Below are 72,089 nucleotides of genomic sequence, written 5' to 3'. Positions count from 1 at the left end.
TGATTGTTGTTGGTATCACTGGGAGGAATTGACCTCCAGGCCAATTGGCTGTGAGGACCAGCTGTGTCTACGATGGGAGAACTTCTGTGCTGGAGATACCCTTATGGGGCAAGACCTGCTTCAGTGGGGCTTTGGTGATCACTGAGTCTGCCCCTTGAGTGTGTCCTTTATGGATTTGAGGAGTTGTAATCTGGATGGTCCCACTCTGACCACTGGGTACACTGGCTCTTGGATCTCCAAGGAGGTGCAAATTTAGCCTCTGCTTGAGGGCACCCAGCAGGAGCTATGGAGAGATCTGCAGATTCCTCTTCTTTGTTTGGGGTTTGGAGGTGCCCAGATGAGGCCAAGCTGTGAAGCAATGCAAGCTGATGTGGAGCCTTGGGCCTTCTTTTGGAAGTTCTGGGGCTCTCTGACCCAGCTGCAGTTTTTTAGGTAATTTTAGATTGCAAAGGGCCAGGCCATTCATATGCAAAAGCCTCTGAGCACAGCTGAGGTGGGGTTGTAAATTGGGTGGGGCAAGGTCTCAGGGAATTAACAAGGTGGAGCAAACAGCAATGACTGACCGTCAGCCCTGCCCTAAGAGGCCTCTGGGTCTCAGTGTCCCGCGGTAATCACTGCAAGCACCTCTGAGAGAAAGCCTCCCTCGAGTTCCTCCCGAAGCCAAACAATCCAGTTTCTCCCTGTATGAGTCTGGTTCCCAGAGTCTCGCCCAGAACTGGAGTTCAGAGCATTCAGGAGCTTGTATCTCCCTTCCGATTGAAAAAGACGACTGAATCCTCAGTTGCCAGCCCTTTCTATGTGCATGCCTCCGTACCTCCACACTTTACTTCCGCATCTCCTCTGAGTCTCAGTGTGCTTTTCTCTTTCCTTCTAGTTGTAGAATTTCCACTCAGCCAGCCTTCCTGTGGTTCTGGATGATGTCTGTTTTGTCTTTTAGTTGTAGTTTTGAAGTGGTTTTGCGAGGCAGCAAGTTCAGGTGTTTACCTATGCTGCCATCTTGGTTTCTCCTCCGACTTCCTTCTGGACAAAGCCACGGTGGCAGGGGCCAAGGCAGAGGCAGTTAGGGGTGATCAGGCCGGCAGGGGATCAAGCAGTTAGGGGCAACATCAGGCTGGCGTGGGGGAGCAAGCAGTTAGGGGCAAGATCAGGCTGGCACAGGGGAGCAAGCAGTTAGGGGGTGATCAGGCCAGCAGGGGAGGGCAGTTAGGAGGCAATCAGGATGGCAAGGGAGGGCAGTTGGGGGTGATCAGGCCAGCAGGCAAAGGTGGTTAGGGGAGGTCAGGCAGGCAAGTGGTTAGGAGCCAGTGGTCCCAGATTGTGAGAGGGATGTCCAACTGCTGGTTTAGGCCCGATCCCTAAATCGGCAGTCGGACATTCCCCAAGGGGTCCCAGATAGGAGAGGTTGCAGGCCGGGCTGAGGGACAACCCCCCCCCCCCGCCCCGTGCATGAATTTCATGCCCTGGGCCTCTAGTAACTATATAAACAAGATACAGAACATTATATACAACATGATCTAATTTTGAAGAATATATATTTTCATAAGAATATACATATATCAATATTTAAAATATAAACAAACCTACACAAACCTACCTAGAGAATATTAACAAATATATTCAGTGGTTATGTTTAGGTGGGAAATAGAAATTGAAGAGGAGAGATACAAAATAATTTCTCTTACAAATGTATGTCTCATAGTTTTTCCAGGGGCTTGAGGGAACATGTACACCAATTTTTTTTAAAGAATTGTTTATTTATTTTTATAGAGGAAGGGATATGAAGAGAGAGATAAAATACCAATGTGAGAGAGAAACATTGATCTGCTGCCTCCTACATGTCCCCAACCTGGGATCTAGCCCACAACTCAGGCATGTGCCCTTAACCAGGAAGAGAACCCTGGCAGCCTCCTGGTGCACCAGATGAGGCTCAACCAATGGAACCAGGGCCACAGCTACACTGATTTTTAATTGCATAATAACTAAGATAGAATTATGACAACATAAGATAAACCTAGTTATATTTCTATTTACAAAACTAATGATGTAAAATATAACTCTGTACATTAAAAGATTATAACTATATTGATAATAATAAAAGCATAATATGCAAATTGACTGGAAGACCGAACAGTGAAACGACCATCTGAACTCTGGATGAAGCTGGGGCTGCGAGGGCCAGCTGAGGCAGCCGGGCATGTGAAGGCCTACTCTTGCATGAATTTTGTGCTTTGGGCCTCTAGTTGTAAAATAAAAAGGTTACACACCATTTATATTTATAACTACACACATGCCTTTGTTTTGAGAGAAGGGCCAAATGAAACTTCCTGTCACAGGATTTATATCCATGGGTTCTGTCTGCATCACCACTTAATACTTCTTTTGCTAGATAAGGCCCAAAAGGTTTCCTTTGGTGGGTTTCCACAAGGGAAGCCCTCTTTCTTTCCCTGTTGCACTCCTTCCTAAACATCTTGCTAAAGGTGGTGCCAAGCTGCAATTCTGAATTCGGTCACCAGATGGCACCAACCTCCAATTTTAATTTTATTTTCCAAAGAAAAATATTCATTTGGCAAAATGAACAAATTCTACTTTGAATGGAGATTATTAAAAAGTATATAAAATAGAATCATGATTCATTCCTTAACTCAGAAATAAACAATTTTCAAAACTTTGACAATGAACTGTACTGATTTCATTATAAAAATCAGTGAGACTTAAAGATTACAAGATGTATGAAAAATTTAGAGAGGAAATTATTCACATATATCTCAGAAACTCTCTTGAACCAGGAGAAATGTAAATAAATGAAAATGAAAAAACCTCATAGAATACTATAGGGATGCAATTAAACTTATGAAAGATGTCCCAACAATAAACATACAAATAAATTACAGGTAATTTTATCCTTAGCTTAAAAAGGTAAATTGCTTGATAAAGTTTCCTGTCATCTCATTTTAACACATACAAAAAATGTGTACATCTTCTCAAACATATTATGCATCTGCATATATTTTGTACATAAATATTTGAAAAAAGCATCTGCAGAATGTGCTCCACGCCATTAACAAAGAATATCTCAGTAGAGAGAAAGAAGGTGAATACAGGATCATTTCAGTTTCCAAATATACATATCTTTATTGTCTCATTTCTATTAATTACAAACAAAATTAGTTTTATAATTTAGGGAGTAAATGAGATAAATTTGTGAAAACAGGACAAAAAAACTTTATGATCCAATCCCAGAAACTGATTTCATATCAATCTACTGGCCTGGAAATGAATTCCCAGTTAATTGTAAAGAAAAAAAAATACACCACAATGGTTATGCCCAGCTGGTGTTGCTGTGGTTGAGCATCAACCTATGGAGGTCACTGTTCAATTCCTGGTCAGGGCACATGACCGGGTTGCAGGCTTGATTCCTAGTAAGGGGCATGCAAGAGACAGCCAATCAATGATTCTCTCTTATCATTGACTAGAGGCCCAGTGCACGAAATTCGTGCACGGGGGTGTGTGTCCCTCAGCCCAGCCTGCACCCTCTCCAATCTGGGACCCCTCAAGGGATGTCCGACTTCCCGTTTAGGCCCGATCCAGGTGGGATCGGGCCTAAACGGGAAGTCGGACATCCCTCTCACAATCCAGGACTGCTGGCTCCCAACTGCTCGCCTGCATACCTTCCTGATTGCCCCTATCCGCTTCTGCCTGCCAAACTGATCACCCCCTAACCACTCCCCTGCCAGCCTGATTGATGCCTAACTGCTCCCCTGCCAGCCTGTTTTCCCCTAACTGCCCTCTCCTGCAGGCATGGTCACCCCTAACTGCCCTCCCCTCCAGGCCTGGGTCCCTCCCAACTGCCTTTCCCTACAGGCCTGGTCGCCCCCAACTTCCCTCCTCTGCTGGCCTGATCGCCCCCAACTGCCCTCCCTTGCAGGTCTGGTCCCTCCCAACTGCCCTCCCCTGCTGGCCATCTTGTGGTGGCCATCTTGTGTCCACATGGGGGCAGGATCTTTGACCACATGGGGGCAGCCATCTTGTGTGTTGGAGTGATGGTCAATCTGCATATTACTCTTTTATTAGATAGGATAGAGGCCTGGTGCACGGGTGGGGGCCAGCTGGTTTGCCCTGAAGGGTGTCCCGGATCAGGGTGGGGGTTGCCTTGGGGCGTGAGGTGGCCTGGGCGAGGGGCCTGTGGTGGTTTTCAGGCCGGCCACTTCCCCTGGCAACCCAAGCGGAGGCCCTGGTATCTGGGGTTTATTTATCTTCTACAATTGAAACTTTGTAGCCTGGAGCGGAGCCAAGCCTTCTGCTTGCTCTGTGGCGGCAGCCATTTCTGTTGGGATTTATGTATCTTCTATAATTGAAACTTTGTAGCCTTAAGTGAGGCCTGGGCCCGCCAGGGTCTGCGGAAAGCTTGGCTTCCTCCATCGCCCCAGGCAACCCTAGCCTCCTGCTCTTTCCAGCTCCGTGGCTGCCGCCATTTCTGTTTGGGTTTATGTATCTTCTATCATTGAAACTTTGTAGCCTTGAGTGGAGGCCTAGGCCGGCAAGGGCAGGCGGAAAGCTTGGCTTCCTCCATTGCCGGGGAAACCCAAGCCTCCCTCCTGCTCTCTGTGGCCGTAGCCATCTTGGTTGGGTTTATTTGCATATTTGCTCCTGATTGGCTGGTGGGCGTTGCTAGTGGGCATGGCTTGTGGGTGTAGCAGAGTGATGGTTAATTTGCATATTACTCTTTTATTATATAGGATGTTTCTCTCTCTCCCTCTTCCTTCCTCTCTGAAATCAATAAAAATATATTTAAAAAACAAAAAACAAACAAAAAAACTGGTTACATGATATGTGTGCAATATAGTTCCAGTTATTATTGATACTATTCCTATGGATATGTGTAAGTATTCGTATAAAACCAATATGTCTAAAAGGATATGACCAAAAATTGCCACACACACACACACACACACACACACACCCTCATGCTAACAGCTTTCTCTTCATGAGACCGATGTGGAACTTCCTGCCAGAAGCTGAGAGAATCAGAGAGCATCTGATTCTGCAGGAAGGCCTGCCTATCCCATTCAAACTTCCAGCAAGCCTTGTCTGTTGGGTCACCCACCCTCCCTGAATCCTTGCATAACCTCCCAGAAATGTTGAGAGATGTAGTTCTGGATCTGGCCAGCAGATGATGATTATCTCAGTATGTTACTTTTGCTGCAAAGGAAAGGTATCAATTTTTGTAGTGACAGATAATATGAAATGAATAGTCTTGACAGATACTTGACTTTGGGTAGTGAACACACAATACAGTGTACAGATAATGTGTTGTAGAATGTGCACCTAAAGCCTATATAATGTTGTTAACCAGTGTCACCCCAATAAATTCAATAAAAAGGAAAAAATGAAGTCTTAAATATGTTTGAAAATTGTATATATATTAATTAAATATATTAACATATATGAATAGTTCTAAATGTATATGAAAATTTTATCTATTACATATATGCATGTGTATCTCTGTATATAAAGATTGAAAGTATATATACAGTTTCATTTGTTGATAATGACTCCCAAAGCTGAGTCTCACAACCATTGATTTATTCAACCCACATATAAGGGGCACTGCTAGACTGAGTCCATTTGTCCACCCACTCTTATCTCTGATCATTCCCAGACTCTCATTTCCAACTACCTTCAGAACATACTCACTTGTGGAAAGACAACTACAATTCCTTTCCATATGTGTGGAGTGAGTATGCGTATGTGCATGTGTTCCTCTGTTTCTCTAGTGTTAAACTGAAGAGTAAAAATTAGACAAGGTAACTCATCAAATAATAAAAATAAATAGCACAAATATCCTTTCCTCTACCAAACTGCATCAGGAGACACATACTAAAACAAAATATAGCACAAAAGCTCAAAAATGTGAAGACATTTCATGTCTTGTATATATATTTTCATATGCTCTTTATTACACTTGTGTTATTTATGTTACATAAAAATCTTTTCATTTATGGAAGGGAGTACTCTGAACTAATATTTCTAACATTTCTTAAAGACCTAGTATGTGCCTGACACTTTCTGTAGTTTTTCTGATATGCTCCATAAAAATCCTGTTAGGCAGAATTTTTGCTACCTAGTAATATCTATTTCCTTCATCGTTATTTTTCGTTTATATGTACATACATTTCATTTATATGTACATACATTATATATATATGATACAATGAACTATCTATGAAAACACTGCATTGATGAAAGGGCTGGGGCCAAAGCAAAAAGATCACAACCAAGTTTGGTCACACCTCACAGTCACCAGTGCAGGGATCAACTTAGTGTCACAGGGTCCAGTAAGCCAACACTGCCCCTTGCTGCCCCATTCCATCCCACAATCATCCACATAATTAAAATCTCATGATGGAGAATGAACGAGTGGAGGACAAGGCCAACCTGAAAGACTGCTTCTTCTCAAGGAAACAAAGTACTGAGTTAGGCAAAGCTAGGTGTAGTCAGAGCCAATGAGGATGAGCAGATCAGTTATACAGAGAAAAGAACCTACATAATTTTGCTCATCTGAGTGCATAGTGAGCAAATCTGGCATCACTGTACTAGAAGGTCAAATTGGAATTCTCAGTTTAATGTTTAATGTATACTATACTAGTAAGTTCATGTTTTCAAGCAGAAAGTCTATTGTCTTTTCATTATGCACTTTAACCTCTTCACTTAAAACTAAAACCCTGTATTCATGCCAAACCATGCCTGTTCCCAGTCTATGAAAATGGATTGTCTCAATGGGAGAACAAGAATGCTTTGTATTCAACCATATTAATTTTGAGAATTTAATAAAGAGTATTCATAGTGAGACTGTTTCTTTTCTATCAAATGTCCCTTAAATAAAAATAAAGGCAACATTAAAATTACAACTGAACTACAGAACAACCATCTTTCAGAACTGCCTGAAATCAAGCTAAATGGAAGTCTTACAACTACAAAATTAAACAAGAAGCCACATAAAGACTGGTAGAGGGGAGGAGGTGTGGAAGGGTTGGTCCCACACCCACATGTGGTGGATAAAAATCAAGAGGGATAGATTGGTTGTGGAGACCCCACTGAGGAGAAAGGGGTCCCTGTCACATACCAGGCCCTTCAACTGAGGGTTTCAGTGCCAGGAAGAAAAGTCTCCAAAACTTCTGGCTATAAAAACCAGTGTGGATTTAGAAGGGGGACTTAGGCTGCTGGAATTCCAGACAGTTCCTCTTAAAGGGCCCACACACCAACTTACTAGGACTCATTCTCTCTGAGCTCCACCATGAGGGCAGCAGCTTGAAAGGCACTAAAGACATATGGGAGGAACTGAATTGTTTGGCATTACAGCAAGAGCTGAGGGGCAGCATTCCCCTAAACAGAAGCACAGGCAGAAGCCATTGTTCCTTTGGTGGGCCCTTCCCCCACAGAGCCAAGAGATGGGCACCATATCTGAGACTCCATCTACCTGGCTCACACTGTTAGCTTCACCCAGGTGAAACCCTACCCCACCCAACTTTTGGGCCCACCTAAGCTGTTTCTAGTAGCTTTACCACAGGAATGTCCAGTCTTGGATCATGCTTCAGATTTTCCTAAAATCTCTCAAACAAGCAGCATCTGGCCTCAGCAAGCCCTATACCTCTCACTAAGTGACCTCAAGTCTGGCACTAGCAGCAGCCAGCCTTGGTTCACAGTTTGACCTCGCCTGGGCATCTCCAAGCCCAGCACAAGTAATAAGCCATCTACAGGTAGATTTGTAGCTTATGCCTGGTGGCCCCATGCAGAACCAAGCTGTGACTGACTTAGCCTGCATCTCCTGGGAGTCCCCAGAACCAGAACACCCAGTGGACAGCCTCAGACCACATCAAAGCACCACCACCCAACCACCTCCACAAATGACACACTCAGGAGGTAGACTCAATAGGTACCAGAGTCCTGCTGAAGTAAGTCTCACTCTATGTGGTGGGCCCCGTACAGCTAGTCTTCCAAGGTGGTCAGAGGTTGGTGGTCAGTGGTCACAACAAGTCTTTTCAACTTGAGTAAATCCCTCTCACTGATGTGCCAACAGCAATCAGGCTCAATTACAATAGAAGGATGTACAGCCTACATAGGATGCACACTTCAAGTGCCCAGCTGGGGTCATCAGGGAGACTGTACTCTGAACCCTACAGGACACCTACTTCATTAGGCCATGCTACCAAGCCTGGGAGATGCAGAAGCTCTACCTAATATGTAAAAACAAACACAGGGAGTTGGCCAAAATGAGGAGACAAAGAAACATGGCCCAAATGAAAACACAGAGCAAAACTCCAGAAAAATAACTAAACAAAATGGAGACAAACAGAGTTCAAAACACTGGTTATAAGGATGCTCAAGGAACTTAGTGAGGACCTCAACAGCCTAAGATAGATCCAGTCAGAAATGAAGGATATACTAACTGAAATAGAGAATAATTTACAGGAAATCAATGGTAGAGTAGGTGAAGCTGATTATCAAATTACCGATTTGGAATATAAGAAAGCAACAAAAAACCCCCAAAAACAAAAACAAACACACCCAATCAGAACAGCAAAAAGAAAAAGAATAAAAAATTATGAATAGAGTGTAAGGAGCCTCTGGGAAAACTTCAAGCATACTAATACTCACATCATGGGAGTGACAGAAAGAGAAGAGGGAGAGAAAGAAATTGAAAAACTATGTGAAAAAATAATGACAGAAAACTTCCCTAACTTGATGAAGGAAACACACATAGAAGTCCAGAAAGCACAGAGTCCCAAACAAGAGGAACCCAAAGAGGCTCACACCAAGACACATCATAATTAAAATGCCAAGGATTAGAGACAAAGAGAGAATCTTAAAAGCAGCAAGAGAGCCAAAACCGGTTTGGCTCAGTGGATAGAGCGTCAGCCTGCGGACTGAAGGGTCCCAGGTTCGATTCCGGTCAAGGGCACGTAACTTGGTTGTGGGCACATCCCCAGTGGGGGGTGTGCAGGAGGCAGCTGATCGATGTTTCTCTCTCATCGATGTTTCTAGCTCTCTATCCCTCTTCCTTCCTCCCTGTAAAAAATCAATAAAATATATTTTTTAAAAAAAAGCAGCAAGAGAAAAGAAGTTAGTTAGCTACAAGGGAGCTCCCATAAGACTGTCAGCTGATTTCTCATCAGACACTTTGCAGGCCAGAAGGCAGTGGCAAGAAATATTCAAAGTAATGAAAAGCAAGGACCTACAAACAAGATTACTCTATCCTGCAAAACTATCATTTAGAATTGATGGACATATAGCTTTCCAGACAAGAAAAAGCAAAAGGAATTCATCACCACCAAACAAGTATTATATGAAATGTTAAAGGGTTTTCTTGAAGAAGATAAAAAATATGAACAATAAAATATCAATAAATACATATCCATCAACAATTGAATCTACAAACAAAATGAACAAGCAGAACAGAAGCACACTCATAGATACAGAGAAGTTTTTGTTGTTTGCCAGATGGGAGGGGGGTTGGAGGAATGGGGAAAAAAGTGAAGAGATTAAGAAGTACAAATTGATTGTTTCAGAATAGTCATGGGGATGTAAACTACAGCATAAGTAATATCCTATATAATAAAGAGGGAATATGCTAATTAACCACCACTCCGTCACAAAGATGGCTGCACCCACAGCCAAGGCCAAGTTCCCATAAGGAGCCTTAACAAGCAATCAGCAGGAACCTGAGGCTACGCCCTCCCCTGCCCACATGGGGCTTGACAGGGGACCTCAGGCCTGCAGGGCTTGACAGGGGACCTCAGGCCGCCTTCCACACCCAGCAGGGCTTGACAGGGGACCTCAAGGTGCACTTCCCATCCTGGTGCTGGGCTAGGGGACCTCAGGCTGCTCCCCTGGCCCCAGCACCAGGCCAGGGGACCTCAGGCCATGCCCCCCACCAGGTGGGGTTTGACAGGGGACTTCAGACCATGCCCCCCACCCCGGCACCAGGCCTGGGGACCTCTGGCCGCACCCCCTGCCCCAGCACCGAGCCAGAGGACCTGAGGCTGCACCTCCCTGCCTGGCGGGGCTTGACAGGGGACCTCAAGGTGCACCCCCAGTGCTGGGTCGGGGGAACTCAGGCTGCGCACCCACCCAGGGGGGACCTGAGACTGAACCCCCCTGCCGATGGGGCCTGACAGGGGACCTGAGGCTGTTCCCCCCTCCCAGTGCCAGGCTGGGGGACCTGAGGCTGCGCCCCCCCCCCCCCGCCTGGCGGGGCTTGACGGGGGACCTCAGGCCATGCCCCCCACCCAGCGGGTCTTGACAGGGGATGTCAGGCCATGTCCCACACCTGGCAGGGGCTGGTGGACCTCAGGCCACACCCTCCCATCCTGTCGCTGGGCCAGGGGACCTGAGGCTACGTTCCCTGACCAGCAGGGCTTGACAAGGGTGGGACTAACCAGGTCTGGATCTATCCCAATGACGGGGGGACCGGCCAGGTCTGGGGCTCACGCGATCTTGAGGAGCATGTGGATGGGCGGTGACTTGACTCTGGGTCCTGTGGTGTGCCCCAGACTCTGACAGGAGGAAGGTTTTCATATACATTTTACTAATTTTCTTTCATCTCTGACACTTCTATTATAGAGAAAGGGCAAATAGCAATATTAAATTATTTCCTCTAATTAATCCCCTTTTAATGTGCACGAATTTCGTGCACCGGGCCACTAGTAGTTAATATCCTAATAATGAGGCATGGTACTGGATGGATGCAGGATTTATTAAGGTGATCACTTATTAAGTTATGTAATGTCTGGTCAATGGCGTATGTACACCTGAAACTAACATAATGATGTATGTCAACTGCAATGGAAAATAACAAACAATTTTTAAAAAAGAATGGAGGCAACCTAATTTTGTTACCAGTTTGTATGATCTGAATTTATATGGCCCACAAATAAATATATTGTCATTTAAACTTTTATTGGTGATTGCATTAAAATAAAAATATTTATTTCAAGAAAAATTATTCAGTAGGAAATTATGTTTTTGTATGCTTCCTGACTAGATTTAGCAATCAGATTTTTGAACAGGTAGGGTGTTGTGTGTGTGTGTGTGTGTGTGTGTGTGTGTGTTTCAGAGTAAAAAGATAAATAGGTTTTTCTGTCTGTAAACATTGTCCGTGAATTAACAGATAAAACTTTACAAATGAGAATAAGAAGTGTCCTGAGTTTTTCACATTAATAGAATTTTTAAAATAGTGTTCAAGTCTCAGCAATGACTAGTGCTGACTTTCTGTATTCTAGGCATTTGGTTAACATTTCCCCCTTCACTCTGTGAACTTGTAACTGAGATTTGCATGAATAAGTTTATTTATTCCTAGTTCTTTTTCTGTAATATAGATTATGCCCTTGATTTACTTATCTATAAAATTCAGATAATAGCTCATTGCTAAAAAGGGGACTATAGTCATTATACAAAAGCCTATAAACTGAGAATTAATGTACAACAAAATGATAAATAACCATTCTTATTTTAGGAAGGCTCTTGGGGGGTCAACCATAGTGTCCCCATTTTTCTTATTGAAAACATTTATCCTTACAGTGCTGACTTTTTGGTAAACATTTTCATTAACCTCCATAGTAACCCAAGCAATAAAAAAATCTCTTCTCATCTCCAATATCTTGAAGAAGTATGTAATGTCAGCGTCTTTGTATTTTTGCTCTTAATTTCATTCCCTTTCTTTTTCTATTTCTGTTTCTCTAATTGCTTCATGTTTATATAAAGATAACCACAAAATAATAATCAAATTGGATTTTTAGTAATCAAATCAAGTCTTGTGAATTTTAGTTATCTGGTTTTATTATTTTGGGCATATAAATGTCATCATTTTAAATGAAATTTAAAAACATACAAAACAGTGAGAGACTTTATTTTTGGTTCATGACAAATACTCTAGCATAGAAATTTTTCTTTTTTTTTTTTTTTTTGAATAGCTGGTATGACCTCCAAGTTTAGCATTTGGGTATTTTTGCTTCATTTATTAGCTTATCTGGTTTTGGATGTCTTATATTCCTTCAATTAATATTAATTTACAACAGAGGATAAAAATTGGTGAACTGAGAAACAAATTTTCCACATAATGTTCAATTATTTAAATAGCTGCCAACATCTAAAAATTGGAGGATTTCATATATAAATATAGCTCCCCAGCTTATCTTGAAAAACAAAGTTTGGTCACACAGGCCTACATTTTCACATTCCCTCAAGTAAACAACGAGCTGATAGCAGTTTCCCTCATTCCATTCATCACAGTTTCTACTGCTCCCTATTGTGTAACTCACCACACTGACACATAATGTTAATTTCTATTTTACTCTTATTGCTATTGCTTTTCTTACAATAAAGAAAAAATGGATATATTTCTTGCTTCCACTTAATAAAAAGGGGGGATGGAAAGTGTTGTTCATTTCAAGAAAAATGGAGGGAGAACATTTACCTGAGGAAGCAGAGACTCTTGTCATGATTTTTATATACACTTGCTTCCGTTATCAACATGGCTCACATAGGCCTTTGAGTTTGGCTTTCTTGGGGTTAAAGGTTTTCATTGTCACATCACTAATATGCCACACACTGATCCTGAGAAGAATGTAATAAATATACACATTCTATAATCTTTAAACAAGTAAAAGACAAGCATATTTCAAGCAGCTTTTTAATGACAAGATTAGAAGAATACTTGATAAGATATAATGAACTTTCATTTGCTATATTTAATGCTGTCATATTTTCTTATCAGAAAATAATTATATTCTTCCTGCGGGCAGGTCACAATCGGGTATTTGAAGATAATACATATTAGATAAATTCAGTTCTGTGCCAAGTTACCTCTGACAATTATATTTCCCTCTGACCCAGTAAGTGAAATTATGCAGGGATAGCATTTTGATTGTGTTGGCTCCTTTTTTGAGGTAGATATTGGTCTGGATTAGGAAACCCTAAAATATCTTTTGCCTGTTTTCAGAGTGATTTGCCTTATGTCCTTACAAAAATTGCATTGTAAATATTCAACATAAGTCTAAGTACCTAAAAGCTTGAATGAATTTAAAGGATTTGGGTTGTAATTAACAAAAGTAACTCCTGATGCTTTCTACATTTGTAACTTTTATTTGTGAACCATGTGAAGGCATTAATTTACCTGTTCTCTTTCAAAATCTTAAATATTTTATTTGTCCACATTCCCTGCAGGTCCTTGCTCATATGCAGCCATTTGGTAATACCATGAAAGCAGGTTTGTTTACTTGGTTGTCCATTTTTAAAATCAATTATGCACAGTAATGTCTGCTTTGGCTTAAAAATGAACACACGGCCCGGCCGTCATGGCCAGTGGTTGAGTGTTGACCTATGAACCAGGACAGGGTTCAATTCCTAGTCAGGGCAACACCTGGGTTGCAGGAGGCAGCTGATCAATGTTTCTCTCTCATCACTGATCTTCCTTCCTCCTTCCTTCCTTCCTTCCTTCCTTCCTTCCTTCCTTCCTTCCTTCCTTCCTTCCTTCCTTCCTTCCTCTCTCTCTCTCTCTCTCTCTCTCTCTCTCTCTCTCTCTCTCTCTCTCTCTCTCTCTCTCTCTCTTACTTCTTTCTTTCTTTTTAATCCTCACCTGAGGATATTTTTCCATTGATCTTTTAGAGAGAGTGGAAGAGAGAGGGAAAGACAGAAAGACACATCGATGTGGGAGAAACACATCAATTGGTTGCCCCCTGCAGGTGTCACAATCAGAGCCCCGGCCAAGGAAGAGCCTGAAACCAAGATATTTGACCTTGACCAGAATCTGCAGGCTGACGCTCTATCTATGAACCAAACTGGCTAGAGCTCATCATTGATGTTTCTATCCCTCTCCCTCTCCCTTTCTCTATTAAATCAATAAAAACATATTTTAAAACAATTAAAAAATGAACACACAACTTGGATTTCCATTTCTAGTTATATATACAAGATACTTTAAAACAGGTGTTCAATAAAACTTATACATTAATGTTTTTTAAATTTTATTTTATAGTTTAAAGTATTACACATAGTAGTACATATATCTCCTTTTTTTCCCCCATTGACCTTCCCCCAGCATCCCCTACCCCATGTCTCATGCCCTCATCCCACCCCCGTGTCTTGTGTCCACTGGTTATGCTTATATGCATGCATAGAAGTCCTTCAGTTGATCTCTTTCCCCCGCTCCCCAACACTCCCCAGCCTTCCTGCTGTAATTTGACAGTCTGTTTGATGCTTTACAGCCTCTGTGTCTATCTTTTTGTTCATCAGGTTATAATGTTCTTTATTATCCATACATGAGTGAGATCATGTGGTATTTTTCTTTCATTGACTGGCTTATTTCACTTAGCATAATGCTCTCCAGGTCCATCCATGCTGCTGCAAATGGTAAGAATTCATTCTTTTTTACAGCAGCCTAATATTCCACTGTGTAGATGTACCACAGTTTTCTAATCCACTCATCTGCTGATGGGCATTTAGGCTGTTTCCAAATCTTAGCTATGGTGAATTGTGCTGCTATGAACATAGAGGTGCATATATCCTTTCTGATTGGTGTTTCTAGTTTCTTGGGACATATTCCTAGAAGTGGGATCACTGGGTCAAATGGGAGTTCCATTTTCAGTTTTTTGAGGAAACTCCATACTGTTCTCCACAGTGGCTGCACCAGTCTGCATTCCCACCAGCAGTGCACAAGGGTTCCTTTTTCTCCGCATCCTCTCCAGCACTTGACGTTTGTTGATTTGTTGATGATTACCATTCTGACAGGTGTGAGATATTACTGCATTGTCGTTTTGATTTGCATCTCTCGGATAATCAGTGACTTTGAGCATGTTTTCATATGTCTCTTGACCTTCCTTCTGTCTTCTTTCAAAAAGTATCTATTTAGGTTTGTTACCCACTTTTTTATTGGATCATTTATTTTCCTTTTATTAAGTTGTATAAGTTCCCTGTAAATGTTGGACATTAAACCTTTATCAGTGATAACATTGGCAAATACATTCTCGATACAGTGGGCTTTCTTGTTGTTTTGTTGAAGGTTTATTTTGCTGTGCAAAAGCTTTTTATTTTGATGTAGTCCCATTTGTTTATTTTCTCTTTAGTTTCCATTGCCCTAGGAGCAGTATCGGTGAAGAAATTGCTTCGGCATATGTCTGAAATTTCGCTGCCTGTCTTATGGTTTCCTGTCTTATGTTTAAGTCCTTTATCCATTTTGAGTTTATTTTTGTGTATAGTGTATAGTGTAAGTTGGTGGTCTACTTTCATTTTTTGCATGTAACTGTCCAGTTTTCCCAACACCATTTATTGAAGAGACTGTCTTGACTCCACTCTGTGTTCATGCCTCCTTTGTCAAATATTAATTGAGCATAGTGGTTTGGGTCGATATCTGGGTTCTCTATTCTATTCCATTGATCTATATGCCTGTTCTTGTGCTAGTACCAGGCTGTTTTGAGAACAGTGGCTTTGTAATACAGCTTGAAATCTGGTATTGAGATCCCACCTACTTTGTTCTTCTTTCTCAGGATTGCGGTGGCTATTCAGGGTCTCTTTTTATTCCAGATGAATTTTTGGAGAGTTCTTTCTAGGTCTGTGAAATATGCCTTTGGTATTTTAATAGGGAGTGCATTGAATCTATAGATTGCTTTGGGTAGTATGGACATTTTAATGATGTTGATTCTACAAATCCATGAACATGGTATGTTCTTCCATCTGTTTATGTCTTCCTCTATCTCTTTTTTCAGTGTCCTGTAGTTTTCCACATATCAGTCTTTTACCTCCTTAGTTAAGTTTATTCCTAGGTATCTTAATTTTTTTGGTGCGATAGAAAATGGGATTGCTTTTTTAGTCTCTCTTTCTCTAAGTTAACTATTGGTGTATAGAAATGCCATAGATTTCTTGGCGTTATTTTTGTATCCTGCTACATTGCCGAATTCATTTATTAAGTCTAACAGTTTTTTGATGGAGTCTTTAGTGTTTCTTATGTACAGTATCCTGTCATCGGCAAATAAGGACAGTTTACTTCTTCCTTTCCAATTTGGATGCCTTTTATTTCTTCTTCTTGTCTAATTGCAATGGCTAATACTTCCAGTACTATGTCAAACAGGAGTGGTGAGAGTGGGCATCCCTGTCTTGTTCCTGTACTTAGGGGGAATGGTTTTAGTTTTTGCCCATTGAGTATGATGTTGGCTGTGGGTCTGTCATATATGGCTTTTATTATGTTGAGGTATGATTCTTCTATTCCCACCATGCTTAGAGTTTTTATCAAGAAAGGGTGTTGGATTTTGTCAAATGCTTTTTCTTCATCAATTGATATGACTATGTGTTTTTTATCTCTCAATTTCTTTATGTGATGTATCACATTTATTGATTTGAGGATATTGTACCATCCTTGAATCCCTGGGATAAATCCTACTTGGTCATGGTGTATGATCTTTCTGATGTACTGCTGGATCCGATTTGCTAGAATTTTGTTGAGGATTTTGGCATCTATGTCCATGAGGGATATTGGCCTGTAATTCTCTTTCATTGAGTTGTCTTTATCTGGTTTTGGTATTAGAGTGATGCTGCCTTCATAGAATGAGCTTAGAAGTGTTCATTCCTCTTAAATTTTTTGGAGGAGTCTGAGGATGATAGGTTTTAGTTCTTCCTTGAATGTTTGGTAAAAGTCCTCTGTGAAGCCTTCTGGCCCTGGGCTTTTGTTTGCTGGAAGTTTTTTGATTACTGCTTCAATTTCTTTCATAGTTATTGGCCTATTGAGATTTTTTAGATTATTCCTGATTTAGTTTTGGAAGGTTGTATTCTTTTAGGAATATGTCCATTTCCCCCAGGTTGTCCAGTTTGTTGGAATAGAGTTGTTCATAGTATTTTTTTAAACAATCCTTTGTATTTCTGTGGGGTCTGTTGTTATTTCACCTCTTTCATTTCTGATTTTGTTTATTTGGATCCTCTCTCTTTACTTCTTGGTGAGCCTGGCTAGAGGTTCATCAATCTTGTTTATCCTTACAAAGAACCAGCTCTTGGTTTTGTTGATCTTTTGTATTGTCCTTTTGGTCTCTATGTCGTTTATCTCTGCTCTGATCTTTATTATTTCCTTCCTGCTGCTTACACTGGGCTTTCCTTGTTGCTCTCTTTCTAACTCTTTGAGTTGTAGGGTTAGGTAATTTATTACTATTGTTTCTTTCTTTTTTTTTTTTTTGCAATAGGCTTGTAGAGGTATGAGCTTCCCTCTCAAGACTGCTTTCGCTGTCTCCCATAGATTTTGGATTGTTGTGTTTTCATTGTCGTTTCTTGCCATGTTGTTTTTATTTCTTCTTTGATCTCTCTGGTAACCCAGTCATTATTTAATAGCATGCTATTTAGTCTCCAGGTGTTTGAATTTTTGGATTGTTTTTATTGTAGTTGATTTCCATTTTTATGCCACCATGATCTGAGAAGATGCTTAATGTGATTTCTATATTCTTGAATTTGAAGAGACTTTGCCTGTGACCCAATATATGGTCTATCTTTGAAAATGACCCATGTGCACTTGAGAAGAATATATATTCTGTGGCTTTGGGGTGAAATGTTCTGAAGATGTTGATTAATTCCATCTGGTCTAGTGAGTCATTTAGGATTGATGTTTCTTTGCTGATTTTTTTTTTTAGAGGATTTGTCCAATGGTGATTGTGAGGTATTAAATTCCCCTACTATGATTGTATTGCTGTCAATCTCTCCCTTGATATCCTCCAGGAGTTTTTTTTATGTATTTGGGTGCTCCTGTATTGGGTGTGTATATGTTTACCAGAGTTATTTCTTCTTGTTGGATTGCTCCCTTTAGTATTATGAAGTGGCCTTCCTTATCTCTTGTTATGTCCTTCAGTTTGAGATCTAATTTGTCAGAAATAAGTATTGCTACCCCAGCTTTTTTTTCAGTTCCATTCGCCTGAAAAACCTTTTTCCATCCCTTCACCCTCAATCTGTGTGCGTCTTTTTTTTCTGAGGTGGGTTTCTTGTAGACAGCAGATATATGGGTCATGTTTTCTTATCCAATCCGTTACCCTATGTCTTTTGATTGGGACATTTAATCCATTTACATTTAAAGTTATTATTGATAGGTACTTGTTTGTCACCATTTTTGTTCTTTACTCCTGTGTTCCTTCTTTGCTTCCTATTTCTTTTCTTTTTTTTACAGCAGACCGTTTAGCATTTTTTGTACTGCTGGTTTGATGGTAATAAACTCCCTTAGTCCTTTTTTGTCTGTGAAGCTACTGATGTCACCCTCTGTGAACTTCTTGGATTTGTGTGAGTTTTTTCTTCCCTATATCAGGGAAGTTTTCTGTCATTATTTCTTCACACAGGTTTTCTATTCCTTGCTCAGTTTTCTCTTCTTCTGACAGCCCTATTATGTGGATGTTTTTTCATTTCGTGTTGTCCCAAAGTTCCCTTAGGCTCTCCTCCTGCCTTTTAATTTTTTTTCTAGAAGTTGCTCTACTTGGGTATTTTTTCCTACCTTGTCTTCTTGCTCACTGATGCAGTCCTCTGCTTCTTCTACTCTTGATGCTTTCTATTGAGTTCTTTATTGCAACGATGTCATTTTTCATTTCTTCTTGGTTCTTCTTCATTTCCTCTTGGTTCTTACACATATTGTTGAATTTGTCTTCCCTTCTTTTCATCCACCTTATGACCATTTCTCTGAATTCTTTCTCTGACAGGTTGCTTGCCTCCATTTTGTTTATTTCCTTTTCTGGTGATGCCTGCTTTTCTTTCATATGCGGGCTGTTTCTTTGTCTCCCCATGATCTCTCCTCTCTGGGTGTCTGGTTATGTAGTTCTCTCTCTCCTTATCCCAGGCAAAATCTGACCTTTCTATGAGGAGGTGCAGAGCTCCTCTGAATTCCCATTCTCGTGCCACTTGGGGACTAGTGTTCCCGGTTTTGGAGCTGTTCATTGGGTTCTGTTTTATATTCCTTGGATTTTCAGGCTTCTGAAAACATCCACACTCCCCTTCAAGATGGCATGGTCTCCGTTTCAGAGCCGGTCATTCCGGGAGGGATCCCAGCAGCAGTGGAGGCTGCCTGGTCAGGGGAACCCCGTCCGGCAACCTCCTACATTCCCCTGGAGTATAGCTGTCCCTCAACTCACCAACAAACACTCCCTGTGCGACCACACACTCTCCCTTCTTTCTTTCACTCACGCACTATCTTGCAGTCTGCCTTCCCATCGGCAGCCATCTTCTCTAATCTTCTACATTATTGTTTTGTGGAACATCTATATAATAAAAGCCTAAGAGACCTTTACGGCAGAACTACCGAATGACTGGTCTCTATGATGTGCACTGACCACTAGGGGGTAGATGCTCAATGCAGTTCCTGCACCCTCATGGTCAGTGTGCTCCCACAGGGGGAGCGCCACTCAGCCAGAAGCTGGGCTCACAGCTGGTGAACACAGCAGCAGTGGCGGGAGCCTCTCCCACCTCCACAGAAGTTCTAAGAAGCAGCAAGCCAAGCGGTAAGGAGTGAGAAGGCGGGTGGTAGGATTGAGGGGTCCTGGACTGCAAGAGGGCACAGGCCGGGGTAAGGAAACCCCCCCCCCCATGCACGAATTTCATGCACTGGGCCTCTAGTTATTTATAACAGCCAACAAAATGGAAATAACCCCAATGCCCATCAAAATGAACAGACAAATGAAATGTAATATATTTATACATCAAAATGTTATCTAGCCATAAAAATATTTATACCTGCTACAACATGGATGAACCTTGAAAACATTATCTAACTGAAAGAAGCCAGATGCAAAAGGTCACATATACTATTTCATTTATATGACATATACTGAATAAACACAGTCATCAAGACAGAAAGTAGATTAGTACTTGCTTATGTCTGTGGGAAGATAGGGTGGTAGGAGAGTGATAGCTAAAGGGTACAGGGTTTCTCTTTATGGTATTGAAAATGTTTTAAATTTACTATGGTGATTGTTGCATATATCTTTAAATATAATAAAAATTGCTGAATTGTACACTTTAAATGAGTAAACTATGATATGTGAATCATTTCAATAAAGTGTTACAAAAATATAAATTTTTTGAAGATGTAAGCCATAGTTTTAATCATTGAACTTTCCATTCAAGGAGTATTTGTGTCTACTATGTTCAAGTTTCCAGGTTGACTCCCAGTATAACTCAACAGGCCAGAGATTTTTGCCTGTTTTGTTTACCACTATATCTACTGCATCCAGAATGATTGTAATGAATTATCTTTTGAACACTGTAAGTAATTTTGCAACATTTAAAATTATTATCTGCCAGAATGTAAGATTCATGATGTTAAGGATTTGTTTCTGGTTTCTTCACTGCTGATACTCCTGATTATGAATAATGCCTGGCACAAAGTGGGCCTACTCAACAAATATTTGTCAAATGAATGTACTATTTCTTCTGTCTCCAGCTCAGTGGAAAACTGTGTGTAACATCCAACCAGGTGGTAAAATAGTGGGAGAGGAAAGTACATGAAAATAAATGAATTGGCAATGAATAAAAAGAGATCATTCAAAGAAGAAATGGCAATCAAATGTATGCAATTACATTTTAAAAATTCACAGCACAGGCTGACTTTACTCTGTATGCTTGCTGAAACTAAAGTTCCTGTCACTACCACACTGATACTCACTTTATGCCCCCTCTAAAGACACACAAAACAGCTGGAGTGACAGATAGGAAAGATAAAGGGACTTCATCCTTGGTGAAGGTGGAGATACACTATGACTAGTCAGGATAGCTGACTTTCCTGAGGGAGGAAATTGGTTGTCACACATTTCATGCATCCAAGTCCTCTCCCCTCCTCCTTACACTTGACACCTTCACTAGGATGTGTGTGTGTGTGTGTGTGTGTGTGTGTGTGTGTGTGTGTGTGTGTCTGCTGGGGAGTGTTCAGATCCAGGTCTTAGAAACTCACTTCAACCAGGCCTCTCATCTCACATTCTTTCTTCCGGTAAGATTTGGTTTATAAAATGTCCATAGCTGATGTTCTTGAGTGATTATCTACTCATTGTTACATAATTACTGAAAGGAGTAGACAGTAAAACATAAAGGTGATGTAAAAGAGTCAAAGAGAACTTGAAGATCCACCCCAAATCCAGTACAGTTATATGTATTTTAACTGGGGAATTAGATCCAATGAACTATTCAAGATGATGAAGTTGGAGAACTGGAAACAAAAGTCTGGTAACTGGTTATTCAAAAATAAAATGTATGCATTACTCTGCACAGTTAGTCAGTACATTTATATCACTTTATAACTATGGGATTTACAGTTGAGGCTCCATGGTATCCTGGAAGGAACATAGAACTAGCAATCAGAAAGACTTTGGTTCTCCTCTCTGTTTATCCACTTAGTGGCTGTGTAATGCCAGACAAGATTATTCACCAATTTGTGCCCCAATCTCTTCACGTAGGAAATAGAGATCACAGTTCCCTATATCAAAAGAATGTAGAGCAAGCATGTTGAACTCGTGGCCGGCGCGAGTTTGACATACTTGAATTATAGAGGATAAAACTGATAACACAGAAAGGGCAGCAGCCATAGTGCCTGCCACTGGGAATTCCCTCAGCTCCCAAGCAGGCAGAGGTCATGTGTCCTATTTCTTGATTCCTCTGCTTCTTCCCTACACCTCAACCTTCAGTGGTCCTAACTGCCTTTCTCAACACAGTGATTAACCACAGAAAAAAACAATGAAGTTCCTTCAGGAAGGAAAATCCCAGGGAAAATTAATGCCAGTATGAATTTGGCTCCTCATTCTATTGTCAATGTTCTTGCTGATCTTAACATTAACCTACAAGTGACATCAGAGGAATGGCAGTGTAAGGGCACATTTATTCTCTCCCCCTAACATTTCAACAAAACAACCACCTATAAGTCAACAAAGAAGTCCCTGCTCAACACAGATGCACGCCTGAGAGACCTGCATACTGGAACAACTAAGGTGGGCTCCTTGGAATAAGCAGGGAGACGAGAAGGAAGGGAAGCTGAACATGGCTACAGCACAGCAGTGTGGCTACAGCACAGCAGCATGTCTGCAGTGCAGCTGGGAACTGGCAGCAGCAGTTGCAGGCACTTTCCTCAGCTGGTCAGGTCAAATAGAGAACTAACCCAGCAAGTGGCTGGCTGTTGGAGTAGCTACTGGAGTGGCGGCATTGGGTGGTCAAACAGTCAGTGTATGAACCCTGGGGGGCCTGTTGTGAATGGGATCTGAATTGCATACGTGAGCTGCCAGTCAGTAGACACTCTCTTTCCAGAGTTGTTCCCTATGGTTGGACCTAGCTGCAGGCTGTCAGACAAAGGAAGGAAATTGCAGAGCCCTGCCACTGATTAGACTCCCAAATCTCACTTCCCGTTGCCCTTGGAGTTGTTTCTAGTAGTGTATTATCTGTAGGCCAAGAACTGTTGCAGTAGAAACACAGTTCTCCTCTGTGACCAAACCCAGCAGGAGTGCTTGGGCTGGACCTGTGGAGGTCAGGGGTCGCCATTACTGTGAGTGAAAAACAAACCTCACTCGCAAGCAGCAGAGGTGGTACAGCCCTATGGAAGCCACAGAGGCTCTAAACTGTGAGGCCACAGAAGAAAAAAAAAAAAAATCTTGCAATTCAGCGCCATCTACTGGAACAGAGTAGAAAGACCACCTCAGAGATAAATGGGAAAACAAAGGAGAACAACAAACACCATGAACAACCACAACAACGATGACCAGAAAGAAAATGAAAAATCCTCAGAAGACAGGCTGGAACACATGGAATTATGTGAGTTGAATGACAGAGATTTCAAGATTGTGGTTCTGAAAATACTCAATGCGATGCAAGAAAATACTGACAAGCAATTCAGCTCACTCAGAAAATAAATCAATGAACAAAATGAGTATTTCTCCAAAGAAATTGAATTTTTAAAAAAGAATATAACAAAAATCCTAAAAATGAAGCAGGCAATTAAAGAAATTAAGAGTGAGCTGATGAGCATAGAAAACAGAACCAACCAGTTAGAGGAAATAACTAGTGATACTGAAGAGAGGAATCAAGAAATGATGCAGAAGGAAGAAGAGAGAGACCTGAGAATAAAGAAATATGAAATAGTCTTATGAGACCTCTTTGATTCCATAAAAAATATCAGAATCATAGGCATAATGAAGGAGGAAGAGAGAGAGTATGGTATGGAGAGTCTATTAAAACAAATAATGGATGAGAACTTCCCAAGTTTATGGAAAGAACTAGATCCTCAAATCCAAGAAGGAAACAGAACACCTAGTTACCTCAATCCAAAGAGGCCCTCTCCAAGGCACTTGGTAATGAAGCTGTCAAAGAGGGGAGGGTGGGGGTACCGGGGAGAGATCAACCAAAGGACTTGTCTGCATGCATATAAGCCTAACCAATGGACACAGACACCAGGGGGGATGAGGGCATGAATGGGGGTTGGGTGGAGGGGCAATGGGGGGATAAGGACATATATGTAAAACCTTAATCAATAAAGAAAGAAAAAAAGTAATGGCAAAGAAAAAATCCTCAAAGCATCCAGGGAAAACAAGGAAGTGACATACAAAGAAAAATCCATCAGAATTTCACCCAACTTTTCAGCAGAAACTCTAAAAGCCAGAAGAGAGTGGAACAAAATATTCAAATGTCTAAAAGAGAGAAATTACAAGTCACACATATTATATCCAGCAAAATTATCCTTTAAATATGAAGGAGAAATAAGAACATTCCCAGACAAACAGAAACTGAGGGATTTTATCACTAGAAAACCTCCACTGCAGGAAATACTCAAGGGACTGAAACAAAGAACATAAGGTCATAACACTACCAGTAGGATTGCCTAAAACTCACAGCATAAATGGAGACAATTTGTGACAATAAAAAAAAAATACAAGGGCAAGAGGGACAGGTATGAACAGGCAAAAGAAGAAGAAGATCAGATGCACTCAAAAGGGAAAAAACTATGGTATATATGCAACTTCACTTTTTATAAAACTAATGACAGCCACCCACAAAAATTCCCCAAACATGACATATAGCTTAAAAAAAAAAGAGGAAACAGAGAAAAGATGTATGAAATACCACCAAACAAAAACAACAGATAGAAGCATAAATGAAAAGAACCAATGGAGGCACAAAGTTACCAGAAAACAAAAGATAAAATTGCTAAAGGAAATCCTCATCCTATATAATAAATAGGTAATATGCAAATTGACACTCACACCCTCACAAGATGGCTGCCTATCACCAGGCCAGCAAGGAGGTTAGTGAGGGACAATCAAACGACTGAACAAGCAGGCTACATGGGGCCACCAGGCTGGCAGGGGGTGCAGTGAGGGGCAACTAGGCCACCAGGGGGGCAGTTGAGGGTGACCAGGCCAGGGGGGGGCAGTTAGGGATGACCAGGCCAGCAGAGGGGGGGGCAGTTGGGGGTGACCAGGCAGGCAGGCAGGTGAGCAATTAGGAGCCAGTGGTCCAGGATTATGAGATCAGGGATCGGGCCTAAACCGGCAGTTGGACATCCCCCAAGGGGTCCCGGATTGGAGAGGGTGTAGGCTGGACTGAGGGGGACCCCCCATGCGTGAATTTCGTGCACAGGCCTCTAGTACATTAATAATTACCATAAATGTAAATTATCTAAATTCACCAGCAAAGAAGCACAGAGTAGCAGAGTGGATCAAAAAACAAAACCCAACCATATGCTGCCTATAGGAGACATCTCTAAACAGCAGAGACAAAAGTAAATACAAAGTAAAAAGGTAAAAATGATTCTCCAAGCAAATAACATCCACAAAAAAGCAACTGTAGCCATACTTATATCTGACAAAATAGATCTCAAGATAACAAAGATAACAAGAGACAAAGATGTACACTTTATAATGATAAAGGGAACACTACATCAAGAAAACATAAACTTCTTAATATATATGCACCGAACCAGGGAACAACAAAATATATTAAACAACTACTCACAGAACTAAAGGGAGAAACAGATCAAAACACAATTATAGTTGGAGTACTTAATACTCCTTTGACAGCTCTAGACAGATCAACCAAACAAAAAATCAATAAAGAAATATTGGCCTTAAATGAAATATTAGACCAAATGGATATAATCGACATTTACAGAACATTTCATCCCAAAACATCAGACTATACATTCTCCTCCAGTGCACATGGAATATTCTAAAGATCATATGTTGGATCACAGAACAAGCATCAACAAATTCAAAAAGATTGAAATTATTCCAAATATATTTTCTGACCACAATGCCATAAAATTAGAAATCAAAGAGAAAGAAGATGGCTGATGACGGGAATGCAGACTGCAAGATACTGTGTGAGTGAGAAAACAAAGGGAGAGTGTGGGGCAGCACGGGGAGTGATTGTTGGTGAGTTGAGGGACAGCTATACTCCAGGAGAAGGTGGGGGACTGCTGGACTGGGCTCCCCTGACCAGGCAGCCTCCACTGCTGCTGGGTTCCCTCCTGGAGCAACTGGATCGGACCTGGAGACTGCGCCATCTTGAAGGGGAAAGTGGATGTTATCAGAAGGCTGAAAATCTACAACTACGGCACCCACCGAACAGCTGCGAACCCCAGAACACCGGTCCCCAATTGGCGCAAGCACGCGGATTCAGAGGAGCTCTACACTTCACCAAGGAAAGGTCAGATTTCACCGGGGTAAGGTAAAGTCTTTGGTCCAGGCAGGAGAGAGAAATGCGTGCACTGGGGGAGCTGGAGGACCAGGGGAAGTCTGCACCTAGAAAAATCCGTGGCTGTTGGGACTGGCGTGATCCGTGAATGTGGAAGGGGGTCCTCAGAGCTGCTAACCGAAGGGAACTCTAAAAGGCAACCCATTTTGATCTGATGCAGAAGGAGAGCCTAAAAATTTTAAAAATGTGCTGGTTTCTTAGACCCAAGGGGGAAAAAAAGACTGCAAAGACTTGTGTGCAGCCCCGGAGTTCGCACACTTACGCTGGCTCTTTTTTTTTTCTTTTCCTCTTTAAATCCTTGCTTATGATTACTAAGCCCAATACATAGGATCACCCAATTGGGGACGCTCTAAGAGACTGCAGGGGAAAGTTGTTTTTCTGGAACCTGGGTATCAGAGCAGAGAATAACCATCAGAGAACCAGCTCTGGAGCAACCCACTCCACCAAACCAGTATTAAGTGCCACAGGGGAAAAAAATCTAAACAGTAGCTGGAGAGGACCTATAGACCGGAGGTCAATCCGGAAATACTGCCACCCAGGGGTTGAATCACAAATTGACTCTTGTGTAAAAACAAATAAAGGAAAATATAAAATAGAGGCGTACTGCCTGCTTAAAAATCAGGACTGGCTTACAACACTGAGGAGCAGTGGAACGCAGGGAACTTCAAAACTGTCCTGACTAGGAAACAGGTGTGCCAAACAGAACAGTAGAGGAAGTGAATAACCTTCACTACTGCACATTTTTATTTTTATTTTTTTCATCTTTTACTTAAGAAACTAAATGTTTTTTCTTTTTTCCTCACTTGATTTTACCTTTTTAATTATCACATTTTTATTTTCAATCAGTATTATTACTACTATTTTGCCTTTTTTTTTTAAAGTGTCATTTTATTTTCTCTTGATTTTACTTTGGGATTAGTGTTCTACATTCTATTTTCATCTTTCCTTTAGCATCATTTTACTCTATATCAACTTTACCTTTATGCAAACACTCTCTTTCTCACTTTTCCCCTTTTGTTGTCCTGTTTCTCTTACCCTATTCCTACTTTAGATTTTCCCTATTCCTTCTTTTTAAGCCTTGTTAAAATTTCACCCTACTTATATATCTAATTTCCAATCCCCTTCTCCAAGTCCATACACACCTCTCTCTTCTCTATCTTCACTATCCAAATGTTTTTTCTCTCTGTCCTTTTGTTGTTGTTTGCTTGATAGTTGATTATATCGATTTTTTATGCTTGTTTGTGAGAGTGTTTTGAATTTCTTTTTGTTTTCTTGTTTTGTGTTTGTTACTTTTTTGCTTCTGTTTTCCCTCACCTTGCTTGATATTAGTTGTTGTTTGTAGTTTGCATTCACCTCCAGGTACTTGTTGCTGGCATTTGTTGGGATTAGTGGCTGTTCTATTGGAGTTTTCTCCCCATATATACAGTTTTTCCCCCTCTTCATTCTTATTCTCTCTCTTTTCTCTCTTAATCTTTTTTTCCTTTTCCCAATTTCAGTTTTGCACTCCTGTTTTTTTCTTTTTTTTTCTTCTTATTTATCTCCTATACTCTAATTTGCCTTTCTCTGGTGGTCACCTTTATTTGGGGTTATTAATATCATGAATACATTTCTGTTCAGTGCCTTGTGCATTGTACCTGGTTGTGTTGTATTTTGTGCCTTTAAATTAACGCAGGAGAGAGAGAACTACGTAACCAGACACCCGGAGAAGAGAGACCATGGGGAGACAAAGAAAGAGCCCACATATGAAAGAAAAGCAGGCATCACCAGAAAAGGAAGTAAACGAAATGCAGGCAAGCAACCTTCCAGAGAAATAATTCAGAGAAATGGTCATAAGGTGGCTGAAAAGAATGGAAAACAAATTTGATAATATGAGCAAGAACCAAGAGGAAATGAAGAAGAACCAAGAAGAAATGAAAAATGACATCTCTGCTGCAAAGAACTCAATAGAAAGCATCAAGAGTAGACTAGAAGAAGCAGAGTACCACATCAGTGAGCTAGAAGACAGGGTAGGAAAAAATACCCAAATAGAGCAGCTTCTAGAAAAAAAATTAAAAAGCAGGAGGAGAGCCTAAGGGACCTTTGGAACAACACGAAACAAAACAACATCCACACAATAGGGGTGCCAGAAGGAAAGGAAACTGAGCAAGGAATAGAAAACCTGTTTGAAGAAATAATGACAGCAATCTTCCCCAATATAGCGAAGAAAAAACCCACACGAATCCCAGAAGCTCACAGAGTCCCAAGCCAAATGAACCCTAAAAAACTGACACCAAGGCACATTATAATTAAAGTGGCAAAACCCAAAGACAAAATTAGAATCTTAAAAGCGGCCAGAGAAAGACAGAAAGTTACCTACAAAGGATCCCCCATCAGACTAGTGACTGATTTCTCAACAGAAACACAACAGGCCAGAAGGGAATGGAATGAAATATACAAAGTCATGCAAAGGAAGGGTCTGAATCCAAGAATACTGTACCCAGCAAGGCTATCAATTAAAATTGAGGGTGAAATCAGGAGCTTCACAGACAAAAAAGGACTAAGGGAGTTTATTATCACAAAACCAGCAATGCAAGAAATGCTAAAGGGTCTGCTGTAAAAAAACAAACAAACAAAAAAACAGAAATAGGAAGTGAAGAAGGAACATAGGAGTAAAGAATAAAAATGGCAACAAACAAGTACCTATCAATAATAAATTTAAATGCAAATGGATTAAATGCCCCAATCAAAAGACATAGTTAACGGATTGGATATGAAAACATGACCCATATATATGCTGTCTACAAGAAACACACCACAGAAAAAAAGATGAACGCAGACTGAGGGTGAAGGGATGGGAAAAGGTTTTTCAGGCGAATGGAAATGAAAAAAAAAAGCTGGGATAGCAATACTTATATCTGACAAATTAGATCTCAAAGTGAAGGCAAGAACAAGAGATAAGGAAGGCCACTTCATAATACTAAAGGGAGCAATCCAACAAGAAGAAATAACTCTGGTAAACATATACACACCCAATACAGGAGCACCCAAATACATAAAAAAACTCCTGGAGGATATCAAGGGAGAGATTGACAGCAATACAATCATAGTAAGAGACTTTAATACCCCACTATCACCATTGGACAAATCCTCTAAAAAAAAAAATCAGCAAAGAAACATCAATCCTAAATGACTCACTAGACCAGATGGAATTAATCGACATCTTCAGAACATTTCACCCCAAAGCCACAGAATATACATTCTTCCCAAGTGCACATGGGTCATTATCAAAGATAGACCATATATTGGGTCACAGGCAAAGTCTCTTCAAATTCAAGAAGATAGAAATCACATCAAGCATCTTCTCAGATCACGGTGGCATAAAAATGGAAATCAACTACAATAAAAACAATCCAAAAAAATAAAACACCTGGAGACTAAATAGCATGCTATTAAACATTGACTGGTTTACCAGAGAGATCAAAGAAGACATAAAAACAACATGGCTTGAAATGACAATGAAAACACAACAATCCAAAATTTATGGAACAAAGCGAAAGCAGTCTTCAGAGGGAAGTTCATACCTCTACAAGCCTACTGAAAAAAAAAAAGAAAGAAAGAAAGAAACAATAGTAATAAATTACCTAACCCTACAACTCAAAGAGTTAGAAAAAGAGCAACAAGAAAAGCCAGTGTAAGCAGAAGGAAGGAAATAATAAAGATCAGAGCAGAGATAAACGACATAGAGACCAAAAAGACAATGTAAAAGATCAACAAAACCAAGAGCTGGTTCTTTGTAAGGATAAAAAAGATTGATGAAGCTCTAGCCAGACTCACCAAGAAGCAAAGAGAATGGACCCAAATAAACAAAATCAGAAAAGAAAGAGGTGAAATAACAACAGACCCCACAGAAATACAAAGGATTGTTAAAAAATACTATGAACAACTCTATTCTAACAAACTAAACAACCTGGAGGAAATGGACATATTCCTAGAAAAATACAACATTCCAAAACTCAATCAGGAAGAATCTAAAAACCTCAATAGGCCAATAAGTATGGAAGAAATTGAAGCAGTCATCAAAAAGCTTCCAGCAAACAAAAGCCCAGGGCCAGAAGGCTTCACAGAGGAGTTTTACCAAACATTCAAGGAAGTACTAAAACCTATCCTCCTCAGACTATTCCAAAAAATTCAAGAGGAAGGAATGCTTCCAAGCTCATTCTATGAAGCTAGCATCACCCTAATGCCAAAACCAGATAAAGACAACAAAATGAAAGAGAATTACAGGCCAATATCCCTCATGAACATAGATGCCAAAATCCTCAACAAAATTCTCACAAATCGGATCCAGCAGTACATCAGAAAGATCCTACACCATGACCAAGTAGGATTTATCCCAGGAATGCAAGGAAGGTACAATATCAGCAAATCAATAAACGTGATACATCACATAAACAAACTGAAAGATAAAAACCCCATAGTCATATCAATTGATGAAGAAAAAGCATTTGACAAAATCCAACACCCTTTCTTGATAAAAACTCTCAGCAATGTGGGAATAGAAGAATCATACCTCAACATAATAAAAGCCATATATGATAAACCCACAGCCAACATCATACTTAATGGGCAAAAACTAAAACCATTTCCCCTAAGAACAGGAACAAGACAGGGATGCCCACTCTCACCACTCCTGTTTGACATAGTACTGGAAGTATTAGCCATTGCAATTAGACAAGAAGAAATAAAAGGCATCCAAATTGGAAAAGAAGAAGTAAAGCTGTCCTTATTTGCAAACGACATGATATTGTACATAAAAACCCGAAAGACTCCATCAGAAAACTATTAGACTTAATAAATGAATTCAGCATTGTAACAGTATACAAAATTAATGCCAAGAAATCTATGACATTTCTATACACCAATAGTGAACTTACAGAAAGAGAGACTAAAAATGCAATCCCATTTACCATCGCACCAAAAAAATTAAGTTACCTAGGAATAAACTTAACTAAGGAGGTAACAGACCTATACGTGGAAAACTACAGGACACTGATAAAAAGAGATAGAGGAAGACATAAACAGATGGAAGAACATACCATGTTCATGGTTTGGTAGAATCAGCATCATTAAAATGTCCATACTACCCAAAGCAATCTATAGATTCAATGCACACCCCATTAAAATACCAACAGCGTATTTCACAGACCTAGAAAGAACTCTCCAAAAATTCATCTGGAATAAAAAAAGACCCCAAATAGCCACCGCAATCCTGAGAAAGAAGAACAAAGTAGGTGAGATCTCAATACCAGATTTCAAGCTGTATTACAAAGCCACTGTTCTCAAAACAGCCTGGTACTAGCACAAGAACAGGCATATAGATCAATGGAATAGAATAGAGAACTCAGATATCGACCCAAACCACTATGCTCAATTAATATTTGACAAAGGAGGCATGAACATAAAGTGGAGTCAAGACAGTCTCTTCAATAAATGGTGTTGGGAAAATTGGACAGATACATGCAAAAAAAATGAAAATAGACCACCAACTTACACCATACACAAAAATAAACTCAAAGTGGATACAGGACTTAAACATAAGATGGGAAACCATAAAAATACTAGAGGAATCCACAAGTAGAAAATCTCAGATATTTGCAGAAGCAATTTCTTCACCGATACCGCTCCTAGGGCAATGGAAACTAAAGAGAAAATAAACAAATGGGACTACATCAAAATAAAAAGCTTTTGCACAGCAAAAGAAACCATCAACAAAACAACAAGAAAGCCCACTGTATGGGAGAACATATTTGCAAATGTTATCACTAATAAAAGTTTAATCTCCAACATCTACAGGGAAGTTATACAACTTAATAAAAGAAAGATAAATGATCCAATAAAAAAATGGGCAAATTACCTAAATAGAATCTTTTCGAAAGAAGACAGAAGGAAGGCCAAGAGACATATGAAAACATGCTCAAAGCCACTAATTATCCAAGAGATGCAAATCAAAACGTCAATGCGGTGCCATCTCACACCTGTCAGAATGGCTATCATCAACAAATCAACAAACGACAAATGCTGGCGAGGATGAGGAGAAAAAGGAACCCTTGTGAACTGCTGGTGGGAATGCAGACTGGTGCAGCCACTGGGGAGAATGGTATGGAGTCTCCACAAAAAACTAAAAATGGAACTGCCATTTTACCCAGTAATCCCACTTCTAGGAATATATCCCAAGAAACTAGAAACACCAATCAGAAAAGATATATGCACCCCTATGTTCATAGCAGCACAATTCACCATAGCTAAGATTTGAAAACAGGCTAAATGCCCATCAGCAGATGAGTGGATTAGAAAACTATGGTACATCTACACAATTGAATACTACGCTGCTATTAAAAAGAAGGAACTTTTACCATTTGCAGCAGCATGGATGGACCTGGAGAGCATTATGCTAAGTGAAATAAGCCAGGCAATGAAAGAAAAATACCACATGATCTCACTCATTTATGGAAAATAAAGAACATTATAACCTGATGAACAAAAAGATAGGCACAGAGGCAGTAAAGCATCAAACAGACTGTCAAATTATAGCGGGAAGGCTGGGGAGTGTTGGGGAGGGGGGAAAGAGATCAACCGAAGGACTTATATGCATGCAAATAAGCACACCAATGGACACAAGACACTGGGGGGTGGGATGAGGGCATATGACAGGGGTTAGGGGAGGCTGGGGGAAAGTCAATGGGGGAAAAAAAGGAGATATATGTACTACTATATGTAATACTTTAAACAATAAAAAAACACAAAAAAATAAATAAATAAAATTAGAAACCAACTGCAAAAGTAATTTAAAAAACATGCAAATACGAGGAGATTAAGTAACATACTATTAAAAAATAACATAACATTAAAAAATGATTGGGTCAAAGAAGAAATAAAAATGAGATCAAAAGATATATAGAGAAAGGTGAGAATGATAACACAACATATCAAAACCTCTGGGATGCAGCGAAAGCTGTAATAAGAGGTAAGTTTATATCACTACAGGCCTATCTCAAGAAACTAGAGAAATTCCAAGTAAACAACCTAACATCACACCTTAAAAGACTAGAGAAAGAAGAACAAAAGCAACCCAAAGTTGGCAGAAGAAAGGAAATAATAAAAATCAGAGCAGAATTAAATGAAATAAAGAACAAAAAGACAATACAAAAAATCAGTAAAACAAAGAGCTGGTTCTTTGAAAAGGTTAATAAAATTGACTAACCCCCTGGATAGACTCACTAAGGAAAAAAGGTAAAAGACCCATATAAACAAATTCAGAAATGAGAAAGCACCACAGACATCACAGATATACAAAGGATCATACTAGAATATTGTGAAAGCCTTTATGCTACCAAATTCAATAATCTAGAAGAAATGGATAAGTTCCTAGTAATATATTACCTTCCTAGACTAAGTCATGAAGAACTGGAAAATCTGAATAGACTAAACAGCAGTGAGGAATTTGAAACAACCATCAAAAACCTCCACCCCCCAAAAAAAAACAAAAATCCAGGACCAGATGGCTTCACCAGTGAATTTTACCAAACGTTCAAGGAATAATTAAAGCCTATTCTTTGCAAAGTCTTCCAAAAAATTGAAGAAGAGGCAATTCTTCCTTACGTATTCTACTAGGCCAATATAACCCAAATACCCAAACCTGGCAAAGACAACACACACAAAAAAAGAAAACTACAGACCAATACCCCTGATGAATACAGCCGCAAAAATCCTAACCAAAATACTAGCTAATTGAATACAATAGTACTTCCAAAAAATAATACATCACGATCAAAGGTGATTCATTCCAGGGGCACAAGGATGGTTCAACATTCACAAATCAATCAACACAATACACTGCATTAACAAAAGAAACAATAAAAATCATATGATCTTGTCAATAGATGCAGAAAAAGCATTTGATAAGATACAACATCCATTTATGATAAAAAAAAAACTCTCAATAAAATAGGGATAGAAGGAAAGTACTTCAACTTAATAAAGGCCATATATGATAAAACCTCAGCCAATATCATACTCAAAGGTGAAAAACTGAAAGCTTTTCCCCTAAAATCAGGAACAAAACAAGGATGTCCACTCTCACCACTCTTATTCAACATAGTGCTAGAAGTTCTAGCCAGAGCAATAAGGCAAGAGAAAGAAATAAAAGGCATCCAAATAGGGAAGGAAAGAAGTCAAACTGTCACTTTTTGTGGATGACATGATGCTGTATATAGAAAACCCTAAAGACTCTACAAAAATACTACTGGAAACAATAAGCAAATACAGTCAAGTTGCAGGATACAAAATCAATGTGCAAAAATTCATTGCCTTCCTGTATACCGACAACAAAACTTCGAATAAAATAAATGGAGAAAACAATTCCTTTTGCAATCCCAACCAAAAGAATAAAATACCTAGGAATAAACTTAACAAAGAATGAGAAAGACCTGTATACCGAAAATTACAAAATATTACTAAAAAATATTGAAAAAGACACAATGAAATGGAAAAATATCCCGTGTTCATGGATTGGAAGGATCAACATAGTTAAAATGGCCTTTTTACCCAAAGCAATATATAGATTTAATGCAATCCTCATCAAAATCCCAATGTCATTTTTTAAAGAAATAGAAGGAGAAATCATCAGATTTGTATGGAAACACAAAAGACCCAGAATAGCCAAAGCAATCCTGAAAAAAAAAAAAGAACAATGCTGGAGGTATTATGCTACCTGACTTCAAAATATACTACAGAGCTACAATAATCAAAACAGCATGGTATTGGCAGAGAAACAGATACACAGATAAATGGAACAGAATAGACAGCCCAGCTGTAAAATCACATGTATATGGACAAAGGAGCCAGAAATGCACATTGGAGTAAAGACAGTCTCGTCAATAAATGGTGCTGGGAAAACTGGAAAGCCACATGCAAACAAATAAAACTGTATTGCAGTTTGTCCCCAGGTACAAAAATTAATTCAAAATGGGTCAAAGACTTAAACATAAGACCCTAAACAATAAGTTACATAGTAGAAAACATAGGTACCAAACTATGGGCCTGAGTGGTAGAGAACATTTTATGAACTTGACCCCAAAGGCAAGGGAGGTAAAGGCAAAAATAAATGAATGGGACTATATCAAACTGAGGAGCTTCTGCACAGCAAAAAAAATGGACAACAAAACAAACAGGCAGCCAACCAGATGGGAGATGATATTTGCAAACAGTAGCTCTGACAAAGGTTTAATTTCCAAAATATATAAAGAACTCATAAAACTCAACACCAAACAAATAATTGAACCAAAAAGTGGGCAGAGGACCTGAAAATACACCTCTCCAAGAAGACATACAAACAGCCAATAATATATGAAAAGATGTTCAACCTCACTGGCAATCAGGGAAATGCAAATCAAAACTACAATGCGATACCACCTTACACCAGTTAGAGTGGCTATTACCAACAAGACAAGCAACAAGTGTTGGGGAGGTTGTGGGGAAAAGGGAACCCTCATTCACTGCTGGTGGGAATGTAGGCTGGTACAACCACTATGGAAAGCAGTCTGGCGATTCCTCAAAAAATTAAAAATAGAGTTACCATACGACTCTCAAGAATCCCACTCCTGGCTATATACCCAAAAAACTCAAAATCATTTATACACAAAGATAAATGCACCCCTATGTTCACTGCAGCATTATTCATGGTGGCCAAGAGTTGGAAACAGCCAAAGTGCCCTGCAATAGAGGACTTGATAAAGAAGATGTGGTATATATACACAATGGAGTACTACACGGCCATAAGAAAGGATGCAAGAGTGTCATTTACAACAACATGGATGGGCCTTGAGAACATTATGCGAAGTGAAATAAGTCAAACAGAGAAAGCTAAGAACTATACTATTTAACTCATATGTGGAATATAAAATGGAAACTTATGTACCCAAACAGTAATGTGGTGGTTGCCAGAGGGAGGGAGGTGGGGGAAGAAAGGGGTCCTAATATGAGGTGACAGGAGAAGATTTGACTTTGGGTGGTGGGCACATGGACCTATATATAGATTTTGTAAATTAGTAATCCACACATTAAACCTATATGCTCATGTTGACTAATGTCACCCCAATAAAATAAAATAAAAATGCAAACATTAACCTCCAGATTGGGCAACTCCCTTTTTTCAACTCCTGTGATCTCACTGAATATCAGCCCTCCTCTTCTGCTAGGCAGCCTCAATGCCATGGCAGGCCATTGCTCCAGTGACTCTCTTACCAGTTTCCTCAATTCCTTCACCCCATTCTCCTTCTATCCCTACCACTGCTCAAATAAACTACACATTAGGAGGTATATAGGGGCATTATTTATCAAGCAAAAACCTGGAAACAAGACAAGGGTAACAGGGCAATTTCCCAGAAATGTTCTTGTAGGTTTAGAAGTTCTGTACTTTTTAAGTTTTTAAATGATAAGATGATCTTCAAACATATTTTCTATTATGTTTGAGAAATGTTCTCCAATTTAAAATGGGTATAGTAGAGATAATTATCAGACAGAAAAATCATGATCACTGCTCTTATTCTGCAATAACCACTCTTTTTTCTTATTATTGTATTTCTATATGTGTGTGTGTGTGTATATATATATATATATATATATATATATATATATATATATATAGTATAATATGCTAATTAGACTGGACAGCCGAACGACCTTCTGGATGCCCTTCCAGACAACCTTCTGGATGAAGCTGGGGCTGCGAGGGCCGAGCCCCTTGCACGAATTTTGTGCATTGGGCCTCTAACATATATATATAGTCAGTGGCATGCATTTGGTACCTTCTCTGACTGTAGGCTGAGAAGTTTAGCAAGTATAAGAGTTCTGGGTTCAGAATAAAGAGACCAGAGCAGTTTGTGGAAATTTTGGGACCCCACACTTATGATCAGAGCCAAAGACTCCATGTGGAGGGTGATTTCCCCTTCTTTTCCCAACACCCTTGAATAAGTCACCCCACCACTTAGAAAGGGCTCTGGATCTGGTTATCATTTATAACATGGTGGATTCATGTTTCTTCTCATGGTTAGCTTTCCAGACATGCTCCAGAAGAATTATAGTATCAGGCATCCCTTTTATGGGACAAGAAAGGAAGAAGGCTAAGGCCTAGATCAATGTTTTTTGCAGGTGAGTTACATGCTAGACACTTTCTGTTTCTTTGCTGTTGTTGTGTGTGCGTGTGTTTCATTCTCCCCTCACCATGATCCAAGAAGAAAAATACTTTTAGTCTTATTTTACATATGACCCAACTGAGGCACACAAAGTCATCTGCCCAATAAGAGACAGAGGAGGGGTTCTGGATCTTGACCCACAACACCCAGAAGCCTCCCATTTGGAAGACTTGTGGGCTTCCAGACTCAAGGATTGGTTGGCTTATTGCTGGGTTGGCTCTGTGGGTTGTGTCATGCAGACAAGGGGTAAGTTGCCTCAGAATAGGACTTTGTGATTTATTTATTCCTCGGGTTACTGAGGTACTTTTGTAAAAGCATAGGCTTTATAGTGGGAAAAGAAGACCTGGGTTTGGGTGAGAAATGAACTCTTTTAGAGTCCTATATCATGCCAGAATCTTTTAAACCCTTTAGTCCTAACCTTAACCAATGGAGACTAGAACTATAGTTCCCATTATACAAACAAGGAAAGGAAAGCAAGGACAAAGAGGGTACAGTTTTTCAAAACTGAGCCAAGCCGCCTGGCCAGTTCAATTCCCTATCAGAGCACATGCCTGGGTAGCAGGCTCATCCCCAGGAGGGGGCATGCAGGAGCCAGCCTATCAATGTTTCTATGTCATTGATATTTCTCTCTCTCTCTCTCCCTCTCTCTTCTCTCTCTCTAAAAATCAATAAAAACATATTTTTTAAAAACTGAGCTAAGTCTAAAACATAAGTTCCTTTCACAGCGTCCTGCTGCTTTTCCAATGAAACTATCTTTCAATTCTGTAAGCATATAATTTATAGGTATGGGACTACGTTACAGCTGAACTTGGTGATATCCTGGAGGGAATATGGGGTTGGCAGTCAGAAAGCATTACCATCTCAGTCTTTCTCTTCAGTAGCTCTATGACCCTAGACAATATGCTTCTTGTTTTTGAGCCTCAGTTTCCTCTTCTAGCAGGGGTCCTCAAACTTTTTAAACAGGGGGCCAGTTCACTGTCCCTCAGACCGTTGGAGGGCCGGACTGTAGCTTAAAAAAAACTATGAACAAATTCCTGTGCGCACTGCGGGCCCGGGACAAGTCGGCTGCTAAGCAGGACAGGCAGTGGCACCCAATGGGCTGGGTAAATGTCCTCGGCGGGCCGCATGTGGCCCGCGGGCGGTAGTTTGGGGACCCCTGTTAAAGAATGGAAATGATAATTATCTTTCTCATAGGAATAAATGAGATAATGTATGTAGGACAGGGCAGGGTCCAGGGAACCCATCTTCAATGGAACCATGTACCAATGGACATTTAAGTAGCAATAGCAATAACAGTAAATTCCTGGAAAATACAATCAAGTATACACACACACACACACACACACACACACACACACACACACACTGAGTGGCCAGATTATTATGATCTCTGAATGCATAATAATCTGGCCACTCAGTGTATATATAGGCCCGGTGCATGAATTCGTGCATGGGTGAGGTCCAGCCAGCCTGGCCAGGGGGAGGGGACATGGGAAGTTGGCCAGCCTGCCTGCTGGTTGAACTCCTGGTCAAGGGGACAATTTGCATATTAGCCTTTTATTATATAGGATATACACTGAGTGGCCAGATTATTATGCGTTCAGAGATCATAATAATCTGGCCACTCAGTGTGTGTGTGTGTGTATATATATATATATATATATATATATATATATATATATATATACCATAATATAGATTGAGGGAAAGGAAAATACAAGATAATTACTTGTTTGGGGCTCAAAATTATATTAATTTTTGTAACCAGTGAAAGTAAAGGAGGCAGAAGGGACTTGTGTATTTTGACTATTGGGCTGTTAAGTTTCACAGTTTTCTGGACATGCCTGCTGGAATACTCTTTTAAATATAATAATTCTAAAATATTTAAATGGCTCTGGCAGGTGTGTCTCAGGTGGTTGAGCTTTGTCCTATGCACTCCCATGCTGTCTGGATTCCCTGTCAGGGCTCATGCTGGGGAATTGGGCTTGGTCCCCAGTGAGGGGAGTGCAGGAAGCAGCCGATAGATGTTTCTCTCTCTCTCCCTCTTCCTTCCCCTCTCTCTCAAATCAATAAAAAACATACTTTTAAAAGTAAATAAAATATTTAAATGAATATGGAAAAGAGGGGGAGAATTAAAGAAGCAAGCAAAAATCTCTATTAACTACTAGTTGGATATTATCATTCTATATATTCTCACCAACTATGTGCATCAAATGACACTGATTTATCTTTTAATCTACAGAATAACATTTGATGCCTTTGATATAACTGCAAGGTCAACATGGCATTTTCCTCTTTACAGATGAGGAAACTGAGTTTACATCCCAGGTATGGTAGAGGCCAAAGCACCTGTGTGACCTTCAATGCCTTTTTTATTTCATCAAATCCAAACTTTATGAAGCAGGGTCCTCTCCTCAATCTCTAGATAGGGAGCCTGAGGCTCAGGGAGCTTAGTGTCCTATCCTGCCATTCCGTTATTGGCAGAGCCCAGACTGAAACCCAGGTCTTTCTGACTCCGAAGTCCTTATTCTTCCCACTTGGGTATACTGTCATGGGCTTTGTTTCTGACCATAATAGGAATCACACTCAGTTTAGACAGTGTGGAAAATACACTCAAGGATGCAAATAACCACCTACCCCACAATCCACTGATGGTTAAAATTTTGGGTTCCCTTCCTGATACTTGAAACCTATTAAATATCTAACTTCAATTTACTGTATTTGTGGCAACTCATTTTTAAAGTATTAAACCATATCACATGGATATTGTTTTTAATACAGAAGAAAGCTATGTATCATTTATATTTGAAAATGAACCATTAAAAATTTCACTGGCAAAACCTGGCAGACACACTGAAGAAACACAGATCCTAGCTTTCTCAAAATTAAAGACCTTCATTTGGAAGAATATTAAAAAGTCTGCATATCAACAGATTTGGTTACAGGTAATGCAAATTCCAGGCTGCAGAAATAGAGGACAAAATTAAATTGCTTTCACACATACTCATTATCAACTGGAACAAAACCTTGAATCTGACTAACTTGGTGATATACCAAGACATGGTTTAAACACCACCTATTACATTCTCAAAACAAATGTGACTGACCTCAAAGCAAACTTACAGGGTGTTAGTTTGAAGTGCAGAGGTGAAGGTTTTCAATAGAAGGGAAATTGACTTTCTACTGAAAAACAAAATATGATGTACTCATTGTTTAGTATATTGAGTACTATACTGATCATGAAAAGAAAATGGTTGAAAATTTGATTCGTGGCAAATGTTTGTATAGAAATTCCAGGTGTGTGCTATAGTGCATTGTATGAATATAAATAGCCACAACTCTCTTATTCCATCCCTGTCCAGCATTAACTGGCTACAGAAATCTAGGATCTGCCTCTTGTCTCACTTGCTTATACAAAAAAAATGACACCTACCTGCAAATAAATTAAATCCCATCCCCTGTACTGTCCCCATCTGTAAAAGAAGATAGTTCTAATTCTGAACAGTTAGGAGAGTGTGCACAGGAGTGACACAGATCTGGGTTTGAGCCCTGGTTCCATTACCTTATATCACAGTGGTGCCCAAGTTTGCTCACCATGCACTCAACTCAGATGAGCAAAACTCTGTAGGGTTTTCATTTATATAACTGGTATGGCCATCCTCGCTGGGTCCATCTAAACCTGATTCTGTCTCATTGAAAACACACAGTCTTTCAGGTTGGCCTTGCCCTCTATTCAAACATTCTCCATCATGAAGTAGTCTGGTACTCACAGCTGGGTTATAGTATTCTCTTGCTGAATATAATCCATGTCACAGAATACCAAGACCATAAACCATCACTTGGATACTTTGATAAAATGAGACAAAAAATAAGACCACTGTGCAAACCACAAAAAAAATGATCAAACAGCCTCTTCTAGCTAACAAGAGTGACTGCTGCTTCTTTAATAATTACAGCTTTAGCTTTGCTATCTTCTTTCTTTCCGGAAGAAATTAAGATACTTAATCATGGAATTATTCCTGCTTTCTGAGAGCACACAATCCATATCAATCTCCCATTTTCTTGAACCCTCTTTAAGCAACTAACACAAGCCCAAATTCTGTATTACTTCATTCCTAATGTCCTCTTACTGAGACACTCTATGGGTCTTCATGGTGTAAATTTTGCCTCACTGTAATGGGGGGCGGGGAAAGCACAACATGTTCCTGGTGGACTTTTGGCTAGAGAACTCTGACAGCAAGATGATCCTGAATTGGCTGCCACCCTAAGCCCTGTCACTCCTTGTTTCCACAGTATCTGCAAAGGACAGAGTCCATAGTAAATACCAGTACCAGGGTGCAGGTAGATTATGGAATGGTGTAGATATTGATGTGGGAGGACTGGGGACAGAGAGTAACAAAAGGGAGTCCCTGCCAGTAGGGTATAGCATCAGCTGCTCTGTTTATTGCCTTGGGCCCTGGCACACTCTGCTTTAGGGATAGGGTGGCAGGGAGGACAGGGTTGTGGGATTCATGTGGATTAGCTCCTGGTAAGGTAGTTCCTATATGTGGTTTATCTTACCTTCCTTCAAATACCAAGCATCAAGTCCATTGACACCTCCAATGAGGAGCACTTCTTACAAAGGCTGCTGATGGGGTGGGTGGTGGACCCCACCCTGTCCACCATCAGGGCTTAGGAGCCTCTATAAGGAAGGATCCCCAGAAGCAGCTACAGAAACTCCAAGGGAGTTGCCTTGATGATAGCCTTTTCCATCTCTCATCTGCAACTAACATGTGTACCTTTCCTCAGAATTACTCTGACTCCTGTGTGTTATTCTTCATTCCCACCAGTTTGTCCTAGAACTTGTCTCTTAACTGATCAGATACCCTTAACCCTAGGATTCCTGTCTGTGGTCCACACCACCAGCCCTCGTTCACAACTGCTGCTTATCTTCCAAAATATGGATTTCATTTATCTTACATGGCTTCTCATAAGCCTTTAGTGGCATATGCCCTTAATGATCACAGAATTTCCCTATATTCATGACCCCTTTTGATCTCACCATCCTGTAACCCCTGTGCTGCCAAAAGGCAGTGGTTGGATGTGAACTTCACCCTCTCAGAGGTCATATCCAAGGGTAGAAAAGTCAGAGCTAAAGCAGGCAAGTTTAGACACTGTCCCCTATTTCTCCAAAATAAAATAAAGGAGGGAGAAGTAGTGTCTGGCTGCTCTTTAACACTCTAACCTGCATTTAGAAGGTGGTGAAACAGGATTAAAAATGGCAGCAGAAGTCAGAGAAAGATAAATATCACATGATCTCACTCATTTGTGGAATATAATGAACAACATAAACTGATGAACAAAAACAGATCCAGAGACAGAGAAGCATCAAACAGACCATCAAACCTCAGAAGGAAGGCAGGTGAGGGCGGGTAAGAGATCAACCAAAGGACTTGTATGCATGCATGTAAGCATAACCAATGGACACAGACACTAGCAGGGAGAGGGCATGTGCTGGGGGGTGGAGAGATATCAGCGGGGGAAAAGGGAGACATATGTAATACTGTAAACAATAAAGAATTTTAAAAAATAAAAGACAATATAATGCCCACCTGTAATGTGAATAAAAAATAAAAGGAAAATAATTTGTAATAAAAAAAAAACCCTTTCACAGATCTGTTGTGAGGATTAAGGGAGAGAAAACTATTTGGCAGCAATCCCAGTGCCAGCCAGGCACAGAGAAGATGCCCAGAGTTCCCTGGGTTCCCTGGAGGGAGGGGCATGAATCATGGGATTCATATCTGACCCCTCTACTTTCTCCCAGTGCATCAGCCCCTTTCAATCTGTGCTCTCCTTGCCCATCCAACCTATAGTGCATAGCCCATCACATCAACTGTTTCACTTTAGTCACCTTCTACTCTCTTATCACTTGATCCTTTTGTCTCAACCACAGGTAAGCCTCTGTAATAGATAGCTCTGTGCAAATTGTCCTGTAGGAAAAATTTCTGCAGGAGGCATTGCTGTGTCAAAGTACATAAGGTCCTTTTTAACAGTTTGGGTGATCATTAGGAAGAGGAACTCTTTTGTATTGTTGGTGGTAGTGAAAATTGATATTAAACATTTTAAAACTGCACTTGGCAATGCTATATGCTTTGGTTGAAAATGTCCACTCTTAGGAATTCATCTTCCTTAGGAAAACCTTATACAAGTTTCAAAAATATATAAACAATCACCATGATTGAACCACTGCTTCAAATAGGAAATTCTTGAAAGAAGTTTTGTTGTAAGATAAATTCCTCAGAGTAGAATGGCTTGATTAAGGGTTCTCAGGATATAAAATATTTAATTAAATACAAGAAAGTACAAATTATTCAAGGAAAATCAGAATTATCATTATTTTTTGCCACCTGACAGAAATAACCAATTCTTTATTTTCTAGTAGAGGCCCAGTGCACGAATTCATGCTCGGGTGAGGTCCCTAGGCCTGGCCAATGATCAGGACTGATCAGAGCTGGGATGATCAGGGCCTGCTGGCTGGGGAGAGGGCCAGGGAGAAGGACCGCGGGCCAATCAGGGCCTGCCGGCTGAGGGGAGAAACAAGGCACAGGAGGTTGGCCACTGGCCCCAAGGAGGGAGCCGGCCCTTGGCCCCCCTGGGAAAGGTGCCACATCCCCCACCACCCATCCCTGGTTCCCCATCCTAGCCCAGGGCCTGAAGGCCCTGGCAGGGTCAAGAGAAGAGGTGACGGGTCGCTGGGCTGGGCACAGAAGGAACGGATGCTGGACAGGTCGTGGGAGGTTGGCTATGGGAACGCACTGACCACCAGGGGGCAGCTCCTGTGTTAAGCATCTGCCCCCTGGTGGTCAGTGCACATCAACCAGTCATTTCAGTTGTTCGGTAGTAATGGTTGCTTAGGCTTTTATATACATAGATTACTAGGATGTATAATATTTATGGAAATAGTTACCTTGATGTAGTGCTTACTACAACACTGTGCTTGACAGCTAACATATATAGTATTTCAAGAACAATATTATAATTATATTTACAGATGAGATAACTGAGGTTCAGAAGGGTGAAGAAATTTATAGGAGTAAGTAGTAGAGTTGGAATGGGATCTCAGATGTACTTGAGAATAAAGCACAGCACATTAATCTATATATTGATTATTTCATCAAATTATTTCAATAACCCTAAAAAATAATTACCCTCCTCCTTTTCAGAATGGGAAAATGAAGCTCAGATGGATTAAGTATCTTACCTTTGGGTCATTCCTTTGAAATGGGCAGAACCCCAAATGAAGATAAAAGGTATGTATTCACCCAAAGCCTTTTCTCTTTCCAACCCATCACACTGCCTTGTGCTACTTAACTATTTAAAAAAAGCTTTTACAGGGTTTGTTTCTTATTACAAAAGTAATCCATATTCATTTTTGATAATATAAAAATACAGACAAGTAGAAAAAGTTATAAATAACCTCCAATCTCACGCTTGCTAATAAACAATGCTCATGGTTTGTTGCATCCCATTGCAACTAAAAATATCCATATATATACACCTACATGTGTAACTGCACATAAATTTTATGGAACTAAAATCACATGGATGGATACAATGTTGTATACTAATTTTTTAACCTTCACATTATATCATATGGCATAAGGACAATATCTCCCTTTCTTTTTAGTGAACAGTTTACCAATGGTCTAGCACAATTTTTATTGTTTATGAATTATCAAGCAATTGAAAACTCCACACTTATCAAATATTCAATGCTCTGTTCTGCTTCTTATTTTTATATTCTGTCCCATTAATAGATGTGTCAGTTCTTGTACCAGCATTGAACTGTTTTCATACTACATCTTCATAGAACCCTGACATCTAAGGTGATACTCTACATCCCTCCTCAGCTGCAAGCCCTTTATCCTTCTGATTGGTTTGAGAAGGTTAATAATAAAGAAATAAGAAGACAACATTTATTGAGCACTTAGTGCCAGACATGTTATTAAATGCTTTAGTTGCATTTGCTCATTTGATTTTGAAATATTTTTTAAAATGGGACTCAGAAAAGCTGAGTAATTTGCCAAAGGTCATGCAATCATAAAATAGTGGCACTTAAGGCTAAAACCCCTAACCATAGTTATATTTTGTGTGACTCCATGGTAGAGGTGAGGCCAGCACAGGGAAAATGACTTCTTCTAAGGTCTTGTGGTCTGTTATTATGCTTGGTTCCCATCTATTGTCTCGTCTTTCCAGGGCTTAGTGGAAAACTGTTTCTTTGGATGTTCAAATAAAAAGTGAAGTAACAGGGGCAGAATCACATGAAATACAGGTAAAAGGAAATAGTGCAATGACTGTCTTTCCTTTCCTCAACTTTCTCAGATAACTCTTCTCACAATATAGAAATGGTACTTAACTTCATACCTTATGTAAATATTTAAACATTTCATTTCTTGTTGATACATTTTCAAATGCTCTGACAGTTCTGTTCTTGTTTTATGTATGTCTCTTTTATGGTATAGAGGATTCATGGTGAACAGGACAAACATTTGTTGAGGTCACATAGGTTATGCCAAACATTTCTTATAGTTTCTTATTTCCCCCACACAACAACTGTGGGGAAAGGTATCAATTTTTTCACATTTTATAGCAGGCGAATTTAGGTTTACAGAGAGTAAATACATTTTCTGGAGTCATTCTTATGGTAAGAGGCAGGAATGGGGTTCCATCCCCCATTCTCCCTAAAGGACACAAAGCAGCCTCCCTTTTAGAACACTTCCATGCCTGGATAAGTGATCAGATCACACTCCTGCTATTGTGGCTCCATGGGGACTCCTTCAATAACCCCTTGGGGTGGCAACGACAACAGAGGAGATAGAAATCCCACCCTTGTACCAAAAGAACTAGGTGTCCAGCCACATCTGTTGGCTGATACCTGAAGGGGGTAGTGGAGCTTGGGAAGAAGCTCAGGTTTTTAAATTCCAAGAAGGTGATCTGGGAGATAGAAATGAATACTCACCAAACTCATTCTATAACATAGTAATTTCATATCACATGTACTTTAATTCTGAAAACAAACATTCAAGATAGAGATTACTACCTTCTTCCTAACATCTAGTTCAAGCCAATAAATTCAGAAGAGCAATATTGTATAAGTACAGACCAGGGACTCTAAGCCTGGAATTGTTCTAAAACCCAGGCTATTCCCATTGCATCCTGTGATCTCATGGGCATTGAATGCTCTCTCTGTCTAATCTCCCAGTAGACTGGCAATTACTCTAGCCTGGTGTATTCTTCAAACATTTACAATTAGCCATATTGTTTTTTAATAATAAAAATCAATACAATTTTAAAACATATTGCAAAAAATAAAACACAGTAGAAAACAGGAATAAAATTGTTCACATGCACTGAGTGGCCAGATTATTATGATCTCTGAACACATAATAATCTGGCCACTCGGTATATATCCTATATAATAAAAGGCTAATATGCAAATTATCCCCTCGACCAGGAGTTTGACCAGCAGGCAGGCCGGCCAACCGCCCATGTCCCCTCCCCCTGGCCAGGCTGGCCGGACTCCGCCCATGCACGAATTCATGCACCAGGCCTCTAATACACACACACACACACACACACACACACACACACACACACACACACATTGAGTGGCCAGATTATTATGTGTTCAGAGATCATCATCATCTGGCCACTCAGTGTATATGACAGACATTGAGTTAATATTTGTGATATATCAGAAGGTGACCATAATGCTGAATATACTCCCAATTTACATCTGTTATTTAACAGTGAACCTTTTACTCTTAAAAGTGCCTTTCACTCTCAGAAAGATAAATTATATGGTCATCATCAATATAAACAATTCGTTTTGACTAGTAAGAGACAGGTAAAAGATAACTTGCAATTCTCATAAAAAACAAGATAAGTGCCCAACAAACTTATGAAAAGATAACCCAAACACAATAATGAAAGAAATAAAAATAAAATTCCTAATATTTCATAAGTGAAAAAAGGAAAGATGTAGTTTTACGTGTTGTCCTATTTTGTTTGTTTGTTTGTTTGTTTGTTTGGGTTGAAGAGTAGATATGCCTAGCTGTATATTTATATTTTGTGTATATATGTATTTTGTGCATATATTTACAAAAAGTATTTACATATGTTAGTACATCATGTGGGAATAAAAACACTTGTAGACTATATTAACACTCTTTCAAAAATGTTTATCTTAGGAGAGTAAAAAAACCTTAATTTTCATTTATACATTTCTCTGTATTTTGATGTCGTTAATGCACAAATATGTATCAATTTTATAATTCATAAAAGTAATTGAGATATAACTTTCAAAGCACAAGAAAATTTTTGTTATGATCTAATTCACACAACTAATATTAAGGAAATATTCACTTGGAATAGTATTCACTATTAAGCATAAAAAGCAAATTATACACTGTATGTACAATATAATCCCATTTATTGTCGATAATACACCTATGTGAATGGGTAAGTACATTTTATAAAACAAATATATCTAAAAGACACGATCCCAAATACAAAATATGCACATGCATGCTTACCACACACACACACACACACACACACACACACACACACACACACACACTCACACCACAGATACATGCTCCCTCAGAGACACACTGGCAGCTTTCTCTTCATCTGAGACAGGGGTGGAACTTCCTGTGAAGAGCTCAGAGAACTAGAGAGCATCTGATTCTGCAGGAAAGCCTACCTGTGTCATTCAAGCTTCCAACAAACCCTGTTTGGTGGGTCTGACCAGAGGCGCATCCCTCCACAAATTTTTACACATTCGCCTCCCAGAGATATTGAGAGATGTAGTAGTGAATCTGACCAGAAGGTGGCGATAATCTCAATGTATGTACTACTGAAAAATTTGTATGGATAGAAAAGGATTTAAGGAGTGTATTCTTTATTTATTTCCTGATGATGACTCGTAAATGTGTACCTCTTTTTTTAATTAATTCATTCAGGAAATACTTATTCAAAGTAAACAACACTTTTGCCTGAACTGTGTTTCATTTCTATATAAGATTTCCTCACATATAGGGTAGTGGCTTGGTGGATTATCTGGATAAATTGTATGTTTAGCTCCTCCCTCTGCTTTGTGTCTAGCTACTTGTCCCATTTTGCCAAGCTGGGATTTTGATCCATGGATTTATGGAACTTTGTAGTCACCTTTATTAGAAGGGTTACCCCTGATTATAGCTGAGTAAGACCCACAAAACCTTAGTCAGTTTGATGCAACTAAATTGGACAAATATTTATTGAGATCTAATCATGATCTGGGCATAAGAGAAGATTTCTATGTAGCCCTTTCTGGCAGGACAGAATAGTAGATTTTTGGTAGAGTTTTTGGGCTTATCTCACTCCTGGGAGGGTGGCAATCCAATTTAGAATCCCAGTTGTCCTTTGTGCCCCATGTCTTCTCTGAAAAGAGAACTATTTTTCTAATTCCAGTTAAAGTTCCCTTCCCAAGGGTACAGGAAATTCTAAAGGGGTGGAGGGAGTAAAAACAAATAACATTATACATGTGTTTCTTATGTTTCTGGTGCTTTCCTGTCTTTTAAATTTGCTTTCTGTATGTTAACATAAGAGATTCTGTTTTCATGTGTCCCTTGAAGGGCAAAGCACTCATAGGGACAAACCCAGTATTTTGACTTCAGGTGAGTCCACTAAAGTCAGAAGACCATTCTGGGTCCCAACAACAGACCTAATCTAGTAACTCTGTGGCAACATTGGGTAAATCCCTTCACCTCTTTATGACCTCACCTATCTGAATTTTCCCTCCCCTGCCTCTCAAACATTCAAGATTATAATATGATATGTATATTATAATCAAGTGTCTGCAATTATAGAGAATCAATGTATGGTAGCTTGTTGCTGATTATTAACAATGGTATAGGCTTTGGACTCATTACCCTGGGTACTCTTCCACCTTCAGGCAGGATAAGGATGTGAGAGCACTTTTACAGCCTCCTGAATTAAAATATTTTATTATCATTTTACTGCCAAATAGAATTCAGTTAAGCATTGTATTCAGAGTTCACTCACATGCCCATCAAACCAAAGTATGTTCTTTGTTTTCGGAGACATCATCTAGCTGTCTTCCCATATTATCTATAATATTATCTATAGTGTTTTCCTCTTCTAAACTGGAGGACTCTTTTCTATACTCAAGTGATAATGGAGTAATGATGTGTACCTCTCTCCTTTATCATCAATACCAGAAATTAAAATGCAGACCAGGATTACTCTTCAAAATATACCGCCATTCCCAGGAAGCCACACACCTGTGCAATGAGATCATCATTAATCAGGACTTTGGCAATTGGCTTCACAACCAATTTATGATCATCAAAAGAACAATAGGGTCATTATTTTATAGTCACAGCCAACACACTCACGTTTTGCATGATTCACTTCTTAACTTTTTGTCTAATATAATCACAAGTCAAAGCCAAAAATATTTTCTATTTCCTATTTCCTGAACACTTTCAAATAAATATACCTATATTACTCTCTCTATATATGATATTCTTTGATATAAAATATATGATTTATAGTCTCACTTTTCATATTCTTCTTATTTTTAGAAGCTCATTTTAGAAATATCTGGCCCCCAACGTATTTAGGGGGATCTTTGCACATTGTTGCCACTTAATGAGAGAAGAGAGGCAGAGAAACATAAAAGTGAATAGTAGTGGACACAATGAAATAATAAATTATAGGGTGTAAAATAGAGTTCTTGAAAATGACATCCAATTCACTTATTTCTACAGGTGACAAAATGAAGCCCAGAGAGGTTAAATGACTTGACTGAGATAAGACAGCTAAGGAATGAAAGAGAAAGGACTAGAACCTATGTACCAGAAATAAATATATGCACTTCAATTTTGTTACATATAAACACAATAAGAAAATATCCATTGGTTTATAAATGTGGGATTTACAGCTGAGGAGCTGTGATATACTGAAAAATACATGAAGCTGGCAGTCAAAGGCCACTTGTTCCCATCTCTGTTTACCCACTTAGTGAATGTGTGGGCCAAAACAAGGTACTTTCATTTCTATGTGCCTTAGTCTCCTAATCTGTTGCATGGAGGGAGGGATCACAGTGCCAAGCACACCACAGATTCTCAGAGGTCTCCAGATTCCTTGGTGGACAAAAACAAAGCACCCACCTGAAATCCTGCCATGGACTAGGGTGAGGCTTGCCTAAAAGAGGCCCGCCCTGTTAAGGAGATAGTCTTCTACAGGTGCAGGATTGGTACAACCCTGAGTGAGTGCCCCCTTAAATTGTGTGCCCTAGGTGCCTCACAATTTGCCTCATCCTAGTCCTGGCCCTGGTTGAGAGGACTACTAATAACAGCAACAGTTAAAATTTACTAAGCACTCACTATGTTCTAGTCACTATGCTAAGAATGTTTCATGTCTTATCTCTTTAATTCTTCCCTTCCACCATGTAAATTAGGTTAGTATTATTATGCCTTGTTTATAAATAAGGAGACAGAGGATTAGAAGATTAAGTAACTCATGCAAGATTAATCAGTTTTTGGCAAAGTTATGGAAGTGGATTATGCATACTAACAATTTACAGACAACATTATTCTGTTACAGAATTGAGCTTGAAAGAAGAAAAGTGACTTGAATGCTACTGCAATTTAATGACCTGAATCTCAATACAAATAACCCTTAAAGAGATGCACTGTTATGCTTTGTTATTCTGTAGCACCTTGTCTTTCTAGTACTCCATGGGAAACTTCTTCAGAATTAATATGGAGAGTGAGACAAAGGGAAAGGACTTGATTATTTTCTTAGTGTGTCATCTGTATCATGCAAATATAGTAACCAATGTAACAATCCTTTATATTAATGATTGTAGAGCTGAAATATGCCCCTTGTGCTAACACACCTAAACAAAGGGTCACATGAATTAGCTGTTTTCTGAGATGGTGAAAGTTTCAGGACAAAGTATTGGTGTAGCAGTTTGGGAAGGTGAAATAAGGAGAATGCACATAACATTTGTGTGATTTCCACAATATGGGATAAATATTATATTTTATCTCCTTTATTCTTAATAATCAGCATTCTAGGTGGCTAGTATTATTGCCAATAAACAGATGACAAATATAAGGTTCATAGGTTAAGTAACTTGCCCCCAAAAGTCTCCAGGCTTATCAGTGACAGGGAAATGAGTCAAAGCATGTACTGTCCCTAAGACCAAAGATATTTCCTCAGTGACCTGAAGGTTCCTATGCTTTGAGTCTAATTGTTCAGGGAGCTGAAATTTATCTAGAGATGGTCAGGACAGTGAATAATGCCCACTAGTGCATTTTCAAACATCTGCTGTGTTGCCTTATAAATCAGAAAATCGAAATCTGTGTAATAAAAGCCTAAGCGACCTTTATGGTGGAACGACCAGAACAACCGGTCGCTGTGATGCACACTACCAGGGGGCAGATACTCAACACAGGAGCTTCCCCCTGGTGGTCAGTGCGCTCCCACAAAGAGAGCGCAGCTCAGCCAGAAGCCGGGCTCATGGCTGGTGAGTGCAGTGGCGGTGGCGGGAGCTTCTCCCACCTCTGCAGCAGCACTAAGGAGCAGTGAGCAGGAGGGTGGTAAGGAGTGAGGGGTCCCAGATTGCTAGAGGGCACAGACCAGGCTGAGGGATGCACCCCCCCCCCCCAGTCCTGTGCACGAATTTCATGCATCGGGCCTCTAGTGGAGATACATAAATACTTACGGAGAGGCAGAAATCTCACAATTATAGAAATGAAAATGAATACAAATAGGTATAAACTTAGAATATTATGGGTATATAATATCATTTCTGCAAAGGAAAATAAAATTGTATGTGTAACTATGTTATCTGTTGATATATCTAAGTTAGTATCTAATTAGCAAGGAAAAACATCTGGAAGGACACATAGCCTACTAGCAATAGTGGTTTCATGGAGTAAACAGCTGTTGGGTAAGAGAAACATAGGTTAAATTTGAACTTCTAATAATTTATTGTTATATTATTTCATTTTATTTAAATAACCACAGATTGATTTCATAATATGAAAAAATAATTGTGTTGATATTTTCAACATACAGAAAACAGACAATTTTAAACATAATCACAAAACCAATAATGTATTAATATTAAAAGGTGTTCACAATGTACTCTTCAATGGGAAAAGTTCTAAATACAACCTATACAGTAAAATCCTATTTTTTCAAAATAAATCAATATATATGTAAAGTTTGTTAAAATATATAACTCCAAATATTTACACACACATACACACAGAAAGTTCCTCTTAAGATGGGGCTGGGGCTACCTCTTCCTCCTCTCTCAAGTATGAGGTAGCTAGTGAGTTCCTTAGCAATATTCTTGCTCTAGACTTCCCAAAAGTTGATGGAGCACAAACAGCTCCCACATTCCCCAACATCCTGATGAATGATATTCAAACTGCAACCTTCATTAATGTCAATAGGGATTTTTCTAAATTTTATTAACAAGGAGAAAATGACTTTTTAATAATGAAAACCAACAACATTTTAAAATCAAATTAGGGAGCAGATACATCATACAATCCCAATCTATTTCAAAAGATAAATATGGATGGAAACACCTTGAAGAGATAAACTAAGTTTCATTTTCTACTGTATCCAAAAATCTGTCATTCATTCATTCATCCTTATATTCATCATATAGTGTTTGAGTGCCCCGTGTGTCAGCTACTGCCAGCCTAAATCTCCACCTCTCGACCTCCTCTTTCCTGAGCTCTAAACTGTAATAGTCTACACTTGACTAGACCTGTTTAGTGTTAGTGTTCACCTGTACACACATGACCAGACTCACACATCATAGCACACCAGTATAAATCGAAGAGTCCAGGAGCCCTGGAAGACAAACCACTAAAGGGAAGGAAACAGCAGTAGAGTAGAGACATCCTGATACTTTGAGCATTTCAGCTATCTTCTCATTCATGCACTCACTTTTTAAAATAATGATTTGTTTCTTCCAGTTTGAGCTCACTGCCAAGACAATGTAAACAGATTTAAAAGATGCAAAAACTCTTGGGAGGTCTCACTCTTGGTTTCTCTCATAGGCATGAATAACAGAGTTCTGGCCCTTTCTATAATTGTGCTGCTAAGGTTCACACAGTTTTCTGGACATGCCCAACTGCCAGGTAGTGGACTTCCACACAGAATTTCCCCCGAGATGAACCAGGTGAATAGAGTATTTCCTGACTGTTATATCTGGCTAGGGTCTCAGATTAGCCCTGCCTTCTCTTTACCTAACTAATACCTCCTTATCTCTCAGGCCCCAGCTTAAACAACACTTCCTGTGGGAAGTCTCCCTAACACACTCAAGACCAGTCAGGTATAGTACTTGTTCCATCTGCTCTGTCCCATTACACTCTGAATTTCCTTATCATGGCAGCTACAACACTTCATCATTATTGTTGTCTTCACTAATTTCCCCCTTAGACTGCAAGCTCAAGGAGGGCAAGGACGTGTGTTTTGTTTTGTTACCATGGTAATGTGTTACAGCTCTAAAGCTTCATGTTTATATTTTACTTAAGTTCAAAACTGGTGTGGATTCTTAGTAATAATTTTTACTATACCTAAGAGTGTCCTCACCCTTTTACAATTTTATTATAATTTAACCTGTTTTATATAATAACAAATGAGTTTCTATATGCTATTAAAATCACAAAGACTTACGTGTTTGTATTAATAAGAGCCTTGAAATTTTTGATTGACAGGCCTTTGTTCTTTAATTTTATGTTTTATCTCATAACACCTATCCATGAAAGAAAAAATAATATAAAAGATCAAAAGAACATAAATCTTTCATAATCTTGCCACAGAACTAATACATTTTTCTTAAATAAACAATTGTGAGAGGAATGACCTTTATTTTCAATTGCTAACAAAGGTATTTTATGTTTGTATTTAAAATAGATCTAGCTCATTTATGAGTTTGTCCTCTTCATGTCCCTGAAATCCATATGGGTAAATTTTAGGCTTTTGTGAATAGCCCTTGATAACTAGTTTGATGTATGTGTACATGAGTGCTAGTCAGAGTGTATTTTTGTGTACCAAGAACAATAATCTGATTCTATATACCCCTTCATTAATAGATATGTTTTGTGTTCTTTTACCTTCAATAAACTTACGTTTGTGGTAAAGACCAAAATTGAGTATTTAGGTTGATGTTTCCATACTCTCTTGCACATACTTAACTATTTCCTTAGGGTTCAGTTCAAGACGTGGAATTGCTGCCTCAAATGGTATACACATGCTTAATTTAATTCTCTACCTGCCAACCAGAGAAGTTGTACCAATTTAAAGTCCACAAACTGGAATTAAGTGAAAAAGAGCCTCAGGAAGTGAGGATTATGGCTGTATTGATGTCCTGCTAGAAATTGCATGCCTTAGATTCTACTGAGAAGCAGCTTTAAGGCCACAATAATAGTAAATACACTTCAGAGTGGTCTGTAATGGCAAGAGCACAGAACTTGGAGTCAGTAGCCTTAGATTACAGTTTCAGTTTGATGAAGAATATATAAAACTGTTTTTAAATCCTTGTATTATCATTATTATGCAACAAAGTGTACCCCTGGCCAGCATCACAGTAAGCCAGAGTTAATCCAAGATCTCATAGAGCCAATGTGTGGATCAACTATTCTTCTATTCCATCTCTTCAGTAGGAGACTATTCTGTTCAGTTATCACAAGCATTTTACCAAAGAAGGATTTTGTGCTCATTACCTGAACACTCATTGCCAAAAATTCCTTGAAAAGAGAAAGATGCTTGTACTTTGCAAAATGTTGCAGATACCTGCCCTGAATGCTTAGCACCTCTCTTCAAACCTAAGAGTTGGTACTTCCATGTTTTGGTGTCCAAGAGATAGGAGGGCTCAAACAAATGACTTGGGAAGAAATTGCTGATTTTGGTGCAGGATTGGCCCGGCTGAGTTCCCAAGAGAAACCTCAGAATAGTAAAATATTTATATAAGGGTTAGATGACTGAGGCAGACACTGTACCTTAGACCCTGGAAAGAGAGCCATTTATTTTCCTTCTTGCATGTAAGTTCTTCTTTCTCTTTTTCAGCAGATAGAGTTTGGCACTGCATTGTCCCTCTGAAAACAGCACGACTCAGCCAGATACTATAGAAAGAGGCATGAAAAAGCAGGTTTGTTTTATTGGATTGTATGACTATTTGCAAAGGATAGACATAGGTATTACTTAATAGTGTTTGGGTGTGAGGACTAGATGTCCTTTTCACATTTACTTCAGATACTACTAGAGTAATTGAATTTTTTTGCAATTACATCAACATTTTTCATACTTTACCTATCATATATTACTTTTTATAATTTGGAATTAAAAATAAAATTTTAAATGGTGAATATATAGAATAAAAAGGAAAATTAGAATTAAAAGTATTACCACTATGAACTGGGTTTTACACCAGTGCTCTCTCACCTTTTTGTTTTTAAGTAAAAATTCAATGTCCATCCAAAATGTCATTTTCTATGTTTTTCCATAGATACATTCTGTATTAAGCTATCTCCAGTTATGGAATTCTGAATGAATTAATTATGAACTGGTTATTCTTATTACTTAACAATATTACAGCAGAAATTTCTTTTAAAGAGAATCAAACCCCTGATGTTTAAACTAATGTTCAAAGTTATTAACTTTTTCCCCAATATCAAAAAAGCAAGGGCATAAAAACATAAAGGTATATGGAAGGTTCAGTAGAATAAATCAGAGGATGTAAAAAGGTAAGGCACCTTGATCAATCCAGTTCCCTTATTTTCATGGTTGAGAAAATGGGAGCTAAGAGAGGTCCAGTGATGTGTTGATGATAGAGCTGATTTGTGGGTGAGAAAGGACTAGGTATCAGAAATGGAAAACAGCACTCCTAACAGATTCTTAACTATAGGCATGTATTTTCCACTGTCCTATGATAGACATCCAAGTTGCCTTCAATTGTCTATCACCACAAATATATCCTTATGCATATTTCCTTATTTAGCTATGTAAAAAAAATGACTCTGAGATATGCATCCAGAAACAGAATTACTTTGTCATTGAGCATGTGTTCCCCTGCTATTATTAAGCACTTCTATATTGATCTCCAGAATAAATACATTAGTATGTACTTATATCAGAAGAGTATACAGGTCCAAATAACCCCCAGCATAAAATACCAACAGCATATTTCACAGACCTAGAAAGAACTGTCCAAAAATTCATCTGGAATAAAAAAAGACCCCGAATAGCTACAGCAATCCTGAGAAAGAAGAACAAAGTAGGTGGGATCTCAATACCAGATTTCAAGCTGTATTACAAAGCCACTGTCCTCAAAACAGCCTGGTACTGGCACAAGAACAGGTATATAGATCAATGGAATAGAATAGAGAACCCAGATATCGACCCAAACCACTATGAGCAAATAATATTTGACAAAGGAGGCATGAACATACAATGGAGTCAAGACAGTCTCTTCAATAAATGGTGTTGGGAAAATTGGACAGATACATGCAAAAAAATGAAACTAGATCACCAACTTACACCATACACAAAAATAAACTCAAAATGGATACAGGACTTAAACATAAGACGGGAAACCATAAAAATACTAGAGGAATCCACAGGCAGCAAAATCTCAGACATATGCCAAAAGAACTTCTTCACTGATACTGCCCCTAGGGCAACGGAAGCCAAAGAGAAAATAAACAAATGGGACTACATCAAAATAAAAAGCTTTTGCACAGCAAAAGAAACCATCAACAAAACAACAAGAAACCCCACTCTATGGAAGAACGTATTTGCTAATGTTATCACTGATAAAGGTTTAATCTCCAACATCTACAGGCAGCTTATACAACTTAATAAAAGGAAGATAAATGATCCAATTAAAAAATGGGCAACGGACCTAAATAGAATCTTTTTGAAGAAGACAGAAGGAAGGCCAAGAGACACATGAAAACATGCTCAAAGTCACTAATTATCCGAGAGATGCAAATCATAACAACAATGAGATACCATCTCACACCAGTCAGAATGGCTATCATCAAGAAATCAACAAACGACAAGTGTTGGCGGGGATGCGGAGAAAAAGGAACCCTCATGCACTGCTGGTGGGAATGCAGACTGGTGCAGCCACTGTGGAGAACAGTATGGAGTTCCCTCAAAAAACTGAAAATGGAACTCCCATTTGACCCAGTAATCCCACTCCTAGGAATATATCCTAAGAAACTAGAAACACCAATCAGAAAGGATATATGCACCCCTATGTTCATAGCAGCACAATTTACAATAGCTAAGATTTGGAAACAGCCTAGGTGCCCGTCAGCAGATGACTGGATCAGAAACTATGGTACATATACACAATGGAATACTATGCTGCCATAAAAAAGAAGGAATTATTACCATTTGTAGGCACCTGGATGGAATTAGAGAACATTATGCTAAGTGAAATAAGCCAGTCAATGAAAGAAAAATACCACATGATCTCACTCATTTGGGGATAATGAAAAACATTATAAACTGATGAACAAAAAGATAGATACAGAGGCAGTAAAGCATCAAACAGACTGTCAAATTACAGCGGGAAGGTTAGGGAGAGGTGGGGGAAATAAGAGATCAACTGAAGGACTTATATGCATGCATATAAGAGTAACCAACGGATGCAAAACATTGGGGGGTGAGGGCATGTATGGAAGTGGGGTGGGGGGGCAATGGTAAGATATGTACACATATAATACCTTAATTTAAAAAATTAAAAAAAAAAACACAAATAACCCCCAGCAACATTTTAATTCTAATTTTTATCTGTCTATGAGGTAAACTAGAGGCCAGGTGCATGAAATTCGTGCATGGTGTGTGTATGGGGGGGGGTCCCTCAGCCCAGCCTACACCCTCTCACAATCCAGGACTGCTGGCTCCCAACCACTTGCCTGCCAGCCTGCCTGATTGCCCCTAACCACTTCTGCCTACCAGCCTGATCACCCCCTATCTACTCCCCTGCCAGCCTGATCAGCACCTAACTGCTCCCCTACCAACCTGATTACCTCTAACTTCCCTCCCCTGCCAGCCTGGTCACCCTAACTGCTCTCTCCTGCAGGTCTGGTAACCTCCAACTGCCCTCCCCTGCTGGCCCGGTCACCCCTAACTTCCCTCCCTTGCCAGCCTGGTCACCCCTAACTGCCCTCCCCTGCCAGCCCGATTGCCCCAACTGCCCTCCCCTGCCGGCCTGGTCACCCCTAACTGCCCTCCCCTGATGGCCTGGTCACCCCTAACTGCCCTCCCCTGCCGGCCTGGTTGCCCCCAACTGCCCTGCCCTGCAGGCCTGGTCCCCCTCAACTGTCCTCCCCTGCAGGCCTGGTCCCCCCAACTGTCCTCCCCTGCAGTCCTGGTCGCCCCCAACTGCCCTCCTCTGCCGGCCCGGTCACCCCTAACTGCCCTCCCCTGCAGGCCTGATCACCCCCAACTGCCCTCCCTGCTGGCCTGATTGCCCACAAATGCTCTCCCCTGCTGGCCATCTTGTGGCAGCCATCTTTGACCACATGGGGGTGGCCATCTTGTGTGTTGGAGTGATGGTCAATTTGCATATTGCCTCTTTATTATATAGGATGCTATTTCATTGCTGTTTAACTGGAAACTACTATTTAATTTTAATGCTAAATACATCTTGTATGACTTGATTATATTTCTGGGGTGGTTGTTGTTTTTTTTTTTTTTGGGGGGGGGGGAGTTACCACTATGCTGTATATTAGGTTTTTGCATCAGTACCATGGTGGGGGTTGTTTACTTCATATTTTATGGTAAGAAAAAAGAATTAAAAGTTACATTTTTAATAAAAACTTTACCAGCTCATCCAATACCAATTTCTGAATAGTCCATGTTACCCACTGATTAGAAATGCCAAGTTTAACATTTTAAAACTTTCTTAGAACTGAGGTTTTACTCTGTTTATTAAATTGTATCTTAGATTTTTCCACCAGTCTTATCCTGTTTTAATATTGTTGCTTCACAAAACATTTTATTAGCTTAAAAATAACATTTCTCCCATTTTTGCTGTCTGGAAAGCCAAGAATAACAATGACAACATAACAAAAAATGTAGCCAACATTTATTGAGCATTTACAATGTATCTAACACTTTACTTACATTATCACCCTTAATCCTAAAGTACACATAAAGGCATAGATGCTCTTCTTATCCCCATTTGAAACATGGGAGACTGAGGTACAGAAAACTCAGCTGGTTTGATATGGAACTTAGTCTTAAATCCATATGTCATTACAGCAAGCCCTAACCACTGTTAAATTAAAATTAACTGTATTAAATAGTTAATATTGGAGCATTTCTAACCAATAAAATGTCAATTTATTATTTTTCAATCATATATATGATTATACACACACACATACATATACATATATATATATATATATATATATATATATATATATATATATACACACACACACACACACACATACACATACTAGAGGCCTGGTGTATGAATTTGTGCATGGGTTGGGCCCCTCTGGGTGGCCTGCAGGGATTGGGCCGAAACTGACAGTACAATGCTGCCTGCAACTCCTACCTGCTGCTACCGCTCATCCAGTCCCCACTGTGCCTGCCTCAGGCTCACACCCAATCAGTCCCAACTGGGAGAGGCTTGTGCTGCCACAGCAGCACTCGCCAGCCATGAGACCTGCTTCTGGTGCCCTCCCGAGGGGAGTGACCTGCGGGATCCAGCTAAAACCGGCTCTCTGACATCCCCCAAGGGGTCCCAGATTGTGAGAGGGCACAGGCCAGGCGGAGGGACCCCACTGGTGCATGATCCAATCCAGCTGGGGAGGAACCGTGGGAGGGCTCCAGGGCATGTCCACCCCATCTCGCTCCTTCTCAATTGGCCGGACCCCAGGAGCAAGCTAACCTACCAGTCAGAACACCTGCCCCCTGGTGGTCAGTGTATGTCAGAGCGAGCAGTTGAGCGGCCTTAGCATATCATTAGCATATTACACTTTGATTGGTTGAACAGTCGACCAGTCACTGGACAACCGGACACTTAGCATATTAAGCTTTTATTATATAGGAAACCATCATATATATATATATATATATATATATATATATATATATATATATATATATATATGTGTGTGTGTATGTGTGTGTGTGTATATATGTGTGTGTGTGTATATATGTGTGTGTGTGTATATATATATGCTGTATATCCTAATATATAAAAACCCTGGGTCGTAACAACCGGAGGCTGACCAACTGGAAGTCAGTGCTGGCCCCGCCCCCAAGCAAGTGGTAAGGGGCAATCAGGCAGGCAGGCAGAGTGGTTAGCGGAGATCAGGTAGGCAGACCAGTGGTTAGGGGTGATCAGGTAGGCAGGCAGAGTGGTTAGGGGTGATCTGGTAGGCAGACCAGCAGTTAGGGGTGATCAGGTAGGCAGGCCAGCAGTTAGGGGTGATCAGGTAGGCAGATGGCCCCTCATGGGGCTGGCCCCACCCCCAAGCAAGCAGTTAGGGCCAATCAGACAGGCATGCAGAGTGGTTAGGGGTGATCAGGTAGGCAGACAGCCCCATGCAGGGTTGGCCCAGCCCCCCAACAAAGAAAGAGGGAGGCCCAGGCCAAGCCATTGCACCCCAGCCTGTCACCTGCAGAGGGAGGCCACTGGTGGCAGGGGAGGGGGAGCAGCGCTGCACAGATAGCGAGCTGTGGCAGCGGCGGGGGTGGGGCCAGCTGCCTGCAGCCCCAGGAAGGAAAGCCCCAATAGGTCCTGGTCTCAGGCCAGGCCTAGGGACCTGACTCAAGGGGTCCCAGATTGTGAGATGGTGCAGGCTGGGCTGAGGGACCCCCCGCCCGAGTGCATGAATTTTCATGCACCAGACCTCTAGTATATATACACTGAGTGGCCAGATCATTGTGATCTCTGAACACATAATAATCTGGCCACTCAGTGTACTTCTCTTGAGTACCTCATTTATTTGATATCAAAGATACTATAAATCATGCACCTGATCAGTTTTCCCCTTTGCACTGTCTGATAGAAAGCTCAGGGCAAATAGGTGGTTGATCTCCAGCAAAAGTCTAGAATACTTTTGGTACCCATTTGAGATATAAATACACTGAGTGACCAGATTATTATGCCCTCAGAGATCATAATAATCTGGCCACTCAGTGTATATATATATATATACACACTAGGGGCCCAGTGCATGAATTCGTGCACCTTGAAAGGAACTGTGGGCCGGGAGGCTGTGGTAGGCACAGAGGCAGGTCTCAGCCCATCCTCCATGCCCCTACTTGGCCCCTCCTGCTGCAGCCACTGGTCCCCTGTCTGCCAGCAGACCCACTCCCACTGCCGCCGTTCCCACGTGGTGACAGTGCTGGCTCCATTCACACTCGCTGAAGGTGCAGAGCAATTGGAGCCAGCACCAGCAGCAGGTGCAAGCGGCAGCTCTGGTCCCCTCAGCGGGTGTGAGCGGGACCAGTGCCAGCAGCAGGTGCAAGTGCCGGGCGGGACCGTGGCATGTGGGAGCAAAGAATTTTCAGTAACCACCAGAAGCTCACCCTGATGACAGCGACTGGTGCACCACCTTGGTCTGGCACCCCTGCTCACCTGCTCCAACATCCCACAGTGGCTGACGCCCATCATGTTCTGTGCATGCCCCCTGGGGGTCAGTGCACATCATAGCGACTGGTTGTTCGGTTGTTTGGTTGTTCTGGTTGTTCCACCTTTTATTATATAGGACTAGAGGCCCGGTGCACGAAATTCGTGCACGGGAGAGGGGGGAATCCCTCAGCCCAGCCTGCACCCTCTCCAATCTGGGACCCCTTGAGGGCAGTCGGACATCCCTCTCACAATCCAGGACTGCTGGCTCTGAACTGCTCACCTGCCTGCCTTCCTGATTGCCCCTAACCACTTCTGCCTGCCAGCCTGATTGATGCCTAACTGCTCCCCTGCCAGCTTGTTTGCCTCTAACTGCACTCCCCTGCAGGCCTGGTCACCCCTAACTGCCCTCCCCTGATGGCCTGGTCACCCCTAAATGCCCTCCCCTGCAGGCCTGGTCCCCCCAACTGCTCTCCCCTGCAGGCCTGGGTCCCCCATAACTGCCCTCCCCTGCAGGCCTGGTCACCCCTCACTGCCCTTCCCTGCAGGCCTGGTCCCCCCCAACTGCTCTCCCTTGCAGGCCTGGGTCCCTCCCAACTGCCTTTCCTTACAGACCTGGTCACCCCCAACTTCCCTCCTCTGCCGGCTTGGTCACCCCTAACTACCCTCCCCTGCAGGCTTGATTGCCCCCAACTGCCCTCCCTTGCAGGCCTGGTCCCTCCCAACTGCCCTCCCCTGCTGGCCATCTTGTGGCAGCCATCTTGTGTCCACATGGGGGCAGGATCTTTGACCACATGGGGGCAGCCATCTTGTGTGTTGGAGTGATGGTCAATCTGCATATTACTCTTTTATTAGATAGGATAGAGGCCTGGTGCACAGGTGGGGGCCAGCTGGTTTGCCCTGAAGGGTGTCCCAGATCAGGGTGGGGGTTCCCTTGGGGCGTGGGGCGGCCTGGGCGAGGGGCCTGTGGTGGTTTGCAGGCTGGCCATGCCCCCTGACTACCCAAGTGGAGGCCCTGGGATCTGGGGTTTATTTATCTTCTACAATTGAAACTTTGTAGCCTGGAGCGGAGCCAAGCCTTCTGCTTGCTCCGTGGCTGCAGCCATTTTTTAGGGGATTTATGTATCTTCTATAATTGAAACTTTGTAGCCTTAAATGGAGGCCTGGGCCAGCCAGGGTGTGTGGAAAGCTTGGCTTCCTCCATCACCGGGGGCAACCCTAGCCTCCTGCTCTTTCCAGCTCTATGGCTGCAGCCATTTCTGTTTGGGTTTATGTATCTTCTATCATTGAAACTTTGTAGCCTTGAGTGGAGGCCTAGGCCGGCAAGGGCAGGCGGAAAGCTTGGCTTCCTCCATCGCCAGGGAAACCCAAGCCTCCCTCCTGCTCTCTGTGGCTGTAGCCATCTTGGTTGGGTTTATTTGCATATTCACTCCTGATTGGTGGGTGGGCGTGGCTGGTGGGTGTAGTGGAGTGGTGGTTAATTTGCATATTACTCTTTTATTAGATAGGATTGTATTTTAGAAATGAGGCCATCCCAGAGGAAGAAACATGCCCATCATCCAATAATTGGTAATGAGTCTGCTATCTGAATCCCTAGTCTTCTAAATCCAGTCTTCTAACAGCAGAGTCATTATTGTCATTTATTTCCTGGACTCAATGGGAAGATATTTCTATGGTGACCCACTGAAAGGTAATACAAGAGATAGGAAAGTACATGAAGGTAAAAGAAATGCCATAATGGTTATTTTTTCCTTTTTCCATATTCATCAGGTAATCTATCCTATAACTCAGAAATGACACTGAAGCTCACAGATTATTAAAAATGCATTTCACTTATTGCTGTTACACTTTCAAATATTCTCTATAATTTACTATTTCTTATTAAAATCATGTAATGGGAGAGAGAAGGCAAGGAAACAGGAGTAATACTTGTTCAAGTCCATCATCTCCTACAATACTAAAGGTTTTGCAATTTTTACCTTGCATTAGCTTATGTATAGTATATCTACTAAAATATCATTTTTACAACATAATCAAAAATACACTTTGTTTTATTTACAAAAAGCATTTTATGAAACAACTTGTGCACAATTATCCCAATTTTGTTTCAATCACATAATAAAAAAGGAGATATTCATTCAGTTTTATGTGCTGATTTGATGATGACTAACAAATATACATTTCTTTTTCTTTTATTCATTCAACAAATGTTTACTGTGCACCTAGTAAGGGAAAGGCACTGCCAGACTAAATCATATCTCTATCACAGGCCTTGTCTTCAGAGTTCCAGACACTTTTATCCAACTACAACATGACATATATTTACATGTATAAGTAGGCATGGACACTTTATTAAGCAAAATTAAATTATGCAGTTTCTGAGCTCTGAATAGGTCATGTGGTAGTAGCATAAGGTTTAGAAATAAACAAGCATGGGTTAAAATTCTTGTTCTGCCACTTGTTTCAGATATGTAAACTTGGAAAATTTATTTAGCATCCCCAATACTTAATTCCCTGATCTGTGCAAGGAGATTGTTACACAGGTTTTAAAGGAAAGCCTATGGAATGTAGTGCACTCAGCCATTCTGTGTAAAAATTCAACACATTGATTTTTCCCATTCCACCTCTTCCCTTTCTTACCAGAAATGACTCTGCCATGAACTCAATAGCAAAACTATATCATAGAGAATATTCAGAAATGTACAAGAAAAAGAAAATTAAACATATGTTTACCTTATGAATGTAATTCAATGGAATGTTGACTGGTAGAGTTCAAATGTGCTTTCCTTAGCCCACTTGGACCTTCTAGATTAACATACTATGTATGCATGGTTTGGGAGGTTCTGGTATTCTTTGATCCTCAGAATATTAATATATAACACAAACATAATGCAAAATAATGGATTGGTAGGAGGGCCACAAGAACAAGAGTCAAGAACTCTGTCTGGGTCCCACTTTCTAAGTAATACCTGATGACAAGACAAAGCACTACCATGCATTTAGAAATGTTGCGGCTATGTGAAATCTACTAAACAAAATAAACTAACAAACAAAATAGAAATAGACTCATAGATAGAGAACAGACTGACAGTTGTCAGAGAGGAGGGAGGTTGTGGGGCTGGGTGAAAAAAGTGAAGGGATTAAGCAAACACAAAAAACTCATAGACACAGAAAACAGTATGTGATTACCAGAGGGAAAGGATGGGTAAGGAGAGGTAGAAGAGTTTTTGGGAGAATAAATGGTGATGGAAGGAGATTTGACTTGGGGTGGTAAACACACAATACAATATATGGATGATGTATTATATAATTGTACACCTGAAACCTATATAATTTTATTTACCAATGTCACCCCAAACAATTAAAGAAAAAATAAATAAAAATGTGGTAATCAATGAGTTTCCCATTTCTTCCCTCTGAGTTCTCAGAGGCAAAGGAAGAAGTATTTCTCTTAACAATTTACAAGAATTATATGTAAGAAAACTAGGCCTCTAGGGAGTAGTCACCAATACATGTCTTCTATTAATGTTATCTTTTAAATGCCCACAGTGGTTGGCAAGGTATATGGTAAAATTCAGAGGCCACCCAAAAACACATGAAGCCTGCCCATTAGGGAACAAGCTAAGGGAACTCACTAAGATAACTTCTTTACATGGTGAGCTGATTTAATCATGTCCACAAGGCTCCACAATATTGTTCTGAGAGGGATTGTTTTGAGACAGCAATGTTCTATAAATATACATAAACAAAGATACATGTGTTGTTTGTATCCCTGTTTCTTCTATAACAATTTTCTGCATGCCTTTTCTCAGTTTCATGCTGTTCTTATTGGGGATTCTCATTTTACTAACATTTTTATTTTTCAATTATAGTTGGCATGCAATATTATATTAGTTTCAGGTGTGCAACATAGTGATTATAGATTTATATAATTTATGAAGTGATTCCCCTAATAATTCTAGTACCCACCTGGCACCCTACATAGTTATTACAGTATTACTGACTAAATTCCCTATGCTGTACTTGACACCCTCATGACTCTTTTGTAACTACCGATTTGTATTTCTTAATTCCTTAACTTTTTTCACCCATCCCCACAAACATCCTCCCATCTGGCAACCATCAAAATGTTCTCTGTATTTATGAGGTTTTTTTTCTGTTTTGTTTGTTTATTGTGTTTTTTTAGACTCAATATATAAATGAAATTATATGGTACTTGCCTTTCTCAATGTAACTTATTTCACTTAGCAAGATACTCTCTAGGCCCATTCATGTTGTTGCAAATGACAAGATTTCATTCTTTTTTATGGCTGAGCAATATTCCACTGTATATATGTGACACTTCTTTTTTTTATCCACTCATCTATTGATGGACACTTGGGTTGCTTCACATTTTGGCTATTGTAATTGATGCTGCAATGTGTATATGGATGCATAAGTTTTTCAAATTAGTGTTTTGGGTTTCTTCAGATAAATACTGTAAGGTCTGGGGCTGGGAAAGCAGGAACTTTACAAACTTTGCTTTCTAGCCTGCTTTAGCCTGCTTGAATAATGAGGAAAAATAAACTTAAGCTGTCTGACCTTCTGGGCCAGAGAGTAGATATGCCCATAATTTCAATGCCATGCCAGGTGCATTTTTTAATTGGATAGAACTGTGTTGTTTTCAAGGCCAGCAGCGAGATAACCACTAAGTGCACATAGGGCTGGCTCTTTAATAAAAAGGGAAGTTCTGCTTGTAACCTTGCTTAGAATATGAATTCATTTTCTCTAAGCCCACTGGTGAAGCCCACCGGTGAATAAGTGTGACTCCCCCGGCCTGTGCTCTCGGACCGTGGGACCTCACCCGAGAGCTTTCAATAAACGCGATTTTTCGCTTTAACCTGCTTGTCTTGGTCAACTTATTGGTTTCGGTCGGATTAAGTCTTACATCTCTGATTAAACCTTACAAATACCTGGAAATGGAATTGCTAGGTCCTTCTTTGTCTCTATTATAGCCTTTGTTTTAAAATCTAGCCCAGCTGGAGTGGCTCAGTGGTTGTACATCAACCTATGAACCAGAATGTCAGGGTTCCATTTCTGGTCAGAGCACATGTGGGGTTGTGTGCTTGATCCCCAGTAGGAGATGTGTAGGAGGCAGCAGATCAATGATTCTTTCTCATCGTTGATGTTTCTTCTCCATCTCCCTTCCTCTCTTAAATCAATACACACACACACACACACACACACACACACACACACACACACACACGTATCTTATTTTGTCTGGTATAAGTATTGTTTTTTTAAATTTCCATGAAATATCTTTTTTCATCCCTTTATTGTCAGTTTGTGTGGGAATTCCCTTTTTATCTCTAAATTTGGGCCTTTATCAAAGGATTCCTCATTTTTAAGTGAATGTATAAAATCATACCTGAGCTGGTTTCCCCTCACAACTCTGGCTATGCAGACTCTGATGCAAGAACTTTGCTAACAGAGAAGTGGATCTACTTAATGTTAATGGGTGTTATTGTGATTGTCTGGAACAGCTGTACATTCTAATATAGAGATGAAATCATGACAACAAGGTGTTCAAATAGCCAATACTCAGAATCCTTTCACTGTATTAAAATGATATGGTATATTTTTCTTATTCTAAAGTTTATTTTCTCTTCCCTCCCTCTGTGCTGTAACAAATTGAATGGTAACAAGTAGCTCATATATAGTCTTTTTCATTGGATTTGGTAGTGAGGATCTGTTGGTGATTGTGGAATTCTGCAGCACCTCTTGTATGTTGATCAAATTCTCCTTTCTAAAATGAAAGCAGTCCGTGATCCTATCTAATAAAGAGGGAATATGCAAATTGACTGTCATGCCATAACAAGATGGCTGTGCCCACAGAGGAGGCAGGGATTGTGTAACACAAGATGGCTGCACCCACAGCGGAGGCTGAGTTCCCATAACAAGCCTTAACAAGAAATCAGCAGGGACCTGAGGCTGGGTGGCACTGGGCCAGGGCAGGGGACCTGAGGCTGCACCCCCCACCTGGTGGGGCTTGATGGGGGACCTCAGGCCATGCCCCTCACCCCGGCACTGGGCCAGGGGACCTGAGGCCGCGCCCCCTGCCCAGCAGGGTTTGACGGGGGACCTCAGGGAACACCCCCCGCCCTGCAGGGCTTGACAGGGGACCTCAGGCTGTGCCCTCCGCCCCAGCACCAGACCAGGGGACCTGAGGCCATGCCCCTCACCCAGTGGGGCTTGATGGGGGACCTCAGGCCATGCCTCCCACCACAGCATCAGGCCAGGGGACTTGAGGGTTTGCTGGGGGACCTAAGGCTGTGCCCCCCACCTGGTACCAGGCCAGGGGACCTAAGGCTGCACCCCCTGCCCAGTGGGGCTTTATGGGGGCCCTGAGGCTGCAGCCTTCACCCAGTGGGGCTTGACAGGGGACCTGAGGCTGCACCCACTGCCCAGCGCCAGGCCGGGGGACCTGAGGCTGCACCCCCTGCACGGCAGGGCTTGACAGGGGTGGGGACAGCTGGGTCTGGGTCTCGTGTGATTGTGAGACACCCCCGGGTGTGCGGGGACTTTACTCTGGGTCCTGCAGCACACCCCAGACTCTGACAGGAGGAAGATTTTCATATACATTTTACTAATTTTCTTTTATCTCTGACACTTCTATTATAGAGAAAGGGCAAATAGCAATATTAAATATTTCCTCTAATTAATTCCCTTTTAATGTGCATGAATTTCAAGCACTGAGCCACTAGTATAAATTAATCGGAGAGAAAGGGAAGCATTTTATTCCTTTCTTTCTGTTTTAAAACCATGAGAATATATTTTTTCATAATCATAGAACTCCCACTTGTTTTCCTACCTGGCAAGAAAATCTGTCCTAATTTCCCCCTGTAGCCCAGACCACTCTAAATTAAAACAGTGTGGTGCTTTCACCCTGGAACTCCTGAGGAAGCAACCCAGTTAATTGAAAGCGGGAATCAGACTATATTTCCCATGAGCCCATGCCACTCTTCGCCCACACAGTGGTTGATCTCTGTGGACGGTGGCTGGAAAAGGACAATAGATTTCATGTCAGCGAATAAATGCTCTCACCTTAGCTCTGGTACAAGAGAGGAAGTAGTACTGAGCTCATACTGAGGAGTGAGGAAGCCACTTAAAGGAGCCGGCAACCAATAGAGCAAGAGCCTTGCAGCACTGGGGCTTAATGGCCTGGCCAGACTTTGAGTATTTCCAGCATTGGTATTTCACGCCGGTTGAGGTGGCCCAATACCACCACTGGGAAGATCTCTGGGTGTCTTACCTGGAATACGTATATGACCTAATGTTGGCACAAGAGTACAAAGGAGACCTACTGCTGAAACTCATCGTGGAAGTTGCGGGTCAATACATCAGTCACTGGTTTGATCCAAAAACCAGAGACATCCACAAGCACTTAGATCCGCTGACCAGTTCCCAAAGATACCTCACCCCCCAGGGGGGCAGCTTTCTGCCCATCCCACTTCAGCTGCCCAGATTCAACTGAGCCTATAATTTTGGGAAGCCCTGGTAGCAGGGGTGAGTTATGAAGTGGGGAGGCTGTCCACCAAGACTGGAACATTTGTGTCATTAAAACGCTCACCTCACAGGAGCACACACTGGAGGTGAGAGTCCCGGAATCAATGTGGGAAATCCTACATCACTATCTCCCCTATGATGCACATGCTGCCAGCTACACATGGAAACATGAAGGGAAGAACCTGAACATGGATATACCCTGGAAGAGAATGGGATCTTGGATGAGGAGGAAGAATTTGACTCCACACACCTACAATACTTCTCTACTTCAATGATGACCTCACAGAGCTATAAGAAGGGATATATGCTTATGTAGACTCAAGACATATTTTGAATTTGGCTGTTTCTGTGCCCTGTAGCAAAAGAGATGGGGATAGATAGGGGGTTTCCTGGACCTAGACTTTCATTCCACTCTGGGAACTGGCCTGTGGTTCCCATGCCCTTCTGAGGTGTAAAGGTCCTATTTCCAATGTTCACTATAATTTACTCTGAGAAAGTTAGGGAGTATGCTAGAAGTTAATTTTTTAAAATGATACAAGGAGACAAAGTATCTTGGAGTAGGGAGATGTAGAAGAGGATAGTCAGAGCTCAGGCAGAACTTTTTTATAATAAGAGAAAGAGATGTCCTACACAGCTATGAGGATGGAACAACTTTTTTGGCAATGATGGAATTGGGATGGCTGCAGGAAGATGGTGTTTACAAAGACAGGAATAGGAAATGTCTGTCACTGGCCATACAAAACTGCTTAATCTCCCTTCTGAAATTATGTGGCAGCTGAAATCGAAGGAGAGGAAAGGAAGTCAATGGTTCCCAAATAATTCAGATCAGATTTTATATGCCCTGTTTCATATAACTACCCATTGACACCATTTTACAGATAAGTCTTTTGAAGTTTAGCAAGATTTAATAGCACAAATGCATACAAGTTAGTCACAAGGATGTAAACCTAAGTCTGCCCAATTCCAAAGTCCATGTTCTTTTCTTTGTAAAGGGAATACCTCAATGTCCTAAGCTCATTACACAATGGGAACCTGTAGGCCTATTGTGCAGTCAGCTGTTTTTTCTGCAGTTATTGTCTTTGGAAGAGAGTTAGCAGAGGTCTGCAGGGGCAGAGAGGAGGCAGTGAGGCTAAGTGTCAGCTGAGCAATAGCTAGCTATTGAGGCTACTTTCTGGTTAATCCCATAGCAAAATTTTTTTTCTGAATTTTTCAGGGCAAAGAGGTAAGTATATACTGATTCCAGGAAAAACTAGATTTGGGAAAGGGCCTTCAGAGTGGGACATTTTGGATGGGGGAGCAAAAGGGAGGCAAAAGGCATATTCATGATGGGCCTGCACTTCTTAGGAAGCATGAGGAAGGCAATGCTGACTTTACAAGATGTTGATTCTACAAAAGAGGAGCTAAGTAAGCTAAAACTCCTGGTGACCAAAAGAGAACAACCAAATTTGGTCTTATTTAACCTAAGCAGGGGAGGAATGAGAATAATAGGTGAAATTCCTGACGTTAACAGGCAAAAAAGGAGCAGGGAGGGGATAGTGCATCTTCCTGATATGGGCCCCAGGGCCCAGAGCAGAGAATGTGGCCCCTGTGAAGTGGGGTGCATAGGAGGTCTTGGGGTTTTTGTTATAACACCATTTATTTAGATCTCAGGCTAGTACAAACTTCTAATTTTTATGGGTTCTACTAGTTTTTATTTTTTTGTTAATTCTCATCTGAAGATATTTTTTCCATTGATTTTTCAGAGACAGTGGAAGGGGAGGTGAAAGATAGAGAAAGAAACATCCATGTGAGAGAGACACATTGATTGGTTGCCTCCCACATTCGCCCCGACCTAGGGCTGGAGATGGAGCCTGCAAGTGAGGTATGTGCCCTTGACTGGAATTGAACCTATGACTCTTCAGTCCTGGGCCTACACTCTAACCCAGCCGTGGGCAAACTACGGCCCGTGGGCCGGATCCGGCCTGTTCGGCTGTTCTATCCGGCCCGCGGAGCCGAAAGAGCGGAGGGTTCTCTTGCTCTCCCCTCCACTCCTTTACTTTGAATTTATATTAGTTCACACAAACACTCCATCCATGCTTTTGTTCCGGCCCTCCAGTCCAGTTTAAGAACCCATTGTGGCCCTCGAGTCAAAAAGTTTGCCCACCCCTGCTCTAACCACTGACCAAAACTGGCTAGGGCTCATAGGAGTTTTGTGAGGGCTGACTATGAAAAGCATGGACAAAGGTGGAGATGACTGTATTGGCTTCAGCAGTATTTGAACACACTGTGAGACTGAGGGCTTCCATTCAATCCCAGGTTATGCAAGAATCCATGAATGATCTGAATCGTTTGGATCTTTAATCAACTCTGCAATTGTTTCACATGTATCTTGTTTGCTCAATTAAACCATAAACTTTTTGTAAACCAAAGCTGTGCTGTTGCTGTGGGGTTGTGCCAGCCTCAGGACCTGTGCCTATAGGATCTGTCCCTCTTCCAGAGTCTCCTACTTTAGTACCTGTTGCCAGACACACATCCCTCTCCTTACACATCCAGTCACTAGCCATGATTTCCAGAGAAGGAGGAGGAGGAGGAAAATAATAAGAAAAAGGAGGAGATAAAGAAGAAGAAGGAGAGGAAGAAGAATGCAGCAGAGGGCGGAGAGGAAGGAGGAAAAATGACAACAGAGAATATGAAATTATACCCTTTTCTTTGGCCTAAAAATCTAGACTAGGAGAACATCAAAGGGGCAACTTATTTTATATTCTTTAATGATAGTGAAACCTTTAGAGGCTCAGATAAGTTAAATACTTATCCCAAATCACTATATATATATATACACACACACACACACACACACACACATATATATATATATATCTTATATAATAAAAGGCTAATATGCAAATCAACCAAATGGC

The 72,089-nt window shown here is 40.6% G+C and overlaps 1 pseudogene across 1 annotated transcript; it reads left to right on the top strand.

Moving 5' to 3' along the window:
* Nucleotides 1-22,715: 22,715 nt before the first annotated feature.
* On the top strand, nucleotides 22,716-69,486 carry LOC308240173 (cytochrome b5 domain-containing protein 1-like; annotated as a pseudogene). Its single transcript has 2 exons — nucleotides 22,716-22,864; nucleotides 68,815-69,486. The product of its transcript is annotated as a cytochrome b5 domain-containing protein 1-like (transcript).
* The last annotated feature ends 2,603 nt before the right edge of the window (nucleotides 69,487-72,089 follow it).

This window comes from Plecotus auritus (assembly GCF_963455305.1).
Source record: "Plecotus auritus genome assembly, chromosome: X".
NCBI classification, from domain to species: domain Eukaryota; kingdom Metazoa; phylum Chordata; class Mammalia; order Chiroptera; family Vespertilionidae; genus Plecotus; species Plecotus auritus.
This window is presented reverse-complemented; position numbering and strand designations above follow the sequence as displayed.